Here is a 72089-nt window from a genome sequence, read left to right on the forward strand (position 1 = left end):
GCAGTCCTAAAGAACTGAAAAGTAGTGAACGAGACCCAACTGTTCTCCAGAATACCTGTTATACGGAGAATTCTCTGACACTTTTCCAAGAAACCCTAGGCATCCTCCGCCTCTGTGCCACTGAAAGATGGAGGCTGGAGTCTCCTAAACCTCTCCAATATCCGTTGCTCATCATCAGACATAACAGGAACCACATGGCCTGAGTAGCTGCAACCGGCTGGGCTGGTAGTGCCCCCGGTATCTGAAGTCCCTGCATTGCCTGATCTGGAGTACGGGCAACAGGGGTATGAGTACCTCCCCCAGCTTGAGAAGTGGAAGGTGAGGCCTGGGATGAAATCACCTGAGCAAGGCCGATGGAAACTATCAGAATGTGAGCTAAGGCCTCCTGAAGGCCCGGAATCACAACGGGCACAGGTGGTGCCTGAGTTGGTCCCACTGGCTCATCCATAACTGGAACCTGCTCCTGAATTGGGGCAACTGGTGTATCTGCAGGTGCTGCCCTAGCTGTTGTGCGAGCTGCACCTCTGCCCCTACCGCGGCCTCCACCGCGACCTTGGCCTCTCGCGGCCTTGTCTGATGGTACTGGTGGCTGTCCACCCTGCCCAGCAGTACGTATCCTCACCATCTGTGAGAGAATAGAACAAAAAAAGTTTAGTTACCAGAATCAATAGATCCGCACGACAAGAATGTGAAGTTTCCTAAGGGCCCGGCAGCCTCTCGAAGATAAGTAAAGACGTCTCCATACCGATCCGCAAGACTCTACTAAACCTGCTCATAACTCACGAGACCTATGTAACCTAGGCTCTAATACTAACTTATCACGACCCAAAAACCAACCGTCGTGATGGCACATATCGTGGTACTAGGCAAGCCACTACTCAACTATCTTAACACAGTAAAAGCCTTGAAATTATAGACTGAAGCAATTAATATTTAAGAAATACCTTTTCGAACAAAAATAAACTCGCAACACAATACAATCTATCCCAAAACCGGGGTGTCATCGAGTACATGAGTAACTATGCCAGGAACAGTCTAATACAATGTCCTAAGGAATAAGAACTGAAAAACGATAAAGATAATGATGGAGAGCCAAGGCATGTGAACGCCATGCAGCTACCTCGATAGTCTCCGGGATCAACTACTCAAATATCAACAACCGCTAAGACCGGAAACAACTGGATCTGCACGCGAAGTGCAGGGTTTAGCGTGAGTACAACCAACTCAGTAAGTAACAATAATAAATAAGGAACTGAAAGATAGTGATGAGCTAAGCAGTTATAGTTCATTTTCAGTAATCTCAACAAGAAAGTAGACCTGCTTTCAAATTCGGCAGTTTAAATCAAATCAATTTATAAATGCCAAGTTCAAGTAAAATCCTGATATAATATCCCTCAGAATTTTCAAAACAATGACATATAACAACTATGTGCAACAACAATGGAAGCAAATACCGCCTCTCAGGGAAACAATCACTCATTCTTTCTCAATAGCTCATCACTCAGCTCTCAGCCCTCAACACTCGCACTCAATAGGTACCTGCGCTCACTGGGGATATACAGACTCCGAAGGGGCTCCTTAAGCCCAAGCACTATATCGATGCGACATGCAGCTCGATCCCATATAAAAAGACATAAGGCTCGTTGTGGCGTGCAACCTGATCCATATATATATATATGCAGTCCTAAGGCTCGTTGCGGCGTGCAACGCAATCCATAAATATACAGCCCTCAGAACCGTTGCGGCGTGCAACTCGATCCATATATATACATATAGCTCGCAGCTCGGCACTCCATCCCTAACTCAGTCACCAACCTCTCCAGTCTCTCGGGCTCTCAGAAATCATAAAAATCAGCGCAAACAAAGATAATATAATGTATCAACAAGAAACAAAAAGAGACTGAGATATGATACGCAAGTAAACCGTGACTGAGTACAAAACAACAATTAGCAAATAATTCAACAAGTACACGACTTCTACAGGTCCCAACATTGTAATCACATAGCCTAAGCATGACTCCTAACATGATTTGCAGTCAAATTTCTATAACACAAGGAGAGCATATAGCTAAAAATAAGTTATTCGACTTTACAGTTCCACGGAATGGACCAAGTCACAATCCCTACGGTGCACGCCCACACGTCCGTCACCTAGCATGTGCGTCACCTCCAAAACAATTATATAACAACAAAATCCGAGGTTCCATACCTTCAGGACCAGATTTTAAATTGTTACTTACTTCAATCCGAGCCAAAACTCTACTATAAAATGCCCTTGCCTCGCGAATCAGCCTCCAAATGTTCCGAATCTAGCCACAAGCAATACAATACAATCAATACGGCTAAAGAAATTAATTCCATAAGCAAAATACGAATTATAAGCCAAAAATCCGAAATTGGCTCAAACCCGGCCCCTAAGCCCACTTCTTGAAATCCGACAAAAGTCATAAAACCCAAAATTCCATTCACTTACGAGTCTAACCATATAAAAGTTACCAAAATCCGACACCAAATGGTCATCCAAATCCCCAAAATTCACTCTCCAAATCCCTAGCCTCAAACCCCCCAAATTTTCACCTCAAAAACACACCAACTAGGTGGAAAATCAGCGGGGAAATATCATTATTGAAGAAAAACGAACACAAGGAGCTTACCTCAGTAATATCTTCAAAAACCCTCTCAAAAACCTCCAAAGTTCGAGCTCAAAATAATAAAAAAGGTGAAAAACCTCGAAGTCTTGTATTTATAGTTTCTGCCCAGGCTTTCCGCACCTGCGACAACTTAGCTGCTTCTGCGGTCTCGCAGGTGTGCCCCAGAGCCCTCTTCTGCTGCCAACTCCGCACCTGCATCCCTTTTTCCGCTCCAGCGGACTCTCTTCTGCGAGACAAATCTCCGCTTCTGCGGAGTCAAGCTTCAAGGCCAAATCTTCTTCTGCGGTCCTCCTGCGGCATCTGCAGTCATGCAGGTGCGAGAAAACCATCGTACCTGCGACCTTCTGCTACATCACTCCCTTGGCTGCTTCTGCGGATTACCTCCCGCTTCTGCGGGCACGCACCTGCGGCTCCCACTCCGCAAGTGCGATTACACTAGCAGTGGAAAACCTTCAGCAAGCTTACAACTTCAAAACTTGATCCGTTAATCCCCTGAAATCAACCCGAGGCCCCCGGGACCTCAACCAAACATACCAACAAGTCTTATTTTCCAATACGAACTTAGTTAAACCCTCAAATCACCTCAAACAACGTCAAAAGCACGAATTACACACGGATTCAAGCCTAATGAACTTCGAAATTCCCAAATTCTACAAACGACGTCGAAACCTATCAAATCGCGTCCGATTGACCTCAAATTTTGCACACAAGTCACAAATGACCCCACAAACCTACTGCAACTTCCGGAATCGGAATCCGACTCCGATATCAAAAAGTCCACTCCCGGCCAAACTTTCCAAAATTCCAACTTTCGCCATTTCAAGCCTAATTCTACTACGGACCTCCAAATCACAATCCAGACATGCTCCTACGTCTAGAATTACCCAACAGCGCTAACGGAACCATTAAAATTTAAATCCGAGGTACACACATAAGTCGATATCCGGTCGACTTTTCCAACTTAAGCTTTCAATTAAGAGACTAAGTGTCTCAACTCACTCTGAATTTTCTCCGGACCCGAACCAACTAATCTGATAAGTCATAAAGCAACAGTGAAGTACAAAAATGAGCAAAAAAGTGGGGAACGGGAGTACAACTCTCGAAACGGCCGTCCAGGTTGTTACAGTTATATTTTTACATGCTAGCATGAATATATAATTTCTTATCTAGGGTTTTGATGGAACCTTTTGAAAGATGAATTCTTATTATGATTTTATATAATTGAGCCTTTGAATGTCTTTGCTTGTTTAACTACGTGCTTATTTCAGTTGATTGAAGAGCTCTCAATTGATTGTGCCTATTTATTATGTATTGCTTAGAAAAGGGTATATATTTAGGTAGTTGTTGAACAACATCACTCCTAACGTATACAATGAATCAATACAGAGAGTTTAAAGGTGGGATTAGGAATAACGAAGCCCTGGTGTGATCTTAGTTAGCGGCGAATTAGTGTCAGCTAGCGTAGTTCGGAAGAATATGTCTAGTAAATTGTGGTAATTGCTCGGAAGAGAATTACGACACCTGAAGTACTCACGATCGGTAGAGAATATTTAGACAAAAATTATAGGAGATGTAGTGGGAAGAATTCCGACGATTGGGAAAATCGTAACCCTAGACCTTTCCAATCTTGTCTCCAACCCTTAGTCTTGTTAGTTGATAAGTTTACTGCTTTCTGGTATAATTTTTATAATTAAAAAATTATTTGGACTTGTGTTTCTTAGCGATATTGAACAACTGTAGCTAAGCCTTAGTTCTCTATGGGATTCGACTCCGAATTTTTAGACCGAATTATATTTATAACAACCGCTTATCCTTTTTAGGACTAGAGTTGGGTGTGATCAAATTTTGGCGTCGTTGCCGGAGAACTTACGGTGTATCTATATATGTACATATTGTTAGGTTTCAAGTTTGAACTTTTATTATTGTTTTCTTGTATTTGATTTTTTAATTTTGTTTTACTTGTTGATTTTAGAAACATGGCATCTTGAAATTATGAGAGTTTTGATGTTGGTAATTCTACTTTTGATCCTCCTTATGCATATTGTGGAGGAAATCACCCATGGAAAAATTGTCAAAATATTTTCGAGAGCGAGTTATGTGCACCAACTCAATCTTATATGTGGAATGTGTGTGATATGTGTGGTGGTCAAGATGGTAACTTTCATGGTTGTGCTTATATTTCTTATCCTCCCCCAACCCCTTACTATGATGGTTCTACTTTTTTGGTGAAGTTAATAGGAACAAAGAACCCAGGAAAGCTGACCTGAATGGGATTAAAGATATGTTAAATTGTTTCATGGAACAAAGTAATGAGAAACAACTACAAATACAAAGGCTATGGGATACTATCCAAAGGCAAGGGGCAATTATTCATAACGTGGAGGCACAAGTAAGTTAATTGGTTGAAGCATTTAATGCTCAACAAGCTAATATTGTGGATAGTCACCAAAAAGAGCATACATTAGATGCAGAAATTGAGGTGATAATGGAAGAGGTCAGAGTAGAACACCAACAATCTATCAAACTAGAATTTGAGGATGTCAATGTTGTAAAAGAGATACTAGAGTCAACTAAGGACATTAAGGATACATATTTAGTTGACTCTAGTGTCATTGGTGTTGAGGATGTAGATAGGCCCAATGTTCATGTAGTTGAGTGCATTGGTCCACACTCCAAGCATATTTCCACATTGTGTTTGGATGATGATAGTCATCCGAGCTAATTGAGGAGTCAAGGAATGAAGAACAAGGTGACTACATTTTGGAATTCTTCTTGCCAGAAAGTCAGGATTACACACCTCATCTAAAGGTCAAGAAGTGCAGAATACAACATTATTTCCTTAGGCCAGTTATATTCGTTCTACCACACCAGGAGCATAATCATAAGCTTGAAGCAAAACTTGAGGCTCAATTCATAAGCTCTAGGTAGAGAAAAAAAAGTGATTCGCGTCGTGCCGCGACGTTAAATTAAGCGCTTATTGGGAGGCAACCCAGCTTCACTGCTTTCTTTTTTTATTTTATTTTTTTATTTTTTTGATTGTTGTATTATTATTGTAGTGTTGTTTTTTATTTCTCTAGGAGCATGGGAATCAAGGCTATTGGAAGAAAGCAAAAGCAAGTGAGATGGTTAGAACTAAGTGTGGGGTGTTCGCACAAGTGTGGGAGAAGTCTTAGTACCCCATGAGCTGCTAATGCTTCGAACTTTGGCCTATCAGGGAGTTTCTTTTACCCTCTTATATTTATGGGTGTGCATTGGGGACACTGCACAATTTTAAGTATGGGGTGAAGAGACTATTTGGGGGTTCCAATGCTATTTTAGTTGTATTATTTTATGTGTGTTGAAAAAATTAGGTAGAAATAATCCCTCTTGGTTTTTCTTATAGCCACGGTTCTTTTCCAAGGAATGACTTTTTGAACTAGGTAGTAATTTTTTCCTTGTAGGTAGAATTTTCAAAAAGTTTTGGACTTTTCCCGACGATGGACTTCCTAGACAGTTTTTTGAGGGTTTAAAGTCCAAAGAAAAACAAAGAAAAAAAATCGTTTTTTTTTTCATTTTGAACTGATAATGAAATGGTGAGAACTTGAGTATCTATGCTTTTTGACATATTTTATATCGGGGCTTAGAGGGGAAGCTTTTGAACTAAATACTTTCTTCATGATTTTTGTAATTACATCCCTTAAAAATATGTGTGGCTTTATTTTGACACCGAGGCTCATCTTTTGACTCTTGTGATTAATTCTCATGTGCTTCAATTTTATGATGACTGTGCTAGTTGCTTTAACTTGAGAGTCGGGCCTGAGCCGTCCTAAATGAGTCATGTGCATTGTGTGAAGTGAGATTTTAGTGTACTTTATGCCATCCCTGCTAGTCTAGAACTTGCCCCGTGTGTGAGTCAAAGTGAAATGATTAAGTCTTGTAAGTTTGGGAAGTGATATAGGCTTTCTTTGATTTACCATTTAGCCTATTTGCTTACCGGTGCTAATACTATCCGTAGTCACCCCTTTTGAGCATGTAGACATGTTCTTTGACAACCACATTACAAGCCGAATCCCCTTTGTTCTTAATCAAATCTTGTTAAACCTTTACCTCCGAAAGCACTTAAGTAGCTACAAGAGTAAAGAAAGAGATTGGGTAGGTTTTGGGTGGAACCATAGAAAGGCCGACAATGTACACTTATGTATAAACAAAAAAAGTTACTAGCCAAAATACCAAATTAAGAAGAGTGTCAAAAAAGGAGAAGAAGAAAACACAAAACAAAAGAGAAAAAAAATGAATAACACCTCTCATATCTTTGTCCAGGCTAGTAAATATCGATATATTTATGTGCTTAATGAAAAAGGGCTTAAATGTGCATGGTTTTATGGCAAGACATCGAATTGGTCATGACAAGAAGGTGCTTAAAAGTAAAGTGTATTGTATTAAAGTGCTTAGGAGGGTGAGTCACTATTTTTTCAAATATATTCTACCCATCCATTAGCCTACATTACAACCTATAAAGTCCTACTTGATCCTAGACTTTGCGAGCTTAAATTAGTAGACACTTATACTACAGGCAGGCCTATGGTACAAACTTGGGTGGCATAAGAGTTTCTTTATGAGAGTGAGCAAATTCATCTGATTTGAGAGTCCTTAAAATATACTTGAACTTATATTGAGTGTGTGGACTACTTTCTTTGAGGTTTGTTGGTGAGAGCACATGATTTGTAAAGGATTGGTAGAGAACTTGATTTTTGAGTTGGCACAAGGAGCGAGTCATAGTGTGTAATGCATTGGAGTCAAGTTTTGAGGCAAGGATGTAGTCACATAAATATTTTAAATAATCCTGGCATGAGTTTAAAATTTGAGAAAATGTATGAAGAGTTCATATGTTGGGTTCTAAGCATTGATATAAACCATTATTATTGGTATGATGCTTGAGTATGTTTTGAAAGGTATTTCTTGCCTTTGAGCTTAATATTAAGTTGCTCGAGTACGAGCAAGATTTTAAGTGTGGGGTGGTGATAAATAATAAAAAGTGCATATTTTGAGTGTGTTTGTGTGTTAATTCTTATGTGAGTTGCGGGAGTTCACATTATTTTTTAACTGAAAATATGCTCATTACGTGTTTCTTATGTGTAGGAACAAACTTATGCGGAAAAGGATCAAATAGGAGAAATATTGGTGAAAAAAGAGCTGAAGAGAAAAGTCTTGGTCAGCGAAGCGAGGTTCACTTCGCCAGACCGGGATCGGAGCAGAAGAAACCAAAAATATCCCTGACAGCGAAGCAAGGTTCACTTCGCCAGACCAAGACCGGAGCAGAAAAAAATCAGCTTTTCTAATCTGAATTAGGAGAAGAAAAATTCGCCCCATACAAATCCTAGTCGCTATAAATACATTCTAAAACGTGCTTTTAAGAGAGACACACCACTTTGGAGAGAGAGAAGACTTTAGGAGTCAAGAACACGCTTGGAGCAAAGAAGGATTCAACTTCAAGTTTTTTCCTCTTTCTTATATATTTTTTCATTGTTATGAATTCTAGTGTTATATTTTTACATACTAGCATGAATAGATAATTTCCTTATCTAGAATTTTGATGGAACTTTTTGGAGGATGAATTCTTATCACGGTTTTATATAATTGAGCCTTTAAATTTCTTTACTTGTTTAACTACGTGCTTATTTCAGTTAATTGAAGAGTTCTCAATTGATTGTGCCTATTTATTATGTATTATTTGGAAAATGGTATATATTTAGGTAGTTATTGAATGACATCACTCCTAACATATATCGGGAATAAATATAGAGGGTTTAAAGGTGGGATTAGGAATAACGAAACCTTGGTGCGATATTAATGAGCGGTAAATTAGTGTCAGCTAGCGTAGTTCTGAAGAACATGTCTAGCAAATTATGATAATTTTCGGAAGAGAATTACGACACCCGAAGTACTCACGATCGGTAGAGAATACTTAGGAAAACTTATAGGAGATGTAGTGGGAATGATTCCGACGATTGGAAAAATCGTAACCCTAGACCTTTCCAATCGTGTCTCCAACCCTTAGTCTTGTTAGTTGATAATTTTACTGCTTTTTAGTATTTGTTAGTTAATTAATTAGAAATAAATATTATAATATTTATAATTAGAAAATTATTTGGACTTGTGTTTCTTGGCGATATTGAACAACTATAGCTAAGCATTAGTTCTCTGTGGGATTCGACTCCGAATTTTCAGACCGGATTATATTTACAGTGAACGCTTATCCTTTTTAGAACTCGAAAACTGTTCAAATTGTACTTGTTTATGCGATGCTAGTAGATTTCGCAAGGTTTAGTTCTTTGATACGTCAAAGATTGATTATCCAACCCTTATTCTTCAATCTTAAGCAAGTTGAAGCCCTTATATGGGTCTTCACAATTTTTATTGCAGCGTTTGAGCTAATTTTAATTTACGGATAATTTCAGAGACCTCCCTTCAGATTTTGCCCTATCATACTAACCTCCCTTGTGGTTTATAATATTACGCCTACCTCCCTTATTTTGATTTTTTTGTAATCATTCTTTAAACTCATTAAAAATAAATATAAATAAATATAAATAAAATACAATTTGACAGATTTTCCCCTTTTAATGTTAATTTCTTTCAATTATTAATAAACATTATCAACATAACTTATTTAACAAATTCTTTAAAAATAAACCTACACCAATAAGTTAATTTAAATATAGATACATGTGTAAAGCTAACTATTTTGGATGCACGTGTCTTTCCCATTAAATCAAGTAAACTAGTTACTTGTGAAAGGTCTCAGGTAGCTTCTCTGTACCTTTATCAGTTCATCGACGACGTTATTTTTCGCGGCAACCCAACATTTTCCGGCGACCGACATCAAATTTTATAAGAACGACTCCCCAAAAGAGGAAGCTGATGGGAACGACCAGAAAAGATTTTAGTAAGGATATCCACGAACTGAGAAGAAAAAGGATTCAACAAATAGAGAAAAATCATCCAAAATTGTTGGTTAACGACGTCAAATTTGAGTAATATATGCTTCTCATTCATGAAAGACGGGTATGTACAAGGAAAATGAGCTTTTCAACTATTGGACAACGAAATCTAGTGGAATTTGGAAGAGAAATTAGATCTAAGCTTGAATGAATGGTCAATAGGGGAGATGGCTGATGAATTTGCATTTATGAATTGAGAGGAACAAGAATAAGAACGTGGAGGACTTCCCGCTCAAGGAAATGCGTTTTTATTTTTAAGGAAATTAATTGAAAGAAATTAACATTAAAAGGGGCAAATCTGTCAAATTGTATTTTATTTATATTTATTTTAAATGAGTTCAAAGAATGGTTACAAGAAAATAAAAATAAGGAAGTTAGGCGTAATATTGTAAACCACAAGGTGTGATAGGGCGAAACGTGAAGGGAGGTCTCGAAATTATCCGTTTAATTTAATATTATGCAATTAAAAATGAAAAAGTAAAAAAGCAATAGAAGATCTCTATAAACTTTTCATGTTATTTTTTTCTATTGGGTTAGTGGTGGAAGTTTCGTTGAAGATCGGATCCTATGCATCGGTCAGATCCGAGAATCAGACATGAAATATAGTTCAGATTTGTTAAATCGAAAAAATCACAGATGCTGTCGGTGTACTAATAAAGACAAGCAAGCAAATGGCTTTATTGAAATTTTGGATTAGTGTATTAATTATTCGTTAATCATGGAATTGGAATGCTCAAGAGTTAGCCAAAGCAATGATTAATGTGGCACTATTTTGAGACAGCCAAAATCCTACTTTAAGAGAGCTTTTTACTACATTAGGTATTTATTTGGATATAAATATAAATTTGACTCCACGGGATTGGTCTATTGAGGCCCAACTAATTTTTAAGTATTTTGTAGCATGTGATAAAGGATTCGATTTTCAATAATTTATGAAATGTCAAAATTTGAATCATACTATTACGAGTTTAATAAGATTATTGATACATAAAATGCTTCTCTTTCATGGATATTATTTATTATTAATTCTTTTAATATTCTTTCAGAATTATCTTTTATTTCTCTTCAAATGTTTCACTTAAATAAACTTACATTATCTCTAAATATAAGCATGTTCCTTTCAATGACAGATATACATCCCAAAACTGATCATATTATATTTCCATATCAACTTTCATTCGAAAACTCTTTTTATATATACATATAGGGTGTGTTTAAAGAAGTAGTCAGTGTAATGATACTTCAAACTGATAGCTTCAAATTCTGCATCCACATAATATGGTTCATTTTTTATTTCATCAGTCACTACTATATGCTCAATTATAAGGTAAAAAATATTTTCTTAAACTAACTACTTCAAATTCTCAGTGTTTGGATCAGAAGCGGATCTGTGATTTGATGGTTGCGGGTGTCACTGTATTTAATGTAAACTTACTAGTAGTCAAAGAGGTTGAATTTGGGTATACCTGCATTTGGCTGGTTCTCTATATTTTAAATTAATTCAGTTCGGTTTGATTCGATCCATTTTGAGTTAATTTGGTTTGCTTTTACAAGATCTTTTGGTGCATAAATAAACACATGATAACGAAACTGAATATATTTGGTTCTTTCAAGGAAAAAATAATATTAACTAGATAAAAAAGAAAATTGATTAAAAATTCAAATAAAAAAATTTGAGATATAGAACAAGAAAACATAGGCAAGTATACTTTTATAATCTAAAGAACTAATTAAAATGAGATTGTATATAGAGAGAAAATATAAAAATGAAGGTAAAAGAAATTAAGAAAAAGAGGAGAAAAGAAATCAATCTAGATAGAAGGAACACAGAAAAGTAAAATTGGATCAATATGTGTGAATGGAGGGAATCGATCTTGAGTATTGGGCTTGGGAAGGTGCCACTAATTATTTATATACTTTTTCTACGTAAAATACTAGTGAAACACCGGTGCATACATGAAATTCTGCCGGACGACCGGGTGGCGTACCACCCCGTCACCTCTACATAGATCCGTCCCTGATTTGGATGGAGGGTGAATAATATTTTTTGGAAAATAAATATTCATAAAAATTGAAAATATGAGTATTAGTTAGAGTAGTTATATGAAGTTAAAAGCAAAAATATTTCTGAAGAAGACCGGGAATTAAGTTATTTTCTCTCACTCGGTGAAAATTTTTCTAACAATGAAGTATACTAATTGTTACATAATTCATTTCTTTTTGGAGGTGATTATTTAACTGACTACTATTAAATTTCATAAGAGAGACGAGCAACTCTTGGTGCAGTACCACTTGTGATATTAAACAGGTGATTAAAATAAGAGCTTTGGAAATGCTCATGTGACGGCCAATTCTCGGGGACAATGATGAAATGATATAATAAATGTAAAATACTACTCTCAGATATTTAATTTGTACACTGTAAATTTTCAAGGAAAATTTGGATTTGGAGACAAAATACTTTCCAAAAAAACTGACTTCTTTTCTTTAGAATAATTTTTTAAGTAAATCTTTTTGATATTTATTTGGAGAATAAAATTAGATTTAAATTCACTTTACCCCTTAACCTGTAAGGGTTGGGAAACAGTACCTCCTTCACGTTTTGAATAAGAAAGAGAACCCCCTTGTGTAATAGCTTTCCGGTGAAACAATGTTTTTTAATAAAATCTTTTTTTTTTCAATAGATAATTTTTAGAATAACCAAGTTCTTTTATTATAGCCAAAAGCTCAAGATATGACAAACAATTAGTATCTATATAATTTATGGAGTTTCCCTTTAGCCTTCTTCCCGCATGGTTTAAGATATGATGTAATGCAAAAACGCCTCCATAATAAATTTTTAAATGTGACATTATCAACTATAATTACTGTTTAATAAAGATATTTTATTTTTGATCGAAATAAGTAAAGTTTAATAATAAAGATATTTTTAAAATAGGTAAAGTTTAATAATGGTTTTAGTATAGTAATTTTAATATACAAAGAAAATACATAAATAAATTAACACTCATAGCAACAATTTTTCGTATTATATATATGTCAGAGAATTAACTATTTCAGTGTATCTTTTTCTCTTCAAATTGAAATGCTAAAGCATCCACGGTGAATGTACGTTCAACATATTTCTTGAATTTTGTATGCAAGATTTTTTCTTTATTGCAAAATTTTTAACAATAGTCTCAATATAATAGAAAATATCTTAAATTTTAGAAGCAAGAAAGACGAAATTCAAGTATTGGTTTGGATGAAAAATATTATACTTCACCTTTGAAAGGATAGAGAGAAAAAAAATCCTTATCTTAAAAAAGAAACTCTCACCAAAACAATATTGCATAAGAGGGTTCCCTTTCCCATTCAAAATGTGAGGGGGTATTGTTTTCCAACCCTTAAAGGTTAAGGGGTAAAATATTATTTTCAAAGACTTTTAAATACTAAAGATTGATAACAATGAGTATTGATTAGTTATACGAAGTTAATAATTGAAATACATGTTATTTGGTGGAACATATCTTCTTTGAAGTGTATTGTGCTTCATTTGGTTACTATTATGTTTATTTGTAGTCTAAGCTTGTAACTTATGCAGAGTTCTTTTAAGAAGAATCACGATTCTTTCCAAAGGTTCTTTTACTAAATACATCAATATGCACAATTACAGTCTTCTTTTAAAACTTTGAAGCTTTTTAATCTGAGCTGTTTTAAACCTGGTTCCTGAATGTCCTCATAACATGTGCGAGCCTTATGGGCACGACTTGATATTCTTTTCGAAAGAAAGAACTGATTACATAAAAAATATACACAAGTAATTGAGAGAGTAGGGATAAAACTCGAGCTATAGCCTACAAAAGAGGTATCAAAGTTACTTTTTCACCAGAAACATGATCTTAGCAGGCAAAATTTATTTGCAGTGATAGGAAAGATCTGTAAACCTATAGAGACAACATAAATACTAACACCTAAACTCTAGGCATACGATCTTTTGGTTGTACATTGGCTAGTAATACACAGAAATAAATTAAGAATCCTCCAGTAAGACATTTTGAATTGATTTTTCTTTCTTCTTTAAGTAGGTAACATAACATAAGATGAAGTCATGCATTGTACCTCTTATGGCACGTTCCTGAACATGTGAATCAGTTTGCCAACTCCCGTGTTTAACTATTCTCACTTTCATCTCTTAACATATCACGCGACATTTACTAGCTTTGCACGTCTAGTTTTGGGGTCAACTTCTACTTGAAGTCCAAGTCGAGCAAGTTCCGGAACATCTGCAGTTCCTTGAAGCTCTAAATCAGCAACAACTCCTTGGTTTTCTGCATTTCCTTCCAATAGGTTCCGCACACACCAGATTCCCCACTCCCTTAAGAAAGGATTATCATCATCTGTAACACACTGTTGTAGCAGTAAAAGGATCCCATTTTTATCTCTAATCTCATCTTGGATGTGCCTTCTCCTATAAGCACAGTTTCCAAGGATGGCAACAATATCTCTCCGGAAACCTTTGTATGGACAACACCTCAATGACGAAGATGCTGCCGCCTCCTTGATCTGATCCTGTGTCATTGCTTTCCTAATTGTCGTTGGAGGTTCAAGACTTCGAAGCAAGTCCAAAAGAAGTTCAATAAGCCCAGAGGAAACTAATATATCCACAACATCCTTTGGACCTTCCTCCTTAGAACTTGTCAGGTGACCACAAGCGCAAATATCTCTCAAGATCACGAGTGAGTATCCTAGAACATCATTAGGAGCAGACCCCGTCGGAAGATCATCTTTCCCTCTGGTTGAAAAGTCAACAACCACTGCAGCACTCTTCAATATCCCAAAGATACTTAAAGCAAAAACATGTGAAACAACAATATGCTCTAATTGCTCATTCAAGATTTCTGAAAGGATACTCAACAGATGAGCTTGCTCACTAACAAACTGGTAAGCTAAATGTGTAATAATATCATTGTTCTCAACATAAGGATGTGAATGTAACTTGAAGAAAATTGATGAAAAGTAGGAGCCTTCGATGCAAATTTTTGAAAGAAGCAACTTCAACCAATCTTCTCTGAGACCAACTGCAAAATGGTATGAAACCATAAGCTAACCATGATTACCAAATAAATAAAAAATGAAAAATACTTTGGATACATTAGAACGACAATATTCACTGGCATTTACCGACTGATGAAGTACATATGATTTCATTAAGAATCGGCAACCCTTGCTCCGAACTTAACTCTGTTAGCAGTCCATCAGTACCTTCACAGCAAGTATAAATGACCATACACAGAGGATCACATATTTCTCTGCTACTAACTCCAGCAATCTTCAAGAAAATATGAGGAAACAATTGGTACCACACATCACATTGGTGTTCTCTCCCAGCTACTGAGTAGTTTCCCAGAAGTTGCAGCCCCACTCGGATAATTGCTCACAATCAGGATCAATAGTAAGTCCTACAGAGGTAATAACATCCATGACTGTTTCAACTCCTCTTTGTTCAAGAAAGGCATTTTGATTTCTCATCTCCCCAGCACACATGTTTCTAAGTACCTTAAGAGACAATAAAAGGAGGTGACGCCAAGAGGGGGATAACAGAGACCGACAGAGTTGGAGGACAACAGTGACAACATTCTTAGTGGACAGATCAAACCTTCTATCAGGAACTTTGGCAATTTCTATCAGCTTCTCTAGTGCCTTTTCTAAAGAAGCTGAGTTTGACACCAGTAATAATGTTTTGGTAACATTTTCCGGGACAGAAAGCTCCGGTACAAATTTATCATCCATAACCTAACAAGGAGAGTAGAAAAATAATCAAATGAATGAAGAGTCAGTAAGTTCAAACAACTTTCTCAATTGCCTTCTCGAGGACTTTGGCAAAAAAAAAAGACCATATTTAAGTCTTTATCCCAACAAAATACATATCATTTCATATCTGCCATAGGGGAAAAAACAAGACTACAAAATTAGTATAAACAGAATCAAATGAATAAGACCACAAAACCCACACAATGCATAAATAGAATTAGCTAAATGCCTGCGAGAAAAAAAAAAGAAAAAAAAAGGATTTTATCATTGAAAAGGTAAGCCATTGGAATATGAAATGAAAAATGATGAAGGTTTAGCTGCATTTCTTCTTCTAGATATGAAGAAAGTCATATCTAGAAGCAATGCTATTTCTAAGGGTATTCCGGAATGTATTGTGCAAGTACAATCAAAATAAGAATGTTTTACAAGATTGAACTTTGGAAAATTCAGTTCTTCAGGACGAACCGTTACTTTATGTAAAAAGTAAAACATCTTCTCCAGAATTGGATAAAAGCATGAAGAAAATCACTTTACCTCATTCTGAGGAAAGAAAAAAAACATACTAAGTAACTTCTTCTCTTTTGTTTCTGAGCTAAAAATCTCAAGAGCTGATCAAGACAATCAAGCCTTATGGAGATCTTCACAATTTGTTTTCCGAATAAAACTTTTTTGCTTATGCCTGCAAGTTCTTTGTTTAAGGAGCTTATGTAATTAAAGAAAAGGAGGCATCTTTCTTGCTCATCCTTAATGCACCAACATATGTCACCTTTAATTGGTGAACTAACAAGACCCTTGCACTGAACACTTACAAAAAGCTCATAGATATGCTGAAGGAAAGATTTTCTATCTTAATGCTCATTTATTCTATTTGACATATTCAGAATTATACCTTAATTTCGAATGACATCTTTTCTTTAATTATTTTAATTATCTCAACTCATAATGCGGAGAAAATGTTTTTGACCAAGTCCAGTTTTACTTCAAAAGCCTAAGAGTTGCAAGAAAGGAATAACCCTTTTATTCATTCTCAAACTTGAGAAATTCTATCGAATGGAAGAAATGATTAGTTGGTTACAAAAGCTATACTTAGAATCTTAATGCAGCGAAAAACAGGCACCTAACATGGAAAAAAAAGAAGAGAAGATAAGATAAGTAGCAATGTAGAACCTTAAGTTTCAAGAACATATCAATTCGATGTAACAGAATACTCAACCACAACGAAGTGGTAGCAGTTATTGCGATAAATAAAAGTGAACCAGAAAGTTATGAAAAAAGAGAAAGTCATATTTCTGCAACAAAAGAACACATTCAAAGGTATTAGCAGTTTGCAATTTAAAGAGGGACAAATGATAAGGGCCCAGAAAGAAATCAAAATTCAAAACCATCCTTTAGATGTTCCAATTTCAAAAAAACAATCATATACCAAATAAAGATATCAGAAAAATCGAGCAGTTCTTGTTCAGACAGATCAAAGAATGAGGAGATATTTTTCAGACCCTCTGCAGTTCATATGAATCTTATCACAACTCCTAACAGCTAAAACCCTAAAAGGGACTAGTACATTACCTCAATCAGTAGATAATAAAATAAACGATAGATGAATGTTGGCTTAAATAAATAAGTGTTAGAAATAATTCATAACACTTTCACTGAATGATATATCGTACTTAGGTTGATTTTGATTCTGATATTTTATGTTTGTTCAAGTTGAGTTGAGTTCCGCTCTACAATTAAGGTATTGAATATTCATAAATCCAGGTATTGCATGTTCATACCTCTCTTTACTTTGATTCACATGTCATCTACCTTATTCTGCAACTTCATATTTTATGCCAGGTTGAGAGGGCTGAACTTGAAACTTTTGAGAAGGTGACCATGAAATTGGGATAACTTGAAGTTCTTTCTGCCAAACAAGTAAGCCATGTAAAAAAGCCATCGATGTACATTCTTTTGAATTCATGCTTTATGTGTTATTTAAAATTCAACTGGAATATGTGGTTAGATATTTTGCCTCAGTTAACAACCCTTTCTTTTTTCTTGTTCAAGTTGTAAGAACTTCGTAGTGAGCTTCATTGAATTATATTTTTTTCTAATTATTTAACCTTCCACCCGGCATGACGATTTAGCAACCATATTGCTCTTTAAATTCAGGTCACCTGTTTGTATATTTTTCATTAATCATATTTTGTGGCATACGTTCTGTTACTGAGATTTTTCATTAATCATATTTTGTAGCATACAGTCAAGGGACGCTTGAAAGAGAATATAGCCCCACTACACATATATCATAGGAAACCACTGTATGCTGCACTTGGTTTACTGAAGCTAAATGTTTTAGGTTTAAAGTCTAACCAAAAAAATACACCAGTCAGAACTTAAGTTCACACAACCCCAGCTTAATTGAACTCGGCCAAGCATTTTCTCAAACATAATATGTGCGCACTTCAAAAATCCTAGCTCTCACAAATTCCCCTAGAAGTAGCATTCAACAGCTCATCTCAGAAAAAAAACAATCATAAGCACCAACAACAAGGCAAAATATCGGGAAGAAATTCAAACATTGAGCAGAACGGGAAAAGAGAGTTCGGGAAATAGCAAGAGGAGAAGAAAGTTGCAATGAGTGAATAAAATTACAGAGCAAGGGCCAAGAAGAGAGAGTAGTTGTTGCATACCTGAGAATGTTAGGAACGCCAGAGAAGTTGCCGCTTTCTTGAAGAATCCACAGTCACAGAGAGACGGAGAGAGCAGAGTGAGAAAGTTTCGGGAGAACCCTAGCGAGCAGCGGCTAGCGTTAGAAAGTTTCCAACTGGGGAAGCCGGGAAGGGAGGAGAAGTGGAGAACCTTAGCACGCGGCTGCTAGAAACAATGGGAAGTGGCGAACTGCCGAACTTGGAAAGGGATGATATGGAAATATTGAAAAAATCAGGGCGTTTGGACATAAGAATTGTAAAATTCCAATAAAAAGAAATTTTTTTCGAGTGAAAATGTTATTTAAAAATTAGAGTTATCTTTGGACATAAATATAATTTTGAGTTTTTTTTTTGGAATTTTTATGAGTGAATTGAACGAAAATTTTGAAAAATAACTTTTTAGATTTTTCAAATTTTTGAAAAATTTCAAAATTTATTTTCAAGTAAAAATTGAAAATTTTATAACCAAACACTTATTTCGGAAAAAAGTGAAAAAATTATTATGTCCAATCGGGGTCTTAGTATTAACACCAAAATACGGAATTAATTTCGATCCGGTCCGTTTTTTCATATTTCGGATTTTATGCTCAACTAAATTTTATGTTTATAGAGATTTGGTTCGTCAAAATTATAGCTTATCTCAGTTCCCACACTTAACTTATCAATATTATCATATTTAGCCTATGATGTTGCTTCAAGTCCTAAGGAGAATTTAGTAATTCTCGTCAAGGTTGATGAAAATGCATGTGATTTATTTCGATTTGTTTTAATATTATTTCTGTAGCGACCCGACCGATCGTTTTGCTTTCTAGATCACCATTCTCCTAACTAAGACTCCCCGTATGTTCTTTTACTATTTTATGACTTGTGGGGATAGTTAATTCGGGTTTGGATGGGTTCGGGTTGAAATCGGAACATTTAGTTCTTTAATATTGGCTTAAAATGGTTAAGTTTGACTTAAGTCAATAATTTTAGTAAACGACCTCGGAATCAGGATTTGACGGTCCCAATAGGTTTGTATGATGATTTTGGACTTGGGCGTATGTTTGGATCGGGTTTCGAATGACCCGGGAGCGTTTCGGCGCTTAATATTGAAAGTTGGCGCATTGAAGGTTTTCAAGTTCTTTATGTTTGGTTTGGAGTAGGTTTTGGTGTTATCGAGGTCCGTTTGAGATTCTGAGCTTGGGAATAATTCCGTATGGTGATTTAAGGCTTGCACGCAAAGTTTGGTGTCATTCCGAGTAGTCTAAGTATGATTCGGCGCGTTTGGGGGGTGCGATTCTTAGTTTTGATGTTGTTTTACGCGTTTCGAGAGTTCAAGCAGGTCCGTATTATGATTATGGACTTGTTGGTGTATTTGGACGGGGTCTTGGGTGGCTCGGGTGAGTTTCGGACCGCCCAGAGCTAAGTCCCAAAAATCTGGTGTGCTGGTTCTGGTTTCCTTCTTCGCGATCGCGAGGACTGTGTCGCGTTCGCGGAGAAGAAAATTTAAGGGGCTTAGATTTGCTCTACGCGTTCGCAACCCCTTGCCCGCATTCGCGAAGGTATGGGACCTTTGGCCTTTGCGTTCGCGTGAAGGGGGCCGCGTTCGGGGAAAGGCAGTACAGCAGGTTCATCAGCCTATGATTACAACACGAGTTGCCGCACCAGCTGTCCGTCTGCCAGAGGTTGAGGGCAGGTGGGTAGGGGCCGTCCTAGAGATGGAGGCCAGTCAGGTGGCGCTCCAGCTAGGTTCTATGCCTTTCTAGCCAGACTAGATGTAGTAGCCTCAGATGCCGTGATCATAAATATTATTTTGTCTACAGTAGGGATGCTTCGGTACTATTTGATCCAGGGTCTATGTATTCATATATTTCATCTTTGTTTGCTCATTTTTCGGGTGTTCCTCGCGAGTCCTTGTGTACTCCTGTATATGTGTCCACTCCAGTGGGCGATTATGTTATTGTGGATCAGATCTACCGGTCATTTATCGTGACTTTCTGTGGTTATGAACTAGAACAGATCTTCTGCTTCTCGATATGACCGACTTTGAGGTCATCTTGGGCATGGACTGGTTATCTCCATATCATGTCGTCAAGACTGTTACATCGGCGATACTAGAGTTGCCTAGATTGGAATGAAAGGGTTCATCTGCCAGTGCATCTAGCCGGGTTATCTCTTTCCTGAAGGCTCGACATATGGTCGAGAAGGGTTGTTTGTCTTATCTAGCTTATGTTCGGGATACTATTGCAGAGACTCAGGTGATTGATTCAGTACCTGTGGTTCGGGAGTTCTCCGTTGTGTTTCCTTCTGATCTACTATGCATGCCACCAGATCGTGATATCAATTTCTGTATTGATTTGGCTTCAGGTACCCAGCCTATCTCTATTCCACCGTACCGCATGGCTCCAAAAGAGTTGAAGGAGTTGAAAGAGCAGCTTGAGGAGTTCCTAGCAAGGGGGTTCGTCAGACCCAATATGTCGCCTTGGGGTGCACCGGTGTTGTTCGTGAAGAAGAAGGATGGGACTATGCGGATATACATTGATTACCACCAGTTGAACAAAGTTACCATTAAGAACAAGTACCCGTTGCTGCGTATTGATGATTTGTTTGACCAGTTGCAGGGGGCAGGGTGTTCTCTAAGACCGAATTGAGATCGGGGGTATCATCCGTTGAAGATTCGTGATTCGGATGTTCCGAAGACGGCTTTCCGGACTAGATATAGCCACTATGAGTTTTTAGTGATGTCCTTCAACTTGACCAACGCCCCGGCGGCGTTTATGGATTTAATGAATCGGGTGTTCAGGCTATATATTGACTCGTTTGTCATTGTCTTCATTGATGACACATTGATCTACTCGTGTAGCATGGAGGAGCACGAGCAGCCTTTGAGAGTGGTGCTTCAGACCTTACGGGAACATAAGCTATATGCTAAGTTCTCCAAATGCGAGTTCTAGTTAGATTCTGTGGCATTCATGGGGCATATTGTATTAGGCGAGGGTATTAAGGTAGATCCCAGGAAGATCGATGCAGTTCAGGGTTGGCCTCGTCCTACCACAACGACCGAGATCAGGAGCTTCTTGGGGTTAGCAAGTTATTATCGCCGATTTTTGTGGAGGGTTTCTCATCTATTACAACACCTTTAACTAGATTAACCCAGAAAGATGCTCTGTTTCGATGGTCCGATGATTGCAAGGTGAGCTTTCAGAAGCTCAAGACCGCATTGACTATATCACAGGTATTAGTGTTGCCTTACAGTTCAAGGATGTATACTGTGTATTGCGACACTTCACGTGTTGGCGTGGGTTGTGTATTGATGCAGGAGGAGCGAGTTATTGCATATGCTTCACGTCAGCTGAAGCCCCACGAGAAAAATTATCCCATACATGATTTGGAGTTGGCCGCGATAGTTCATGCTCTCAAGATCTGGAGGCATTATCTTTATGGGGAGTCCTGTGAGGTTTACACCGATCATCGCAGCTTGAAGCATTTGTTCAAGCAGAGGGATCTCAATTTGAGGCAACGTAGGTGGCTCGAGTTACTAAAGGACTATGATATTACCATCCTTTATCATCCGGGCAAGGCGAATGTTGACGGTTCCAATAGGTTCGTATGATGATTTTGGACTTGGGCGTTTGTTCAAATCGGTTTCAGATGACCCGGGAGCATTTTGGCGTTTAATATTGAAAGTTGGCGCATTAAAGGTTTTCAAGTTCTTTAAGTTTGGTTTGAAGTAGGTTTTGGTATTATCGAGGTCCGTTTGGGATTTCGAGCTTGGGAACAGTTTCGTATGGTGATTTAAGACTTGCACGCAAAGTTTGGTGTCCTTCCGAGTAGTCTAAGTATGATTCGGTACATTCGGAGCAAGTTGAAAACTTAAAGTTCAAAATTTGATTCAATTTGATTTTAGGGTGTGATTCTTAGTTTTGATGTTATTTTACGTATTTTGAGAGTTCGAGCAGGTCCGTATTACGGTTATGGACTTGTTGGTGTATTTGGACGGGGTCCCAAATACCTCTGGTGAGTTTCGGACCGCCCGGAGGTAACTCCCAAAAATCTGGTGTGCTGGTTCTGGTTTCCTTCTTCACGATCGCGAGGGCTGTATCACGTTAGCGGAGAAGAAAATATGAGGGGCTGAGATTTTCTCTACACGTTCACGACCCCTTGTCCGCATTCGGAAGGTCTGGGACCTGTGGCCTTCGCGTTCGCGTTAAGGGCCCCGTGTTCGCGTAGGGAGAAAGGCCTAGGGGTGTGAGCTCGTTCCTCTTCGCGTTCGCGAGCTGGACCACGCGTTCGAGAAGCTCAGGCTTGTTAGCCTCCGCGTTCGCCTGTGGGTCCTCGTGTTCGCGATGACCTTTTTCCTGGGCCGGGGCATCTTGCCTTCGCGATCGTGATGGCTTTTCCACGACCGCGAAAAATAAATGTCTGGGCCGTGTGTTTTGAAAACCGGGGCTTAGGCTCATTTTCTTCATTTCTCTCACGTGTTGGTCAAATTTAGAGCTCTTTGAAGAGGGGTTTTCAACTATCACTTTGAGGTAAGTAATTTCTATACAATATGAGTTTAAATCACGCATTATGGAAAGATTTTAACATAGAAATTGTGAAAAATTTAGGAGATTATTGGAAAATCTATGTTTTGATAAAAATGGGATTAAACCACGAAAATAATTATGGAATTGGGTAAAAATTATATATTTGAGTTCGTGAAGTTATGGGTAACATTTATTTTCAACAATTTCCGGAATCCGGGCACGTGGGCCTGGGGTAAATTTTAGGAATCTTCCAATTTGGGCTGGGTAATTACTCTAATAGCTAAATTATGAACTTTTTAGTGTATATTGATTAATTTATGTAATATTTGGCTAGCTTCGGATTGTTCGGCACCAAGTTGAGGCTTTAGAGTGAATTTGTGGGCCGGAAAGTGAGTTTTGGGACGAGGTAAGTCTCTTGCCTAACCTTGTAAGAGGGAATTTATCCCATAGGTGTTTTAAATTACTATTTGCTCCTAATTGTGGGTGCTACGTAAGCACGAAATGACGAGAGTCTGTGCATAGCTACAAATCATGCTTATGTCCGGGTAGTTTTAGGACCCTATCATGAAATTACTTGTATTGTTTGCACTCATTAATTTAAGTGCTTAAATTATATTGAGACTTGATAAAGGATTCGTAAGACCGAACTTCACTTACTTTAAGTTTTGGCGAGTTACTTGACTGTTGATAGAAATTGTGCCTCTTGTGTGTATTAGTCTTGTGATAACCGTTAAATCGAATATTCATAGAGTATTCTCTCTTCTTGTGGAGCGGGTCGAACACTTCGACAGTAGAATAGATGCATCTATGATTCACGTCGATCTACCCTCAGCAGTGTACACATTATTATGGATCGGGCCGTACTACCTCGGCATAAATCGTGCGTGATAATGCTCGGAGTCCGATTACACTTGATATTATTTTTATGACTTGAGAAATTATAATTTACTTGATGGCCCGTAATTGTTGAAGTTAGTATGTGTCAGTGGAGATTTTAGATTGACTGTTAGTTAAAGAATCACTTATTTGTTTGTTATTGTGTTATTATTATTATTGATGTATTCTATGCCTATTTAGAATTTCTGTAATTAATTTATTGGCCCATAGTAAGTGTCGATGTCGACCCCTCGTTACTACTTCTTCGAGGTTAGACTGGATACTTACTGGGTACATGTTGTTTATGTACTCATGCTACACTTCTGCACTAATCGTGGAGGATCTGAGGCAAGTGCATCTGGCAATCATTCAGGCGCGCACCCCCATTACCTCGAGGCCTAGTGGTGAGCTGCTCTCTGAGTCCGTTCTGCAGCACCCCTAGTCTCTCTTTTGTATTTACTTTCTGTCTATCTTATTTCAGACAATAGCATATGTGTTTTGTATATTCTACTAGTTGTTCATACACTTGTGACACCGGATTTTGGGAACATGCTAGTAGACACTTTATGGTTTTGAGTATTTATTTCACTATATTTACTCTTTCATTTGTTTATGCTTTACCTTACTATAATTTCTCACTATTCATTTACTTAATAAATAAAAATTAACTACTTTTAAATTATTGAAAAGGAACAAGTACATGAATAGTTCACTGTTGGCTTGCCTAGCAGCGACGTTGGACGCCATCACGGCCTATAGGAGAAATTGAGTCGTGAAAATTTGGTACTACTCCTCCCTAAAATCTTAAATGTTGGACATTTAATGGAAAATAATTTTTGAAAATATAACTTATGCTATACTCCCAAAAGAATTCTTAACAAGAGTTTAGACACGTGACAACTTACGTTTATGTCAACTTATCATTGTTTTTTACGTATATTTTTAACATCTTTAAGTAAAATTGATAACGAATTCTTACTTAATTTACTAGATTTAAGGTTTATGAGCTTGAAAGAATAAGGAGAATGCAAAATGATAGAGAAAAAGTCAAGAAAAAGACATATTGCTGAGTAAAATAAAGCCAAGTAGATTGATGAAGAAACAAGGAAGAAGTACAGGAATGTGGATGGCACACATACATGAAATGAGTCTAGAACTAAATGTGGTTGTTTTGGACAAGTAGGACCAAAATAAGTGTAAAAAAGAAAGAGTGACATATCTATATATATCGCTCTTTTAAAGAGCGCTATACTTTAACGTCTGTTTTAGACATTAAGGTATAGCGCTCTTTCAAAGAGCGTTATATGTAAAACGCCTTTAATAAAGGCAATATACCTGGAAGCTGATAAGACAGGTATGCATAACGCGATATGCATAGCGCGATATATAAAAGCGTTACCGCGCTATACATACATAAAAAACGTTCCCCTCCCCTTTCCCCCACGTTTTGAACCAGAAGCCCCCTCCCCCATTTTTAAAAAACGTTCCTCCCCCTCCCCCCCTCCCCCCATTAACTAGATAAAAAAATCGAGTGGACCCCACCCGTCCCACAAAAAGTAAAGAGTATTGATCCCACATCCTAGTTAAGTCTTCTCTTGTTGTGGGTTGCTTGTTCCGGACTCAAATCTTCAATTCTTCAACTTTTCGAAAAACATAAATCGAGGTATTCCGATTTAGTTTATGTCGAAACTCGTATAAATAATACATATTAGTTGTTTTGAATGTGTTCCATGTTGTTTTGTATTTTTTTGCGATTAAACTGCTATATTATTTTTATCCGGACTAAGATATTAGTGTTCTAAAACAACATGTAAAAATTGAGAAATCATTATTATTTATTAATAAAAATGTTAATAAATTACTTTTACTGTTTTATATGTATTTTCGTGAATATTTTGTGATTAAAATGTATTTGTTATTTTTATCTAGTTTAGATTATTTATTTACTTAAAGACTAGTAATATAGTGCCCTTTTAGCGTAGTAAAATGTAGAGCCTTTTAGTATCCCTGTTGTTTAAGTATCTCTTATACTAATATATCAAAGACAAACTCTGTCCAATTTACAAAAGTTAATTATTTAATTTACAAACAAACATATATAATTATAAAACTAATATGTAAAAATAATAAAACTAACACATACAAGAATTCAAGATAGTTTGGTACTACTGGGCCTCAAATATCGAGCCTGGAACCCATATGTGAATACTCTGTCTAATTAAATATTGTATAATTATAAAAATTAATTATTTAATTTATAAAACAAACATATAAAATTATGAAACTAACATGTAAAATAATAAACACTAACACATACAATAATTCAGGATATCTTGGTGCTACTGGGTCTCAAATATCGAGCCTGGAACCCATAAGTGAATACTCTATCCAATTAAATATTGTATAATTATAAAAATTAATTATTTAATTTACAAAATAAACATATAAAATTATGAAACTAACATGTAAAATAATAAAACTAACACATACATAAATTCAGGATAGCTTGGGGCCTCAAATATCGAGCCTGGAACCCATATGTGAATACTTTGTCCAATTAAATATTGTATAATTATAAAAAATAATTATTTAATTTACAAAACAAACATACAAAATTATGAAACTAACATGTAAAATAATAAAATTGACACATACAAGAATTCAGGATAGCTTGGTGCTACTGGCCTCAAATATCGAGCCTGAAACCCATATGTTAATACTTTGTCCAATTAAATATTGTATAATTAAAAAAATTAATTATTTAATTTACAGAACAAACATACAAAATTATGAAACTAACATGTAAAATAATAAAATTGACACATACAAGAATTTATGATAGCTTGGTGCTACTGGGCCTCAAATATTGAGTCTAGAACCCATAGATATATACTCTGTCCAATTAAATATTGTATAACTATAAAAATTAATTATTTAATTTATAGAACAAACATACAATTAATGTTGTTTAATTTACAGTAGACGACATGGACGTGCCGCCTATGTATCCCGAACTTTTCTGCGATGAGCTATTAGTGTTACAGGGCGATCATAGGTCCGTCCACACATGGGAGGGAGAGTTACTGGCCCAGATTCTCCGCGCCAGGAGAGTGGACGACATTCAACCTGCCCATTGGCGAGGCCACCATCACGCTGCAGGATGTGGACGTTTTATATGGGCTGCCCATTAATGGACTGCCTGTTGCACTGCCTCAGGCCATAAGAGAGATGACGCGTGGGCAATATTTGGACATGCTGCAGCAGCTCACTGGTTTCAGGCCACAGGATGAGACTGCACACTCAGGGGCCAGTCGCATGAGTTTGACAGCTATTCGACAACATATGGAGATATTGCACCCCAACATCACTGGCGAGACAGATGATCTGTATATTCGCTGGTATACGAGGTTGCTGCTGCTCCTTATGTTTGGAGGGGTCTTGTTCCCTAACACTTCGGGGAACCTAGTCAGCTTGAGATTTCTTCATCATCTTCAGCGGCTAGATGATTTACCCCAGTACAGCTGGGGTGTTGCTGTTCTCGCCTACTTGTACGGGCAGATGTGTCGGGCGAGCATGGGCACTCAACATGACGTACGTGGATTTTTGTCGCTGCTATAGGTGATAACATATTCGAATACTCTATTCATTATAACATATCTAGTAAAAATTTATCTTAAATTTTACGTCAACTTTGTATGTTAGGTTTGGGCCTGGGAGCGGTTCCTGCAATTGCAACCACCTCTACCACAATTACCTCCGCATGTACCACCTCTGTTTCTCCCTCTAGCTAGGAGGTGGGTTCTCCGGCGGGGATATATACATATCTACGAGGCTCGGCATAATCTCCCCATTTGCAGGGATTTGTTGGATATGTTGGAGAAGACAACACACATAACATAGTATTTAACCGCGCTATGCTAACACATAACGTAGTATTTAACCGCGCTATATATATTCACATATTTATCAAAAATCTTCCTCCTCTGACAGTATAGTTTTCTAATAATAATTTTAGCGTGAAATTCGAAGGTCTACTAAAAAAAAAATTGTTTTTTAATCCAATACTATTTTTGATTACATGAACGGGAGGGAGAAATTTATTAATTTACTCAACTGAAAAAAGACCATTATCATTAAGATTTAACAATAATGGAAATATAATTTTATTTGATACATCTTGCAACATAAACAAGTACATACACTTATTACAACTACATTACGAAACCCAGTTACTACATGTATCCTTGATATTTGGGCACATTAGAAGAACTCCCACCAGGAGATGGATTACCACCGCCACCCAAACCAGCCGAAGGACATTTTCGACGGTCATATCCTGTTTGCGAGCATATACCACATTTGCGCGCATAAATGGTATCGCTAACATCCATTTGGTTCTGAATACGCGGTTCTCTTCTGCACCTGTATTCGACACAAAAATTCCTTGTTATACACCATTTTAAATAGTTCCGGCGGTCAATAATGCTCAGCACCCACTGGCTGCAACTGGCCACTATAGGTGTTTAAGTATGCAGCAACACTATATTGTTTATCAACGTAGCTGGTTGGCCCTAAACCAACATGTTGAAAGCACCTGTTGGCATGTGAGAATGTCATGTGGTAGATGGACCATTTCCCACAAGAGCATAACCTTGTAGATTCATTTATGGTATGTACATTATTCCCCCGGTTTTGATGGATAGCGGTACAAACTTCAAAAATATTTCTGTCCTGATCATACTGTAAAAATAAATGCCAATGTGCACGCCGCTTTTATTTCTCAAATCTCTTCATCGGCAGTGGTATAAATTCAACACCCCTTTCCATCAATGATGTTGCAGCTGCAGCCCTTTCAACAAACCTCTCTGCCATATGCTTGAACGACATGCGCACCATGGTAGTGACAGGCAATCCTCTTGCCGACTTCAATAACCCGTTGAAAGACTCTGACATATTTGTAGTCAGAATTCCCCATCTTCTTCCACCATCCACATGCAAAGTCCACTTGTCAAGCTCATGTCGCATCAACCAACGATAGGCTCTCTCGTCTTCCTGCCTGATAGATTCCATGTGCCTCCGGAATTTATGCTCTTGGTGGTATGTTGCTGCCATTCACATCAAATCATGCAGATTCTTGTTGGGATGTGCCTTATGGAAATTGGCCTTCAGGTGCCTCACACAGTAACAGTGGTAGGCATAAGGTTCTTGCCATGCAGGCTAATTCTCTACAGAACTTAAGATACCACCATGCCGATCAGATATTAGACAAATACCGGAACGCTGTTTGACAACATGCTCTTTCAAATGATTCAAAAACAGCGTCCACGTCTCTTGGCTTTCATTGGCATAAATAGCAAAAGCTAGAGGAAATATTTGTCCATTAGCATTTACTGCAACGACGATCAACAACTTGATATCATACTTTCCATAGACATGAGTGTTGTTTATGGATATTACCGGTCGGCAATGCGAAAAACCATCAATTGCTGGTTTAAATGCCCAGAACACGTAATTGAATATATATTCTGGTCTTCTCGGACTCCGCTCAAGCTTCCATTCAACAACCATCCCGGGGTTAAAGTGTTACAGTGCGGCCATGTACCTGGGTAGAGCTGCAAATGACTTATCCTAGTTACCATAAACAATTTCAAACGCACATTTGCGCCCGAGAAATGCCTTTCTTTTGGTAATGATATGGCCATATTCCCGGTGGACTGATGTAATGCACTCTTTGATTTTATACCTTATGGACGCTTCAAGGTGTGAAATAAGGACAAAAGAAATCAAGTCAATATCCAAGTTGTAGTGATTCCCATTGAATGTGTCCATTTCACATCTGTGGGTGGGAATATATTTACCCACTTTCCATAGACCTGTGTTCTTCTTGCTCACACGCAGAATCCAATGACTACCCGTAAACCATCTGCGGGAAACAGCCTTGTATACATCCAGAATTGACTCCCATACCGTCATCTCACGACACTCTTTTACGCCGTATATTTTTGCCTCCCTGCTTAGGCGCGCTTTATCAGGAAAAAACATGCCCTTTGCCAGCACCGTTGGTCTAGAATCATCCCACATTGCTGTCCGAATTTCATCAAAATCCCTTGTGAGAGCATCCACATCCGGCATACTTGGCAAATGATCAAGGTAGGGAATCTTCCTTGAATGAAACGGCACTTGGGACTCGTACACTCTTGGTCTAACGGGGGTGGAGCATACTCCTTCATCAAATCAAGTCCTTCATTCTCTTCCTTCTCATCACCATCCTCACGAGGGAAGGGTGTGTCATCTCCGGAATCATCGGCATTATTATCATAATCACTGTTCTCTTCCTCACTCTGTGCATCTGCCAGATCCCGATTTAATATGTCGTCTTCGGGAAATTAAGTCAGGACAGGTGGTTCAACTTGCTCGTTTTCACTGCACAAACAACAAAATAATAAGCTACTCAAATTAATAAATACTTTCCATATAGTTGTATCACTTCACTTGCAAGTCGTAATGTGTTGACATTCCTTGATGGACATTATCCTGTTGGTGATGACTCCCGAATAGACCGCCATGATCCAACACACCAAAATTACGCATATTCCAACTAGGCGTGGGTTCATAACTTGTAAAAGTCATATCTGGCCGGTACCCCCTATGGAATATATGAGTGGTAATACAAATTCAATACAACAAAAATATACATCGTAACACTAAGGAAAATTGAAGTTTACCACTCGTCTTGTGGATTATGTAAAGCGGGAGAGAAATTATTTCCTCGCTCCTCATTCGCCTGTGTTGATAAGTTTAAATCAGGCTAAACTCTTTCAGCCGGAACCTGTCCGGCAAAAACTGCTCCAGAATAACCACCCGACGACTGAGGGTTATCCCTACTATGTTCAACCTCATTATTGCGAACGTCTTCGACCTTGACGTACATTTCCAACATTTTTATCACAAGAAATTCCCGGTATTCATCCGAAGTCCTCAAAAAATCCCTCAAAGTTTCATCATCGTTGATGTTAAACTCAGCATAACAAGTAACCCCTTGCGGAGTGATGGAATACGGATATCTTCCGGTTACTTAAGGTTCACCGAACGTTTCCTCACACTCATTTTTTTTACATAACAACGATACCAATGTATCGTACTCCATTGTAAGTGACAACTTAACATGACACTGTGGAGATAAACTATAGTTCACAGTGTTATTCGCCACCACAACCTCATCCCCCTCCCCCCCAATATAATGAAACCCTTACTTTTCGCTCTTCAGACATTATGAAAAAATGCTTGAGAATTTAACAAGGAAAAAAATTTTAACAGGAGTTACGGATATTTCTGAATGGATTTTTGTAAAATCCTAACGCCTTTAAATAAGGCAATGCCTAGCTCGGGGGGGCTGAAAAACAGGTATAGCGCTCTTTATAACTGCGTTATACATATATAGCGATGTTTCGAAAGGCGTTACATGTATAACGCTCTTTTAAAGAGCGCTATACTTTAACGTCCAAAACGTCCGTTAAAGTATAGCTCTCTTTAAAAAAGCGTTATATATAGTTAGGTAACTCTTTTTTTACACACATTTTCATTTTTTTTGTCAAAAAGAACCACAAATGGGTTCTGGACTCTACATGAAATACGGATCAAGCCAAGCATAAAGGAGAAAATTAGACCGGGAAACTGTATATGGTAAAATATGATATGACACGTGGTCATCTAAAGGAATGACACAGGGAACCCAAAATGGGGATGGCCGAAGACCGAACGCAACTATTCCGCTTGTCACCGGAAAAGATAACGTTCACAAAGGTTTATTAAATGCTCTGCGCCCGGTAGAATTTAATAAAGAATATTCTGCAGCATTAAGGACGACGACCCGTTACAGAGAATTTGATATTTATGTTCACCGTTGCATCTTCATCAATGACCCTCATAATTGACATTAAAGGAGGACACGATCCTAGGACCTCCTTCCCTAGATACAACTATAAATAGTGAACCCAATTATCATTGTAAAGGACACGAATTTTTTGGCTAACTTATACTACATTCTATACAAAGCTTAATATAATTTTACTTTCTCGTTTTTTTATCTCATCATTATTGTGCCCAAAAATCTTGTTTCCGAAAATATCATTTCTGCCATTTCATCTACATTCTGAGGCTAAGTATTGTATAATTCTTCAATTATTTTATTATTTCAGGATCAAATTAGTTCACTTGTCTAGAAATTACGTATAAATTCAAATGTACTGTATTACGGGTAAACAGTTTGGTGCCCACCGTGGGGCCTAGACAGTCGTGTAATTAAGTTGATCCTTGCCTTTTTTTACTAACGTTCTTAGATTATTTTGTCTTAGAAAAAATCATAAGAAATGGCAGATATTACCGTTAACAACGCACATAACCCTGAGATTCGAGGAGATCAGTCTCACTTCGAGGACTCAATCAGTGACATCCATAATGGGGGGAATGACGCCACACCGATGCATGACATGCAGTATTCTCGACAGGGTCAGGAGGCAACTCCTGATGATGCTGATGAGGAATACGTCGTTGACACGGTAGGGGTCTTGCAAGAGCAACAGGCGATCATCCTAGGCCATCTCACACGGCAGGACAATGTTATTATGGAGTTGAAGCAGGCACTGTCGAGGGCTTTGAATAATGAAAACAAACGAGATCCAATTCCTCCCAGTATCCCCGCAAATCAAACCATGCAGAAGGTCGACAACAACACTCCTAGGGGTGAAGTTGGCTCCGACGGAGCTGGGGGGAGAGCGGATCCGGTCTCAATAACGGGAATGATCCTTTCAAAAAAGGATCCATGTACACTGCCTGAATAGCAGTTTCTAATCAATTCATTCTATGAGATTTTATCCAACTTGTTAGCTTCTTGAATAGCAGTGACTTTCATCTCCCATGAAGCAGGAAAGATCCATAACACTTTGCTAATAAGTTCTTCAAAGATAAACACTTTTCCAAGTGACTTAAATTTGTTTGTGATAATGGTGAACCTTGTAATCATTTCCTGAATAGCCTCGAAATCCTTTACTGAGAACTCATAGTTTCTTATCATCATTTCAATTTGTGACTTCTTCACCTGAGTCTGTTTGAAGAGCATATCAAATTTCTTCAGCATTTGAGCATGCAAATATTCTGTTGTACTCATCATCACCAAGGGCGCATATGAAAAATTTCTTGGCCTTTGCATTCTTTTTTATTATTTGGGAACATCCACTTTCTACTAGTTTTATTTAGTAGGAACAAGTTTAGTGGGAACAAGAGGACCTCAATTGACTGTGATCTAAAGTTTATAGTCTTCAGTTTTTAGGAAATCTTCCATCGTTGGCTTTTACCAATTGTAGTATTGGCCATTGATCCGTGATAGTCTAGTAGTAGACCATACTACATCAATTTCGGGTGATATACTCATCTTTCATGATCTCTCAAGATATTAGCCTGATATGGGAGAATCTGCTCAGCTACTAATTGTTAATTTGGGTGCTTCCTAGAATTTTCTTGATTCCTTGATCTTATACATAGTTTTTTTTAAGTGCATTGAAAACTAAAGTACGAATACGTAAAGGACACAAAATTTAACGTGAAAAATTACCTAGCTCAAAAGGTGCAAAAATCACGACGTATCTCGTAGGATTTAACTTTATAATTCCATTAGAATAAATGAGCCAAAAATATTCAGATTACAACTCTTGCAATCTAAACTTAACACAATTCCAGACTCTTAACAGTTTCACGACTGTCTCACATTTGCAAGTCACTCTAACTTGTAATTGTGAAAGTAAAATAACTAAGACAAATATACTTTTTAATAGAAGATAAAATTACAACTGAATAGCCTAATATAGATGAACTAGATTGGTTCAAGTTGCATGCATAATTGCAAAGATCAAGTACTATAGTTGTTCTTCACACACTCGAAGAGTGGACTGGGATTAAGCACTTCAAGAGTATTGCTTGAAATCTGCTTGTTCTCAACATTGCACGAGCTTTCGGCGTATGTGAATCACTTTCCTGCAAGACCAAGGAAAAGCATATATAGTCACATGTTAGTCAATCAAATGAATCTGGTAACCAAGAATCTCTAAGTCCTAAATATGGTAGGACTCTAATTCCGCACGAGGATCTTTTCAAGATATATATGCTACAAGCTGTCCCTGAGATAATAAAAAATATTAGCACAATATACTTAAATATCTCAGTTGATCAGAATAGTGACAGTCTATTGTATATAAATTGTGTAGTGACAGTCTATTTAATATATATTTTGTATAGTGACACTTGAAAAATTAGATCAATGGACTAAAATGCGCTGATATGGTATATTTTTTTACAGTTATATATACTGGAGATCTTTTCCTAAAATATCATCAGTCCAAAGGAGTTACCTACTCAACTTGTGAGACCTTGATTCTTAGCACATGTTCATTGCATATTTTATTAATCATCAAAACACATATAACTCAAACAAATACAAAAGATAAGAGGCTCCAATTTTTTAGCAAACTTCATTTGTAACCATCAGGGAAACACCAATTGCAATAGGTAGCCACAAAATAAACCATACAATTAATAGCCCAAAATCAATTACAAGGGCTAGCCCAAAACCATCCTTACTCCGTTTATCTCTTGAGCGTATGATTTTCATGGTAAGAAAATATTTTCTCCAACTAAAAGGAATTTTCTAGTAATTTTTTGGGATGCTTGATTTATCATTGCCAAATTGGTACTGATCCAGAAAGATTTTTTTAGTTAACCATGATTTAAGGGGTGATTTTACTTAAAACAAATATTGAACCCTTAGATCTGGAAATGGACAGGTGTGATAAATATAAACGTGTACTTGGCAAACTGGAGGACGCTGTAATGGAGGGAGCCTAACAAATGGGTTAATTTCCTCATTGATTTAACTTGATTAACATTTTTATTAACATCATATCATCCTACCTATTGGACACCCACAATAGCGGATTAATTTGCAAGTAAGCTAGCGTTCAACCCAACCTAACATGTAGTTGGGGGGCATATGGAGGCCTAGAATTTGGAAGAGAACAGTGGTAAAGCAGACTTGAGCTTCTGAGTATCTGATTACACATTATTTAACTTATATATACTGTAAAACAATATAGCATATCAGCGCATTTTAGTCCATTGATCTAATTTTTCAAGTGTCACTATACAAAATATATACTAAATAGACTGCCACTACACAATTTATATATAATAGACTGTCACTATACAAAATATATACAAAATAGACTGTCACTATACAAAATATATACTAAATAAACTATCACTATACAAAAAATATATAAACTAGACTGTCACTATACAAAAAATATACAAAATAGACTGTCACTATACAAAAATATATAAAATAGACTATTACTATATAAAAATATACTAAATAGATGGCCACTATATAATTTATATACAATAGACTGTCACTATACAAAATATATACAAAATAGACAATTCGGGCTACTAGATGTAATATGTTTGGGTCGGAGGGCCATTTCGTGTCAATAAAAAAAAATATGGGCTATTAAAATTTTGATGGGCTATAGAGGGTAGTTTTCTTAATTTTTCAACTAAGAAAATATCCGGTTGGGTATAAAATAATATAATTCATGTGAAACCCCCATTTTCATTTTTCATGTGATTTTTTAATTAAATTTTCAATTAGAACCAAGAATTATTCGTTGTAACGACCCGGTCGGTCATTTTGAGAATTAACATCCCGTTCTGCGGCATAAGGTCTCGAGCAGTTTCATATTTTGTGTTATAACTTGCATGTATGGCCGAGTTCAGTTTTCGGATGATTTAGGATCAATTTGGGAGGAGGATTCCTATTTTAGAATCTTAAGCGGTAAGAGTTGACTGGAGTTTTGACTTTTATGTAGACGACTCCGAAATGGCATTTCGATGATTTCAGTGGCTTCGTATGGTGATTTTGGACTTAGGCGTGCATCCAGATTTGGATTTGGAGGTCCGTAGAGTAATTTGAAGCATTTCGGCAAAAATTAGAAAGTTAAAGTTTTGGAAGGTTGAGAGGTTTAACCGAGAGTTGACTTTGGTGATATCAGGATCGAAATTCGATTCTGAGATTTGGATTAGATCCGTTATGTTATTTGAGACTTGCATGCAAAATTTGACGTCATTCCGAATTGATTTGGTATGTTTCGACACGGGTTTTGGAAGTTAGAAGATTTGAAAGTTCATAAGTTCGATTCGTGATGTGATTTGTGGTTTTGACATTGTTTGATGTGATTTGAGACCTCGAGTAGGTCCGCGTTATGTTATGGAACTTGTTGGTATGCTTGGACGGGGTCCCGGGGGGCCCCGGGTGTGTTTCGGATGAGCTTTGGATCTTTTTCATGTTTTGGGACAAGTCTGGTTCTGGTGCTTCGCACCTGCGACATTTTGGAGCGCAGGTTCGGCTCCGCTTTTGCATGAGCCTGGTCTTTTCTGCGATCATAGTGGCCTGGGAGAGAGCTCACTTCTCCGGAGATTGGCACGCAGGTGCGATGGCCGTTTTTGCGGCCCAACGATCGTATATGCGAAGTTGTTCGCTTCTGCCATTCTTTTGGCGCTTCTGCGATGTCGCTAGTGCGACTTTATTTCCGCAGATGCGGATCCTGTCTTGGTAAGTTGAGTTCACAGATGTGAACTTTTTCTCGCAAATGCGAGGCCGTAGGTGCAGCTTTTCCGTTCGCAAATGCAAAGGGTACTAGGTAGAACCCATATATGTTGAGAGTTGGATATTTTAAATATATTTTGAGTTGTAGACCTCGGTTTTGGGAGATATTTCTTGGGTGTTTCAAGCAACTCATTGGGGATAAGTATTCTTTACTCGAATCTTGTTATATTTCATGGATCCATTGCTATTTTCATCATTTAATTAGTGAATTAAGTTGGAATTTGGAGAAAATTTATAAAAAATTTCAAAAATGTAAAATGAAGATTTGAAGGATGAATTTATGTCGGAATTTAATAATTTTGGTATGGTTGAACTCATATCGGAATGGGATTTCGGGTTTTATAAATTTTATCGGGTTCCGAGGTGCATGCCCAGGGTTGATTTTTGGGTTGACTTTTTAGTTCTTGTTAAAGATTGAAGCTTTATTATCCGAAATTATTTTTTATGAGTTTTATTTATGATTTGAAGTTATTTTGGCTAGATTTGAGCCGTCCGGAGGTTGTTTCACTCGAGAAGGTCATTTTAGAGTATCGGTCTAACTTCTTTGAGGTAAGTATCTTGCCTAACTTTGTGTGGGAGAAACTACCCCTTATGATTTGAGTCCTTGGTGCTAATTGTATCATGTGTAGGCCGAGTACGCGAGGTGACGAGTACGTACTCGGACTTATTTGTGAAAATTTGACCGTTTAGTGCTCTTAGGTTCTTATGTCTATTAAATATGAAGTTGTTTTGTCATGTTAAATTTCTCATTTACTAAATTCACTCTTACGTGTCTTATTTAAAATTTATTTCTTCATGCTTTACCCTTATTGTCGATTAAACTCTTATGTGCCTTAACTGGAGTTGTTGCCTCTTTTATTGCCATGCTATCCTTTCCGTAATTATTTATCCTTGATTGAAGTTATTATTATCTTTTCTGTAATTGCCTATCATTCGTTGAAGTTGTTATTATCTTTTTCTATAATTTGCTTATCCTTAATTGAATTTGTTGTATCTCTTTCGTAATTGCTCAACCCTAAATGAAGTTTTGTTATCACATATCATTGTTAACTTATCTTTATTTGGAATCATTGATTCATGTTATCCCTCTTATCGTTGAATTGTACTTTTGTGAAATCATTACTACATATTATCTATTTCTTGTTGAGCTATTGCTATGTTGTACCATTATTTCTTGTTGTGTCTTTCTTTGTGAGTTCGTTCATCTATTTTCTTTGTATGCTGAAGTTACTGAGTTCTACTTGCCGTATTCTCATGTTATTGTTGTTGTCGTCGTCGTTGTTATTGTTGTTGTTGTTGTTGTTGTTGTTGTATTCAGTGTTATTGAGTCGAGGGCTATGTGTGGTTATGATATTGAAACTGTTTTGAGGAAATGTTGTGGCATGTGGGCATATATTGTGAAAGTCATTTATTTGAGTTGTTATGTTTTTGGCATACGTGTTTTGTTGAGAGAATTGTTATGTTGTTTGCACTAGGTTTCTATCGTGAAGTTATTATTGTGTTTGTACGAGGTTTCTGTCGTGCTGTTGTTATTGTGTTTGCACGAGGTTTCTGTCGTGCTGTTGTTATTGTGTTTGCACAAGGTTTCTATCGTTCGGTAGTTATTGTGTTGTACGAGGTTTCTGTCGTACTGTTGTTATTATTGATACGCATGCGGTGGTATAAGGTCTGGGTGTTGAAATGCATCCAGTGAGATAAGGTGGGCTTGAAACACGTGGCTAGTAGGGGAACTACTAGAAGCCTTGCGGTGTGATAAGTTGGGCTAAAACGCGGGATGCTATTTCAGGAAAATAATTTTCAAAACTAAATATAAAGGCTCTCGCGGTGATATACGGAAACTTGTGATTCATTTTATGATTTAAGACTATGAGACGGTACCTTGGGAGGGCTCTTGTTGTCATTTCCCCTTTTCTATGCACTTGTCTTTGATTGTTGTTTTCCTTAGCATACAACTAATTGTTTTCCTCCGTGATGCACTTTTTGCTCAGTTCTATATAGCTAATCTTGTTTGTGTTGGTCGGTGCTTTAAACTTCATTGCTGCTTTTATTACACTGTACATTTTGTGGTGATAGTTTTTTATGTGCCATTCATTGTCTCTACTCCTATTTGTTGAATGGAATTGTGGTAGAACACTTGCACAAGCATACACGTAGTTAAATCACCCATATCGATTTAAAAAGTGTGAATCCTTACGTCATTAACCATTATACGTACTCTTGTCTACTTGCCTTCTGTGTGAGGAATGTTCTATTGGCATGTGAGTCGTCCGTGCAGATATGAGTTGTAATGTGGGTACAAAATGCCAAGTGATTAGGGTTCAAGAATTGGGACCCGTGAGCTGTGATTATGAGGTTCGGTACCTCGTGGAAATGCTTGAACAAATCTTGTGTAACAACGGTTGTTCTTATTGAGTTGTTAGTTTTTCCTTTATTTTGATTTCACCGGACTTAGACTGTGTCCAGCTTACTCTACGACATTATTACTTGACTGCTTCTTGTTAACATTGTTGTTATTGGTGTCTCGTTGCAAGTATTATTTTTTATTCCTTATCCTGCTTAGTTGTATATTAATATTATTTTTCTCTATTAGTTCACCTTCACACTTGCTCAGGTTGTTTAGTCCGGTAGGTGTCTTGACTGTCCCTCGTCACTACTCCACCGAGGTTAGTCTTGATACTTACTGGGTATCGCTGTGGTATACTCATACTGCGCTTCTGCATATTTTTTTACATATCCAGGTGCCACGATTGTTATTGATTATTAGCTAGCTGGTCGAGCTGTGAAGACTCAAGGTAAACAAGCCAACGCATTCGCAAGCCTCAGAATCACATTCTGATATTTTCATTGTACTGCTTAATTCTATCCCGAACAGTTGCATTTAGGGATTTTTCTAGCAAACTCAGTAGAGATTATGACTTGTACTACCGGTTTTGGGAATTGTAATTGTGTATAAGATTTTTATCTCGTATTTATCATTCGATGGTTGAATTTTTCTATTTATTTAGTATGCGGTGGTATAAGGTCTAGATGTTGAAACGCATGCGATGAGATAAGGTGGGCTTGAAACGCATGGCTAGTAGTGAAACGCGTGGCTAGTAGTGAAACTACTAGAAGCCATGTGGTGTGATAAGGTGGGCTAAAACGTGGTATGCTATTTCGGGAAAATAATTTTCAAAACTAAATATAAAGGCTCCCGCGGTGATATATGGAAAGTTGTGATTCATTTTACGATTTGAGAGTACGAGGCGGTACCTTGGGAGGGCTCTTGTTGTCATTTCCCATTTTCGGTGCACTTGTCTTTGATTGTTGTTTTCCTTAGCATACTACTAATTATTTTCCTCCGTGATGCACTTTTTGCTCAGTTCTATGTAGCTAATCTTGTTGTGTTGGTCGGTGCTTTAAACTTCATTGCTGCTTTTATTACACTGTACATTTTGTGGTGATAGTTTCTTATGTGCCATTCATTGTCTCTACCCCTATTTGTTGAATGAAATTATGGTAGAATACTTGCACAAGCATACACGTAATTAAATTACCCATATCGGTTTCAAAAGGTGAATCCTGACGTCATTAACCATTATACGTACTCTTGTCTACTTGCCTTCTGTGTGAGGAATATTCTATTGGCATGTGAGTCGTCCATGCAGATATGAGTTGTAATGTGGGCATAAGATGCCAAGTGATTAGAGTTCAAGAATTGGGACCCGTGAGCTGTGATTATGAGGTTCGGTACCTCGTGGAAATGCTTGAACAAATCTTGTGTAACAACGGTTGTTCTTATTGAGTTGTTGTTAGTTTTTCCTTTATTTTGATTTCACCGGACTTAGACTGTGTCCAGCTTACTCTACGACATTATTACTTGACTGCTTCCTGTTAACATTGTTGTTATTGGTGTCTTGTTGCAAGTATTATTTTTTATTCCTTATCCTGCTTAGTTGTATATTAATATTATTTTTCTCTGTTAGTTCACCTTCACACTTGCTCAGGTTGTTTAGTCCGGTAGGTGTCTTGACTGTCCCTCGTCACTACTCCACCGAGGTTAGTCTTGATACTTACTGGGTATCGCTGTGGTGTACTCATATTGCGCTTCTGCATATTTTTTTTGCAGATCCAGGTGCCACGATTGTTGTTGATTATTAGCTAGCTGGTCGAGCTGTGAACTCAAGGTAAACCAATCAACGCATTCGCAAGCCTCAGAGTCACATTCTGATATTTTTATTGTACTGCTTAATTCTATCCCGAACAGTTGCATTTAGGGATTTTTCTAGCAAACTCAGTAGAGATTATGACTTGTACTACCGGTTTTGGGAATTATAATTGTGTATAAGATTTTTATCTCGTATTTATCATTCGATGGTTGAATTCTTCTATTTATTTAGTAAATGTTAGGCTTACCTAATTTTAGAGACTAGGTACCATCACGACATCCGACGGAGGAAAATTGGGATCATGACTTTCGCGAAGCCCCATCGTCATTGCTCATGTGATGTTTTTATTTGTATTTTTTATGCTTGTATTCCCCTTTCCTGGAAAAAGGTCAAAAAGCAAGTATGGGAGGATAGATACGAATACATGATTTAGAATAAGTAGGTTTGAAATGAGTAATGATTTTAATATAGGTATACATTTTAAATATCTTTTTTGCATATGCACAATTCTGACCAAGAATAATGAAATTAGTTAAATTCATAGAACTTTGCGTACACATTACCCTCCCCAGACCCTATATAGGGTAAAATATGATATGACACGTGGCTGACTAAAAGGAGGATACGTGGAATCCAAGATGGGATGGTTGAGGACCGAATGCAGCCACTACGCTTGTCACCAGATCTAATAACACTCATAAAAGTGTATTAAAAGCTCTGCGCCCGGTAGCATTTACTAAGGAATATTCTACAGCATTAAGAGCGACGGTCCGTTACAAAGAATTTGGCATTTATTCTCAACGTTACATCTCAATCAATGACCCTCAAAATTGGCATTAAAGGAGGGCATGATTCTAGGACCCTTTTCCCTAGGCGTAGCTATAAATAGTGAACTCAGTTACCATTGTAAATGACATAAAATTTCTGGCAAGAGCATATATTATATTCTACACAAAGCTTTATACAATTTTACTCTCTTGCCTTTTAGTCTCATCATTGCTGTGTTCGGAAACCGTGTTCACGGAATCACTATCTTTGCTATTTCATCTACATTCCAAGGCTAAGTACTGTATATTTCTTCGATTATTATATTATTTTAGGATCAAATTAGTTCACTTGTCTAGAAATCACGTATAAATTTAACTGTACCATTTTACGGGCAAACAGTTTGGCGCCCACCGTGGGGCCTAGACAGCCGTGCAATTAAATTGATCTTTGCCTCTTTTACTAACGTGTTTTGACTATTTTTGTATTAGAAAGAGTCACAAAAAAGGCAGATAACACTGTTAACGATGCGCGCAACCCTGAAATCTAAGAGGAACAACCTCATTTCGAGGACTCAATCAGTGACACCCGCAATTAAGGGAATGACGCCACGCCGGTGCATGACAGACGGTACCCTCGACAGGTTCGGGAAAGAACTCCCGATGATGTTGACGAGGAGCAAGTAGCGGATGCTGTGAGGATCCTGCAAGGGCAACATGCAATCATCCTAGGCCATCTCACGCGGTAGGATCAAGTTATGACGGAACTGAAGCAGGCGCTATCAGGTGCTTTGAATAATGCAAACATGCACGATCTGATTCCTCCTGTTGTTCCCGTAGACCAAACAACACAGAGAATCGATAACAGCACTCCCAGGGGCAAAGTTGGCTCTGATGGGGCTGGGGGGAGCAGAACAGGTCTTAATAACGAGAACGATTCATTCAAAGATGAGCTTTTACGGTTCACGAGGGAAGTGAACGCTGCATGGATCAAATCCCGGGCGCACCACCAGTATTTAAAGGCCCGAACTCGAAGAAGTATGTTCAATTATTGTACAAGCCAAGTGTGGAATCAGTACTGATCCCGAAGCCTTTCGAAATGGTTGAAGTTCCAAAGTATGATGGAACTTCAGACCCACAGGAACATATTACCACCTACACAACAACGGTGAAAGGAAATGATCTATCTCCTCACGAAATTAAATCTGTGTTGCTAAAGAAATTCGGCAAAACCCTCACGAGGGGAGCCCTAACATGGTATTCGTTACTGCCCGAGCATTCCATAGATTCCATTAAGATTCTCGCGGATTCTTTCATTAAAGCTCATGTCGGGGCTAGAAAGGTGCAAGCCCGGAAGGCCGACATATTTAGAATTGCATAAGGAGAATCAGAATTATTACGGGAGTTTGTTACATGATTTCAGAAAGAAAGAATGTTGCTCCCGGCTGTCCTGGATGAATGGGCAGCTGAAGCATTCACCAAAGGATTGAATTTGAGAGGTTCAGACGCTTCCCGAAAGTTGAAGGAGAGCCTACTTGAGTTTCAAGCAACAATCTGGGTAGATGTTCACAACTAGTACGAGTTAAAAATAAGGATCGAGGATGACCAGGTCGGTTCTACATCATCGGCCAAAGGACGGGAGAAGAACAGAGAAAAACCAAAGGATGACTACAATACGGATAGGCAGATTTCGAGGGTCAGGTTTTACCCTACAAGCGTACCAAAGGCCGTGGCAGAATTTTTCGAGCAGCAAACAAGTTCACCGTTGATGGAGGGACTGATCGTGGTCGAAGCAATAGATCACTTCAAGATAAACAAACGTCAGGGTCTCGAGATCTTTCTTACCCCAGGTTATCAGAATATAACTTCAACGTCATTGTAGTGGAACTAGTATCAGCCATGAGGAACATTAAAGAAGCACGATTCCCAAGACCTATGAGGTCCGATTCCAACCAGAGGGATCCTAATTTATGATGTGAATTCCACGGGACGAACGATGACCGGACAGGGGACTGCCAACATCTTCGGGAGGAGGTGGCAACGCTATTGAAAATGGTCATCTCCAAGAATTCTTTAGTGATCGAGCTAAGAACAATTACGGTCTCAACAGAGACAACACAGAATCCTCGAAAGTAGGAGAAGAAACCCTACGCCAAACGATCAACATGATCTTTGGGGGGGAACGAGATTAACGGGGTCACCTTTTCGTTGGTAAAGAAGACTAAAGTATCGATAACTCACAGCAAAAGTCTCCGAGAGGATGATATCACTTTCACAGAGAAAGACGCAGACGGATTGCTGTTACCACACAACGACGCACTGGTAATCTCTTTAAATGTGTTAAATTTTAAAATTAAGTGTGTTCTAGTGGATCCAGAAAGTTCGGCTAATATCATATAATGGAGAGTATTGGAACAAGCTAAACTCACCGGAAGCATTATTCCGGCGACAAAACTCCCCACTAGATTCAACCTTGTGAGCGTGATGACCGGGGAGAGATTTTGCTGCTCATGAATGCTGAAGGAGTAATTAAAACAACTTTCTTCGAAGTAGTAGATGATGATATGGGATACAACATCATCTTAGGGAGGCCATGGTTCCACAAGATAAAAGTTGAACCTTCAACGTATCACCAATTGCTGAAGTTTCCGACGCCCGAAGGAATCAAGCAGATAAGAGGTGACCAACCGGTAGCGAGGGAGATGAACGCAATCTCAGTTTTCAGTAGAAAAGGGAAGGAGCGCACGACATAGAAATTACAGGAATCGGTGCCTACTCTCGAGTTAGAAGAGGTTATTCTAGGGGCAGAATCGTCAGAACAATATCAGGTGCCGAGATATTCCCAAGTTCTGGAAGAAACGGACGCAAAAAAATCCACAGCAGAGGAAATAGAGCAAGTGGAATTGTTTGAAGAATTCTTAGAAAGAAAATTTCACTTGGGGACAGGACTGCATCCCGAGCTCAGGTCCGGTTTTATTGAATTACTTAAAATTAACGTTGATTGTTTTGCATGGTCGCACGAGGATATGACAGGTATCCGATGGATATAGATGTGCACAAGCTGAGTTTGGATCCCAACGTACCACCGGTACGGCAAAAGAAGCGCCCTATTGCCGAGGCCAGGAATAAATTCATCAAAGAAGAGGTAACCCGCTTGCTTAAAATCGGTTCAGTCAGAGAGTAAGATATCCAGACTGGATAGCCAATGTAGTACTAGTTCCTAAGAACATTAAATTTCGTATGTATGTAGACTATAAAGATCTTAATAAGGCATGCCCAAAAAATTGATTTCCACTGCCAAATATCAATCAAATGATTGATGCCACGGCCGGGCACGAACTGATGAGTTTCCTTGATGCTTATTCACGGTACAACCAAATTAAGATGAACCCGGAAGATCAGGAAAAGACTTCATTTATAATAAGTTTCAGTACATATTGTTACAATGTAATGCCTTTCGGATTGAAAAACGCCGGAGCCACTTATCAACAGCTCGTAAATAAGATGTTTGAAAAGAAAATAGGAAAAACCATGGAAGTTTATATAGACGATATACTCGTAAAGTCTTTGAATGCAGGTAACCACCTTAAGCATTTTCAAGAAACATTCGATATCCTGAGGAAGCATAACATGAAACTTAACCCCGAGAAGTGCGCGTTCGGGGTCAGCTCCGGTAAGTTCCTGGGGTTTCTGGTCTCAGAAAGGGGAATTGAAGTAAACCCCAACAAAATCAAGGCTATAGACAATATCCCGAATCAATTATCAAACGTTAAAAAGTTCAAAGACTCATAGGAAGGTTAGCAGCTTTGAGCAGGTTCATTTCTCGATCGTCAAAAAAATGTCATCGCTTCTTTACATTGCTCAAAAAGAAGAACAATTTCGAATGGATGCCTGAGTGCCAGCAGGCTTTGTGGGACCTGAAGAAGTACTTATCAAGCCCTTCACTGCTCTCGAAACCGAAAGAAGGTGAAATATTTCTAGTCTACCTCACGGTTTCAGAAGTTGCGATAAGTGCGGTTTTAGTTCGGGAGGATGAAGGTACGCAGTTCCCTATTTATTATGTTAGCAAAATTTTAACAGGAGCAGAAACTCGCTACCCACATTTGGAAAAACTGGCTTTAGCTCTCGTAGTCACCGCTCGGAAGTTGAGGCCCTATTAGCAATGCCACCCAATAGTTGTGGTGAGTACTTTTCCTTTGCATAACATTCTTCATAAACTCGAACTCATGGGAAGATTGGCCAAATAGGCCATCGAAATGAGTGAATTCGACATAGAATATAAATCGAGGACTGCAATTAAATCACAAGTCTTGGCTGATTTTAGTCTGGGGATGCTGCCTCTGGCAACCAAGGAGGCAGTAATGGTGTTGGAATCGGCATCAGGGGTTTGGACCTTATTTATGGACGTAGCCTCAAACGTAAAAGTGTCCGGGCTCGGAATAGTTTTAATCATGCCTTCGGGGGAAACGTTATGGCAAGCCTTCAGCAGGATCCCTTTAACTAACAATGAAGCAGAGTATGAAGCTTTGATTGCAGGTCTCGAATTGGCCCGGGGACTTGATTCCGAGGTTATAGAAATCAAAGGTGACTCACAGCTGGTGGTAAATCAGGTTTACAGGATCTTTGATACCAAAGAAGAACATATGCAACAATACGTGGTAAAGGTCCAGGCTCTTTTGGCACGATTCCATGAGTGGTCAATAACTCATATCCCGAGAGAGGATAATGCAGAAGAGGATGCATTAGCAAACTTAGGTTCATCGACGGAAATAAAAGGATCGGAGTCCGGAACAATGGTACAACTGATGAGCTTAGTACTTGATATTGATTGTTACTATGAGGTGAATTCGGCTACTCTGGTCTGGTACTGGAGGAACAAAATAATCAACTACCTCGAGCATGGAAAGTTGCCCGAAGATCCCAAAGCATCACGGGCGTTACGCACCAAAGCTGCACGTTATAGCTTCAGGAAAGGCCAATTGTATAGAAAATCTTTCCCAGACCCGCTAGCCTGGTGTTTAGGAGCGTTAGAAGCTGACTATGCAATGAGAGAAATCCACGAAGGGATATGCAGCAATCACTCAGGCGTAGAGTCTTTGGTGTTGAAATTGGTACGGATAAGATATTACTGGCCTCGCATGGAATAAAACGCCAAAGATTTCATATGAAAATGTGATAAGTGCCAACGCTACGCATCACTAGTACATCAACCAGTAGAACCCTTACATTCGGTTCTGTCCCCATGGTCATTCATGAAATAGGGGATAGATATCGTCAAACCACTGCCACTGGCTCCCGGAAAGGTAAGGTTTCTTTTAATTTTGATTGATTATTTTTCTAAATGGGTGGAAGCAGGTTCTTATTAGAAAATCGGAGAACGCAAAGTGGTCGATTTCCTATAGGAAAATTTAATTTGCAGGTTTGGAATACCAAAAAAGATAGCATGCGACAATGGGCCATAGTTTATCGGTGCAAAAGTTATAAAGTTCTTCGAAGACCTGAAAATAAAGAGAATAACATCCCCACCTTATGATCCAAGCGCAAACGGTCAAGCGGAGTCAACAAACAAAGTGATCATTCAAAACCTCAAGAAAAGGATAAAAGCAGCAAAAGGCAAATGACCCGAAGAGTTGCCCGGAGTCCTATGGGTCTACCGAATAACGACCAAATCAAGTACATGAGAAACTCTTTTTTCCCTCGTGTACGGTGCTGAAGCCCTAATCCCGGTTGAAGTGGGCGAACCAACTTTGAGGTAATCTCAGACAAACGAAGAATCAAACGGCAAAGCAATGCTAATCAACTTAGAACTTCTCGAGGGATGCATGGACTTGGCGCATGTAAGGATGACAGCTCAAAAGCAGAGGATGGAGCGATATTACTGTCATGCCCCAAACTCGGGGAGCGCAACCGGCGCTCAACCGAGTGAACCCGATCAAGCAAGCATGTTGAATACTTTCTACCCAACTCACCCATGACTTAAAGAGTATACATAACTTTGTTAATTAACCAACAAGGAGATCATGTAGACAATACCAAATTCATTACCATTAATTACTTCATATAATAAGTCCCAAAACACACACACACCTCCATGGTTCAAAGTGGAACAAGTGATTCAATCACAACACAACTTGTTTAACATTTCCAACACCCATATACAACCCACACTATGTCTATAGAGCCTCTAAAGATACCAAAGAGTACAATGATAGTGTACCGGTAACAAGGTTCCGACTATACCTCAAAACATAGTAATACACACGAAACAAAGATACACAACCCCGGAATGAGATGGGGCTCACCACGTCAGCTGGGAAGAATGAGTACCGCTATCACTAGTCAATATCCTCCACAGTAGAACCACCTGCATCCATTAAAGATGCAGTGCCTCTGGTATAAAGGAAGTTAGTACATGTCGAATAGTTCTAGTATGAAAACCAAACACCAAATCAAGAACTTGGAAATACAACATGAATATGATGAATCAGGGTGACAATGGAATAGCATAGATAGAAGTTTAAACCAAAGCAAATTTATCAAGAGCTCTCAATATTATATGTAAATTGTAAGACGAGATCCTCTGTAACCATCTTTACACAAAGTGGCCCCGCCGCCTCACCTTAATGTGTGTGAGTGGAGGTGCAAGCAAAATACTACAACTCTACTCAAGCGGCCCTGCCGCCTCACCCCAATGTATGCGGGTGGAGGTGTAAACACAATACTCATTTTCACACACCCAATATATAGGTGGGTGGAGGTGCAGCAAAAATACCAAAAATCCTACACAAAGCGACCATACCGCCTCACCCCAATGTATATGCGGGTGGTGGTGTAACAACAATACCAATATCCTACACAAAGCGGCCATGTCGTCTCACCCCAATAAATGCGGATGGATGTGTAATCCCAAGCACAATCTCTACACAATTTGGCATAATAACTTTTATATGAAATATGTCATTAGAGTCACACCATGTAGATACTAATTCCATAGGTTGGTACACACCTCAATTAATAGTACACCATAATAAGAGCGCTTGAAATACGAATCGAACATATATCTTTGTCACAAGCTTATTCGGAATAATCGATTTATGATAAACATCTTGGAACTTACAAGGGTGATGTGGGGTTCAATTCTTAAAGAAGAGTTTAGCCAACATACCTCAATTGAGCTTCCTTAAACTCTAAAATATTCTGGAATTCTTAGCAACTTCAATCTATTTTAGAAATATAAAAAATTGAACCAATATTAGGAAGATGATCATGGTTCTAGCTCATTTGAGCATTTTATCAAACACTAGGTGTGCATTAAGGTTTCAAGGTCCTTTCATGGAGAATTCCATCATCCCACAACCCATTCTTTAAAATTTTTAGCTCAACAATCTTCTTACACCGCTTTATAACACATGCATGCAAAATAGCCAACTTACATACCCAAGAATTATCTTACTAATTACCCATTTCTAGTTAAATTTCAAAATTGAAGGATTGGGGAAAGAAATTCTTACCTCTTTGAAGCCCTAGCAACCATTTGATGAAATTTCAAGGTTTGATTCAAGGTAGGGTAGTGAAATCCTTAGTCCTCCCTTTCCTCTCTCTAGAATCGCCCTTCCCTCTCTCTAAAACACCAGAAAATCCCCCAAAAATGAACCCTTAGGCTAGATAAATGAAATAGGGGTCGGGTTATAAAAACCCAAAAATTGCACAGCCGCACCGCGGCGTGCGGCAGTGACAAATATGCCCAAAAATGATTTTGCAAAGTGTTCTGGAAATCCCCACAGGCGCGCCGCATGGGGCGGCGCAGTAGTGTTCCATTCTGCCAGCGTTTGGTAATATGGTCATAACTTCTTATAGGAGTGTCCAAATGACGAATGATTTGAAGCGTTAGAAACTAGACTCGAAGATTCCCACCGAGAAGTTAAGTTTTCTACCGAACAGAGGTTGCCCGACCGTTCACGGACACAAACCGCTAGGGGACTGTTAGGTATTCTTTCGCTCGATAGTATGGATTACTAAGGGGAAACAAGATATGTTACCGAGTGAAGGATTACCTAGAAATTCATTGGTGGGACCTTCAAAGATACAAGACTTCCAGTGTTCCAATTTGCATTCTTTGCATTAAAACACTGGGGGGAATGATATGAGAATACAACAACAATGACTGCCACGTCAACCGGGAATGAAAATCCAAAAATAAATGCATCATCGGGCCTGGGGACTACGCATCCAGCCCCGTAGAAACAAGTTGTACAAGATATCCATATGTAATGGAAATTTCTTTTCTGCATAGCAAAATGCTTATGTAATTTCTGAAAATAGAAGGAAAAAAATGAAATCCTTTTGCTTTTATCTTGTTTCTTGTCTGAGCGATGAGCTGATTTTGTCATTTGTAAGTTAAACAAGTACTTCAAATGTTAGTGTCGTAATGAACAGGAGACGTCCTCTTCAAGAGCACCATAAACATAAGAGGACCCTCTCTTATAAAAACCCTCATGTTAAAGGATCGGTTCCGGAAGAATCAATTCCCAGAACCCAAAATGCCATCGGGGAAAAATACGCTCGAAGCCGCATATGAAAAGGATGCAAAAACCAAACTTGTGCAAATATTCATAGAAACCCTCATGTAAAAGGGAAACTTGTGCAAATATTCATAAAAACCCTCACGTAAAAGGGATAATACTCGGAACCAAAATGATTCGAAGAAAAGGCATCCGAGACTACACATAGTAAAGCGCGAACTAAACAACATGCGCAAAATACTTGAGCAACATCAGACTGCGCCGGGATTCCATTTTTTGCAGCCAACTCAAGCTTTCGGGCCTTATTAATTTCGGCATCAACATCAATGATACCAGCTTTGGCCTCTTCCAAGGTTTTCCTCCACATGCTATACATGGAATAAGTTTTTTCAACAATGAGGGAAGTTTCTCGGCGCTTAAGTTCTTCTTTTAGTTGAATAACCTCGGCCGAAAGGTTTTCTCGGGCGGATCTAGCAGATTTGAGACTGTCGTCAAGCTCGCGGACAGTTGAACTAAAGAGCCTATTATGCTCGATAGTTTTCCTGTACTTCTCTTCTAGCTAGGCATGTTTCACCTCCACAGCAGAAAGTTCTTCATTTTTGGAGTTCAAGATTGCCTCCAAGTTAATCACTCTTTCAGCGGAGGCAGCCTCACGGTCGGCTGCAGCAAGAATGACGTTTTGGACTTCTGCCCATTTGGCGTTGGCCTCATCAAAATTAACCCTCAGCGGACCAATTTCTTGGCTAAGGGTTACCACGTGTTGCTCACTTTGCTGCAAACGAGCCTCCAAAATAGCGGCATTAGTAGCTCTGGTTTCCAGTTCCGAGAGGCTGGTCCCGTTCCGCCAAAAGTTGATCCCGTTCAGAAATAAGTTCTTCCTTCTCATGAATCAACCTTTGAAGGCTCTCAGAGGCAAGAAAGTTAGCCTATAAAATAAGAAGAGGAAAAACGTAGAATATATTTGTTCAAAAGTAGAAGAAATAACAGAGGAAAGAAGGAACGTACTATCGCGGCGTTATGCATAGCATTGTTCAACAAACACTCGCCCGAGAGTGTCTGAATCCTTATCTTTGGCTTCAGGTAATTAGCAAGCTCCACCGGCCGTGATAGCAGGTTGCACCCGGTAGAGACCGAAAGAGTAATGTTCCTCCTCCTTTGTGGATCTTAAGAAGGAGCAGCATAATTTTTCCCCAAGTTCCCATGAAATGGGGACTGTGGAAGAGGAACACCTTCTTCATGGTCAGGTGCGGCCGATGGAGATGGTGTAGCAACTCCTGGTAGAAGAGTAGACGGAGATGGAAATGATGTAGCAGTTGCTGGTGTTGGTGAAGGTGGAGATGAAACTGATGAAGTTGAAGAGTGAGAAGCAGCTGCATCAAATGAAGTGATGGTTGTTTGATGCTCGCCAACCAAAGACGGCAAGGATCTGGTATTCAGCCCCATAACACCGGTTGCAGCAAATGGGGCCCGAAAATGGGAGTTGGCATATTTTACCAAATCAGATTCTCCCCAAAGTGCCGAGACATTCTTTAGTTGGTGTAACTATCTCAACAGGTCGAGCATCCTGTTGAGATGATGAGGAGCGTCGCCTTCTGTGTAAAGAAGCTCCCTCATCAACAGCTTCTTCATCATCATCAATCATCACGATGTCTACGACCGTCTCAGAAGGAGGACCAGTCATCATCGCCACCAGAGATGATTCGGGGGCATCAACCTTTGCCCTTTTATTCTTTTCCCCATCCATGGAGGAGCGTCTTCTCTTTATTTGTTTACTCTCCGGCCCGAAACAGGCCCGGAGATACCTATTCGAGTAAGTGCTTCCTAAAGCAGCCTCGCTGCATCAGCAGGATCAGCTAGAACGTCCTCCTCAGGGATAGCAACAGAGCCCGCAGGTAGACCTAATTCCATAAACAAAGTCAGAAGGGTTCAACCAAGTTCTTCATATACAAAAATGGAAGCAAGGTAAATTAGAGTTACCATGATTTTTGGCCTTCCATCCGTATTTAAGGGCTAGTTCTTTCCACGAATGAGTTTCGGGCGTTGTGACGTCCAAAATCTTATGAACCCATCGGTTCAAACCTTCCGCCACCTGTGGGAGCCATCGAGTTGCTGAAAAATGCAAAGGGTGAAGAGATGATACGGCCATAGAAGAATATCCAGTAAGAGGAATATTATACAAAGAACTTATGAGTGCGGTTCCAAGCAACTGGAAAGGATGAAGCCGTTGTCGGAATCAGGTCGTTGGTGGAAACTGCAACGAGCGCTCCATCCTCCCACGATCGTTGTCATCATCCATGCTAGACAACAAAGCATGGTGGACACGCTTGCAAAGGTTTATCATTCCCCCGCGGAAGATTTTGGGGCAATAAAGATTCATCACATAGGCTAAGGTTAGCTCCTCCCCAGTTTCTTAGCATAAGCGTCGGAGGCAGGCGATCGTCCTCCACACTGAAGGACTTACCTGTGCCAAACATACCTGGTAGCGAAGGCAAAACTCCGCAATCACGGAATCAAGATCTTCGCTCAAAGAAAACACACCCAAAGTAAAGGGATACATGAAAAAATATGTAAAACCTTCCTTGGGAAGGGTCACTCGCTCCGATAGATCAGGAGCGATGATTTTCAACTCATTGCAGCAGCAGTCCTCCTTCACAGCAGGAATACTGGAAGGACGAATGGGAGAAGGGTACCTACTAACAACCCATGTACGGGGGTTAGCAGTAAGAAATTTTTCTTCAAAATCCTTCGAAGTACTAAGCCTTCTTGGGATGATGGAATCCACTGTTGGAGGAACGGAATCCTTGGTTCTGTTCTTATTCTTTGAAGAATCACCACGTTTGGAATAAGAAGCCATTGGAAAAGAAGAAGGTAAAGAGTTTGTTTTTACCAACTTTCTGGTAACACAAAGTTATGTCACCGGAAAGCAGGGGGACTATCTGTATAGGGTAAAATATGATATGACACGTGTCTGCCTAAAAAGAGGACACATGGAATCCAAGATGGGATGGTTGAGGACCGAATGCAACCACTACACTTGTCACCGGAACGGATAACATTCATAAAAGTGTATTAAAAGCTTTGCGTCCGGTAGCATTTACTAAGAAATATTTTGCAGCATTAAGAGCGGCGGTCCATTACAGAGAATTTGGCATTTATGTTCAATGTTACATCTCAATCAATGACCCACATAATTGGCATTAAAGGAGGGCATGATCCTAAGACCTTTTTCCCTATGCGTAGTTATAAATAGTGAGCTCAGTTACCATTGTAAAGGACACGAAATTTCTAGCAAGAACATATATTATATTCTATACAAAACTTTATACAATTTCACTCTCTTGCTTTTTAATCACATCATTGCTGTGTTCGAAAACCGTGTTTACGGAATTACTATCTTTGCTATTGCATCTATATTCCAAAGCTAAGTACTGCGTATTTTTCGATTATTATATTATTTCAGGATCAAATTAGTTCAATTATCTAGAAATCACGTATAAATTCAACTGTATCATTTTACGCGTAAATAAGAAGTCTTCTGAAATATTTGGGATGATATGATTAAAGATAAAAGAAGGGAACTGATCCTAATGCACTCATCCAGCTATTTATAAAACCAGCTATTTTTGTTCGCTATGGATTGCGATGGACGAACTACCCAAAGCAAAATAGTCGCCAGTGGCACCTATGAGACAGTGGGGAGTAAAAAGAAAAACAGAAAATGGTCATATGATATCTCAAATTTGGCTCTTTTGATATATGTGATTGTATATATCATTAAGCAAATGGATTTTCATTTAAACTAGCAAAAAGAAGTGGAAAAGTTGTTCAATGTTTGGATTACGATATGAATTATTTGTTAATTATGGGGTAGGAATGCTAAAGATGCCAAAGTAATGATTTTGAGTTGTGACACAAGATACCCTACTTTTAGGGTGGTTTTATGTATATGTTAAAAAATAAAAGATTAGGGTCGTTCACAAGAAAGGAAATTGAGTGAATGTCTTATCTTCTTTCTTTTTCCTTCTCAAAAGAAAGAAAAAAAAATTCCTTGTCACTATATAAAACTGTCCTTGTGTAGTCATGTTCATAAAGTGATTATTTTAGTGAGTATAATTCCAACAATGGTTTCACATGAAAGGACAAGTGAGTGGTGAATTTATGGTGGGGCTCGCACAACTCATAAGTTATTACTTGAACTATGGACCAAATCCTTGTTATATATTTTTTGCGAACAAAAATTACTTTACATACTCAATCTTTTTAAGTGTGTCTAAGACACACTTCTTTTGCAACGTGGCACACGCGTGCTTAACAAAAACATATAAGCGCGTTCAACTGTTAATTTTATAAGTGCGTTCAACTGTTAATTTTTTATTTCAATCCTTAATTAGATGACAGGTGTCAAAATTTTAATTTTTTCTTTCTCTAACATTATTTGGTTCCTCTTTGGACAACCCCTTCCCAAAACACACCCGGTCTGCTTCCAATCCTTATCTCACACCATTTTTTTATCTTGAAAAATTATAGCTATTTATTATTTCTCATTCAATTTGAGATTGTTAAAACGATTTGAATTATTTCTCTGGTAGATCTAACTTTTTGGTTCTTTAGCTTCTGGTTTTTTCCATTCACTTTTCTTTTTCAGTTTATTTTAAGATTTAATTTGTTGTCTTCTTCCCCCAATTATCTCTATTCACAACTTTCAAAAATTGATAAATAAAGCTAAATAATCGAAAAAAATTATAAAGCCCCATTTCTCCTTCTCGGAACACACCAACACAATACATAGATTCTCTTTTTTATTTTCCACCCAAATTCTCTTTATCCGACGCCACCATAAATAGCCGCCTATCAAAGGTCGGGTCGAGTTTCCAGTCAAATTTTCACGGTGAAGTACAATGTGAAGTTCATGAATTTGTGAAGTTTTTATCTTGATTGTTTTTCATAGTTTTCTCCTATATTTATTTTGAAGTAGTTTTTGTGAAACTTAAATGGGTCTTCAAATGAATTAGAAATAAGTTATTAGGTGAGTTCGAAGTAAAACAATCTGTTTGATTATTATAAAATGAGCGATTTGATTGTAAAAAATTGGCTTGGGATCCTAAAGTTTTGTTGAATCTGAAGGTAGCGCCGTTTGGTATTTTTTGTCAGCGACTAAGCAACATTCAATCTTTCTTAACACTTTGTACGTTTGAAGACCCCTCCTCTACGGAAGGGTACAGAGACGAGGCCTTTTATCTAACTTTTTTACTGCATAAAGAGTTCCCTTTATTCCTGGAGGAGGGCCTCCTTCCTCTCTTCCAGGTTTTAGTATTCTTTCTCGAGCTTCTATTTCTTCCGTTAAAGGAGATTCGAGAAAATATGGAATAGGAAGACGTGTTTCCAGAACGAACAAGATACGAGAGATAATAACAGAATCCGAAGAAGTGGTCCTACAGACTTCTTCCCCGAAGGTCAAGCCGTAGCTACGTGTTTGGTGTACGGAGAACTGCCTTCGGTCCAAATCTCTACTCGTAATTTGAAGAAGAAAGATAAGAAAATCCAATTAGAGATAAGCTGCCCATGAGCATCATGGCATAGGTAAAAGGGAACGAAGAGGTAGATTTTATCTGAGATGGTGAGAACTCTTTAGTAAAGGCATGGCTTAAACCAACTCGGGATTAACTCTCTTTAAAAGAGACTGCTTTCAAATTCACTTGCCCTAGAACCTGCTTTTTGTTGTTGTTGTTCCCGCACCACCCATCTCTTCCTTCCCCTTTGCCCAAATTCTCCTTTAGGTGCTTCAACTGCGGTATAGGTTGAAGGAGATGGTACAGAAAAACTCTTGCCTAGGAGGTAAAGATTTACCTTCGTGGAAAGGATGATTCATTCGGATCGACTCAATAGGCTAGGGTGGCCTCATTTCGCCTTACCAAATGTGAATTGAAAAAGCAAGCCCGAATTTTTTTTAATTAGGCTGTATAGACTACAACGCAGTAGGAGCGGACTGAGTCGGTATTCGTCTACGAGAGGCGCACTCGTATGCCTTTCGAGAATAAATAAAATGAAAACAAGATAAAATCTTATATCAAAACGACTTCTGGCATCACCGGAAGGATCAACTCGCTTCGGCGACTTTGCCTTTTAAGTGATGGGGGGGGGGGGGTGTTCCCTTCCCTTCTATAGAGAGGTTGCCCCTTTCTCCCTAGATAGTTCACTCACTCTCAGTGCCTACCATTTCAGTGAATGTTGTCGAATCTATCATTTTATAGGAGTAATAAGCGAAAAAGGGGATTCTTTACAGGATAAACTCCTAAATTTGCTACTTGAAAAGGAAAATCTTTCTCAAATTTTAGAGAGATCTCCTTATTCGAACATTAAAAATTTTCCTTTTGTAATTGTGGAAGCAGTTTTGTTATTGAAATCCTTTTTTTTAGAAGATGCTTGCAAAAGAGAAATAGATGAGAATTGCTAAGGGGTATAAATGAAAATTTTAAGTGTTTTTTTTTAAAAAAAATTTACAACACGTGTCACGACCTTATTGGTGCGTGACATTACACACGTTCTGAAAAATGGTCAAGAAAAAAGTGGTGTGTCTTAGACACACTCTAGATAGGTTGAGTGTGCAAGGTAATTTTCGTCCTTAAAAAGTGTGTAACAGGAATTTCGTCCATAGTTCAGGTGGTAACTTATGTATTTTGCCGTGAGTATAATTCCAACTATAGTTTCACATGAAAGGACAAGTGACTCTTGATGCCGAGTGATTTTATGGTGTGCCTCATACAACTGACATTAGTTGTGTGAGACCTCTTTTTATCTCACATATTTGTGGACCCATATCTTACAAATTTGGGTTCACAAAATTTTGGGACCACAAGGTTATGAGACAAAAAAGAGATCTTATACAACTAGCTAAGTTGTGTGATGCACAGAATAAAAATTTTCCTTGATGCCATACTACTGTACTATATGTGATCCAAGCCACAAATAGAAGAGTTATATAGATTATTGGTACTTACACTTGATTTTTTGTTTTAAATTAATATTTGCGTTGTATTTGTTTCAACAATATCGATCTATTTTTTGTGTGTGCGTATGTATTGTTCTTTAGAAAAATATATGTATACACTTGAGCAAGAAATATTTATTTATGATACAACACCAAATGAAATTCCTTCTATAAGAGTGTCTCCACAACTAGGCTCATACAATGCGGCCAATTCAATCGACAATGACACATATGGTTCAAACATAACGTATAGGAGTATTTTCTATAAATAATAATATTATTACTGAGGAAAAAGGTTAACTCCAACATTCTTTTGTTTTGGCAAAAGCAACTCCAACATTTGACCTTGCAAATTTGCAACTAACGAAGTATGAATCATGCTGCATATGAATTTTTCTCTATAATAGAAAACGAAGTGGCATTGTCACCATATCATGAGCTCTCATGCCCTGCTGATTCCTGCCTAGTGCCAACCATGCGTATATTATTTTGACTGGAAAAAACGTCCCCACTAGCCAGCTGGATATGACTAAACAAAGATATCAATCTTATATTATTTTAAAAAATGTAAGTTAGAAACCGAAATGACGGTGGACCAAAATTTTGGATTGACGTGACCTGCAGGGTTCTTTTGTACTCAAAGCCATAATATAATATGTATAGCGCGGTTATTTATCGCATTATATCTTAACGGCATGTATGTCCGTTAAGTTATAGCGCGATAAATAACCGCGCTATACTCAGTGGTTCCATTTTAATGCATAACGCATTAAAGATGTGCGCTATACATCTATACGGTGAAGCCTCTCCACTTTTTAATTATTTCTTTTCAATTTCCTTCTCACCTTTTATCCTTCTCTTGCTTTTGAGTCATTCCAGTTATTCAGAATAAATCTTTGTAAATAATTTTAGAAATAGAAAATATTGATTTTTATTAAAAATGGGGGAAAAAGTCAAAAATTAATTTTGCACTTTTGAAGACGAAGTACATTTGCTCTACGTTCGACCTTGGGTTCAAAAATGCATTCTTGGTTGAAAACATTGATCACTTTTGCTTTTTTGGCCTGTTTGGCAAAATTTCTCTTTTTTCCTCAAAAATAATTTTTTTTTAAGTTAAGATAATTTCAAGAATTTACGGCTTATTTGGATGGTTGTTACCTATTGTATTGTATCATATTGCTACTTTAAACACGATGTTTATTTTGATTGTTACTTAAATTTTGTTGTATTATATCGTTAAATCTGTCATTACGTAATGATGAAAATTGCCGCTTTACGTAATGATCAATTTGATGGGGTCGCGTTGCCTTGCCTTTTCACTTAGTTCACCCTTCATTATTATTAAATAATTCTATTTTATCATATACCCTATCTTTTTCTATAATAATTTTATCCCGTATCATAATTTTTCTTTATAATATTACAAATTTATTTTTTATATTGTTGGTGCGTGATATCATGAAACAACAACATACAATACTATTTATCCAAATATTGTATTCATCAAATGATACAGTACAATAGAATACAATACAATACAATACAATACAATGCATTATGAAATGATATGTAACAATCATCCAAACAAGCTGTTAGAAGGAACAAAAAAAATACTTTTGAGTAGAAGCAGAAGGAATTTTTGATAAGCAGAAAAAAGTAGCTTCTTCCCAAAAAATATATTTTTAAAAATTATTTTAAAAAAAATATACTTAGAAATAACTTTTAAAAACTTGGTCAAACACTAATTACTGCTCAAAAGTTATTTTAAATTAATTAGCACAAATTATTTATCATCAAAAGTATTTTTTTGAAAAATATTTTTAAAAAAAATAATTTTTAAAATAAGCAAATTTTAAAAGTTTGATCAAACGAATTATTTGTCTAACTAATTAAATAAAGTCATTTTTCGCATTTATCATCGTCCACATAAATTAACTCTTGATGCGATATGTAATTTAAGAGCCACGTTTCGGATGTCAATTGTTGTTGTCATCGACAGTATTGTCGTCATCGCTGTTGTTATCATCATCATCATCATTATTATTATTATTATTATTATTATTATTATTATTATTATTATTATTATTATTATTATTATTATCAAATGAGTTGATTTTATATTTGTTTGAAAGAAAAAAGAAAATTTGCTTTCTTGATAAGTTGTACAGATGTATAGCGCACATCTTTAATGTGCTATGCATGTTAAGATATAGCGCGATAAATAATCGCGCTATACATATTATGGTGCCCAATCTTATTTTTTACACATTATAATTTTTTGAGTGCAAAAAAATCATACTTTGGTTCCGGACTCCCGAATTATCGTTCTTTTTTGGAGATAGCAATTTCACGAACATTTTCCCCTTAACAGTCCACTAATTTACATTTGTATTGCATTGCTTAAAAGATGCTGAAAGTTTTAGACGAATTGTCTGACCTTTTCTTTTAACCCAAAAAAAATGGGGTGGGGGTGGGGGAATATGCGGTGTTTATTTCATGCTCAAGTTTTCTCTAATACGTTACCTATCTATCTATATCTATATTTATATTAAAAATACGAAGGCCCTAAGCGAAATATCGTTCGTCTTTTTTATTTACCCTCTAAAAATAAAGTTTACACTAGATAAAACAGTCATTTAATTATTTCTCTAATAATTAAAAATATTTATTTAATAAATTTTCTAATATTTAGGGATACTCATTTAATTATTCTCCTACTATTTAGGACTTTAATTTTCTATTCCTTTTAATTGTACAATTCGTGCCTTTTCAAATCCATGTAGATTTAGTAGTATTATATTTCATGAACTTTCAATTACCACTAGAAAAATTTCCGAAACTTTGTATTCCTTATATGTTTACTCCTTATATGTTTAAGATGACCTTTTAATAAAATTGTTGTCACTTTCAAACTCCATTTAGTTTTATATTTAGGATGGTTTTTCACTTTCTACCTCCACTTAAATTTAGAAGTATTAAATTTTAAACACAATTTATCTTAGGAAAGTTTTCGACCACTTTGTAACTCCTTTTAGTTTTAGGAGGCTTTTTAAATAAAATTTTAACTCAATTAAATTTCGAGCACCTTCGTTTTATACTAGAAAAATTTCAACCACTTTGTACTCATTTTAGGTTTAGATTCGTTTTTTATAAGTTATTAGGTAAAAAATAAGTACTTTAAACTCTTTTTTGTTTTAGGAGTCTTTATTTTTACCTTACATAAATCTTTTCATATTTCAATCATATATGTAATGCTTCTATAAAAGAAGCTTTACTATTCTATTATTTTTATCATCAAAACTTGCATAGTTTACTTTAGGAAGTGTCAAAAAATTTGCAATGAACAAAATAGTCATTTAATTATTTTTAAATATTTAGGACCATAATTATTTCTTAAATATTTAGGATGTCAAAATTAATTAAATTTTATGTATTAAATTTTTTCCTATTCTTATTATGTACCATACCTTATTTGTAAAAGAAAATCACGTTTTCAGATTTAGAAGCTTAAAACCCATATATTACAAATTCATATTAGGCTAAGGCACGTAGGCCAAATGCCTTGAAATCATATTTTTAGTTTCGAACATCATTTTTAGGTTTAAGGGTCTTAATTACTATAGTTCTAAAATTTTTAAAACGGGTAGGCACAAAATATATTTTCACCTTTCAATCAAATGTTATTCCTATGATATTTTTGTATAATGAAGCAAGTATTTGAACAAATTAAAGGAAGAACGTCTAGAATAGATCAAATTCCTAAACATGGTTAATACAATTATTAGTTAAAACTTATAATTTTTGTTAATTTTTATATTATAACGTAAACACATCTTTTGAATGATACTTATGTCGTTTTAAAAATATTATTCTCATTAATACGAGGTAACGCCCAACGAACGTACAATAAAATACAACACACGTACTTTGCATCTATCGATACTATATTAAAATCATGAAGCTCCTTAGCAAAATTTTATTCGTATTTTTTATTTTTTAAAATAACTTTCATATTAGAAAAAAGTTATAATTTAATTAATCTTCTATTATTTAAAATTTTAAAATCAAATAAAATTTTAATTATTAAATTTATTTTTTAAAATTATTTTAACTATAAAGAAACTCCTACTATTTAAAACTATACATAACCAACAAATTTACTTTCGCATATTTGACATAAAACTTTACTCTCCAGAATATTGCTATTACATATTTTTTATCTAACATTAAATGTACGTACAATATTTTAATCCTATGATTAATATTTTAGTAATTTACATGTATTTTTTTCCCACAATAGTATACATGCATACTTACTGTTAATATTCTTTATTTGCATCTACTTTAATGTCCATTACAATTTTACATAACTTGTTCTTTTACATAAATTTTAATTAAAGCGTTAGATTTTCTAAGACGTGAGCTTTCACTTGTGACCTGTTCTTCCGTAAACTGTAGCCAACGAAATATAATAAAGCATCAATGTTACCTAAATACTAAATAATCAAACCTAAACAAATAAAAAATGTGTCATCGTATTTAGTGTTAGAGTTGGACTCTCCTACCAAAAGAAAAAAAAAGAGTTGCGCTCACACTGATCAACTACATCAAATCTAAACAAATAATATAAGAATATACAAACTATACAAAACTAAAAAAAATTGTATAGTTTAGCACACACTTAAAATTAACCAAAGGAACGATCAACAAATTAACTATGTACCTGTCCAACTTTCTTGAGAGTACATTTTGTATTAAAAGCACGAAAATCCTTAGCGAAATGTCGTTCGTCTTTTTTACCCTCTAAAAATAAAGTTCACACTAGACAAAACAGTCATTTAACTATTTTTTAATAATTAAAAATATTTATTTAATAAATTTCCTAATATTTAGGAATACTCATTTAATTATTCTCCTACTATTTAGGACTTTAATTCTTCTATTCCTTTTAGATCTACAAGTTGTGCCTTTTCAAATCCATGTAGATTTAGTAGTATTAAATTTTATGAACTTTCAATTACCACTGGGAAAATTTTCGAAACGTTATACTCCTTATATGTTTAAGATGATCTTTTAATAAAATTGTCGTCACTTTCAAATTCCATTTAATTTTAGATTTAGGATGGGTTTTTCACTTTCTACCTCCACTTAAATTTAGAAGTATTAAATTTCAAACACATTTTATCCTAGGAAAGTGACCACTTTGTAACTCCTTTTAGTTTTAGGAGGCTGTTAAATAGAAGTTTGACTCAATTAAATTTCAAGCACTTTCGTTTTATACTAGAAAAATTTCGATCACTCTGTACTCATTTTAGATTTAAATTAAATTTTTAATAAGTTATTTGGAAAACAATAAGCACTTTGAACTCCTTTTTGTTTTAGGAGTCTTTATTTTTTTAAAATATTCTTTATTTATTTTAACTATATATAATTTTACCTTACATAAATCTTTTCATGTTTCAATTATATATGTAATGCTTCTATAAAAGAAGCTTTACTATTCTACTGTTTTTATCATCAAAACTTGCATAGTTTTACTTTAGGAAGTGTCAAAAAATTTGCACTGAACAAAATAGTCATTTAATTATTTTTTAAATATTTAGGACCTTAATTGTTTCTTAAATATTTAGGGCATCAAAATTAATTAAATTTATGTATTAAATTTTTTCCTATTCTGATTATGTACTATACCTTATTTGTAATAGAAAATTACGTTTTTAGATTCAAAAGCTTAAAAACCATATATTACAAATTCATATTTGGACTTCTAAGGCACGTAGGCCATATGCATTAATTATTATAGTTTTAAAAATTTCAAAGCGGGTAGGCACAAAATATATTTTCACCTTTCAATCAAATGCTATTCCTATGATATTTTTGTATAATGAAGCAAGTATTAGAACAAACTAAAGGAAGAACTACTAGAATAGATCAAATTCCTAAGCATGATTAACACAATTATCATTTAAAACTTATATTTTTTTGTTAATTCTTATATTATAACATAAACACATCTTTTGAATAATACTTATGTCGTTTTTAAAATAATTATTCTCATTAATACGAGGTAACGACCAATGAACGTACAATAAGATGCAACACATGTACTTTACATCTATCGATACTATATTAAAAACATGAATCTCCTTAGCAAAATTTTATTCACATTTTCTATCCTTTAAAATAGCTTTCATATTAGATAAAGTTATAATTTAATAAATATTCTATTATTTAAAAATTTAAAATCAAATAAAATTTAATTATTAAATTTTATTTATTTCTTATTTTAATTATGTATAAACTCCTAATATTTAGAACTATACATCGCCACCAAATTTTCTTTCGCATATTTGACATAAAACTTTACTCTCCAGAATATTGTTACTACATATTTTTTTTATCTAACAAATGTATTAAATTAAATCACATATCCTTTAAATCACGTACAAATTTAATTGTTATCCATTTTAAGGGATAAACAAACTTGTATACTAGATACGCCTCTATCCTTATGAACCACTGCATCTGTATGATAAAGGAAACATCCACTAAAATTGACAATAGAAAGTTAATTGGTTTATTTATTGACTCTAACGCCCCAAAAATCTTTTCGCTATCTATTGCGTTCTTGTTCAGGCTTTAACTTAAACATACGGGCGTTTGAAAAGATTTGAAGGTTTATAATACCTAAATCTTATATTTGAAAAGTTACATGAACATTTATAAGGGAGGACAAGTAGTTCGGAAGAAATCAAAAATGTTTAAGAGAAGAAAGTGAATATAATCACACATGACCAAACTTTACATAATTATATCTCCTAATATATAATGAATTACGTTACGAGCCATATATCAAATGAAAGCTCTTTAAGTTTTATTTCAGAAACTTAAAATTGTGTGTTACTCCAGTATTCCTACAAAAAGTTATGATCTTTTTAGTGAAGGATGACAGAGTAGAAATCTGATTCCGAAAAGAATGCCTTGGTGAAGCGGTAGGCTAAAATTGGACCAAAAATATTAAAAGTCGAGTCTTTGAATATCCCCCTTATTGCGGGGCGCTGCGCGATGCATTGGACGATGCGGTAGGCCAAATTTTAGCGTGTAACTTTCAAGCTCATAAAATAAAAGAGCACTTCGAGGAGATAAAAACCTAGTTATATCTAAAACTTTGAATAGGTTTTGAGAGCAAGAATGACTTAAGGTTTTCCCAATCCGTCCAAGATAAGATCCCTTTTATGAAATCATGTTAGAAACAAGATACTAACATCATTTAATACCTTCTAATTCCTAAAACCTAGGTTTCCACCCAAGAATCAAAAAGTTCTTGAAGACCAAAATCCTAGGGTTTGTGGAGGCATTGTTCAAGGTAAGTTTAGTTACTTCCTAGTAGTAAAGTTGGTAACTTTATGACGAATTATGACTAGAGATTATAAATATGTAAGAATTATGGGTGAAAAGTTATAAAAAGCCATTAATGGCCAATAATGCCTCGAATGAATTATGGAGTTGAGTTAGTAACATAGAATAATGCTTATAACGACATAATTTTAGATTTTACGGAGCAAAATTTACGAGTTCTTCAATGGAAAAACTTCATTATATTAGAGGTGAATTGAAGTTTCTTCCCTAAATCAAGGGCATGGTATATCGCTTATTTGCTTGCCTTGACTTTCAGAAAATATTATATATGAAAACCTCCAGGATAGAGAAAGATTGAATAGTATGACTTGTGCAATTATTTGCTTATGTGCAGTTAATTGTTCAGTTATGCGAAATTACTTTTATTGCTCAGACCTTTAGTCCAGATTTAGAACAGAAATGATTAGTTTCTTGATATGCTATAATTACTTGTTTACTAGAAATTGCTTGTACTACTTAGAATTTTAGTTTAGATTTTGAAAATAAAAAATGGTCTATTAGACACGCTGTCACGAGGGTCTATTGTGCGTGAGTTGGTCTAGTAGACGCTTTATCCGCAAGGACCTAAAGTATTCAGATTCCCATTCAGAAAAAGAAAAGTGGTCAACCTCCCTAAATATGAGTGGCATAGTGGCCAGGGCTAGCTATCTCATGCTTGCAGGTGCTAACGCGCTCACATAGGTTTGAGTTTGATTAAGCTATATGATGGATTCACATATGGGTTGAGCTTGAGTGAGCATAATCAGAGCCCTACTAACACGCCTAGATATATAGGCTGAGCTTGATTGAGTCGCTCGATGGCCCCACATATTGGTTGAGCTTGAATAAATGTAATCAAAGGCCCCCACAACAACTTTAGCAGTCCTCATACGTGCTCCTAGATGTTCACATACGTAGGGCCACTATGTGAAAATATTTCAGTAAAGAAAAAATTTCAGTAAAGCTATTTCTTTAAAAATAACTTAGTTTTCAGTTTAGTTTTAGACCCAGCTTCCAACTTTAGTTACAGTTATCAAATATAGACTCGGTTTTATAACTTCAACTTTCAATTATTAGTTTTTTAATTAAGTTATCAGAATCAGTTTATCCAATTGTTAGATTATGTAATTGTTGTTATGTAAATTGTCTGCTCTACTTGCTGTATTTTTTATATTATATAGCTGATGCTAGTCTTGTCTTCGCTTAAGGATTGTCCGGGGGACTTTCTAGTTATTCTTGGTGGTACTTCGTTCGTTTGGGCCTCCCACATCATGTGACGGGCGTTGAGTTTGTAGGTGACGAAGCACGTGGCTAGAAACAAATTTAGTAAACTCAGTGGTGAGCCATTGATTCTTTCTAGCAATGTCAATGTTCTTTTTTAGACCTTTAGATGTTAATAGACATTTGTATTATTCCAAAGGAATGCCCTGAATACTTATGTACTCAGATTCTTCATTTATGTTATAATTCAATTTTCAGACGGTTATTATCGTAAGATTTACTTATGAATTTCTTGATTATGATGTTCAGTATAGAATTTCAGTTAGTTAGAATAAGGCTTGTTGGACGAGTAAGATAGGTTGAGTATCATCATGTCCCATCTCAGTTTCGGGGCATGACATTGACTATCATTCAATTGCTTCCATCTCATGCAAAATGGAATAATAGTCGGTAAATATATGTGAAATACTAAGACAATCGCTTAAAACTGTTAATTTTTTCGCTCAAATGGAAACAAACATAGATCACTATTATGAGGTTTTACCTAGACTTATTTTGTATTTTCTTACTAATTTTATCCACCTGATTATAACTTATAGATTCACAATTAAAAAAAAGTTATCGCCACCATAATAAAAGGGTGATATAAAATTATAAGTTGGCAAAAGAGAAAAATACTTTTCTGATTACAGGAAAAAAAAAGAGATAAAAATATCTTTAGTTTAATAAAAGACCGAACTAAAACTACAAAACACAACGACCAAATTGACAAATTTATATTATACTATTTGATTTGGTTTGATTATAATAATTAAAAACCAACTAAATGCATTTGGTTTTTGTTTTACTCAAAAACCAACCCAAACCAAACCACGAATATCCTCTGTACAACAGCATAGTGAAACCATACTATTTCAGAAATAGTGATTACACTACTGAAGGCTGTTTTCATTCTCTTCACAACTTTTTTTTCTGTGTGAAAAAAGTCAAAGAACAAAAGAAAAAGCAAGCACAATTGTGATCGATGAGATGTATGAAACTATGAATGGACCAAAAGCGAGGATGACATGCTATCCACCATAGTTCTTAAGTAGTCAACTACATATGTGTTAATGTTAATGTTACAAGGTCCTTGTCGGTAGATATAGATAGCTGATCTTTCTAATTATAGCTAGCTAGCTACTTCATTCTAATAGTTGTTGGAAAATTGCGTATCTTGTCCACCCATAAGAGATGCTAATTATCCGGTTAACCTATTTGCTAGTTCTACTCTTAAAATCCTAGTTAGTCTATACATAAATACCACTATGAGTATTGAAAAGAGTGTCTCTTCACTAGATTAGACGGTATAGGGTGAAATATGATATGACACGTGATCATTTAAAGGAAAGATACGTGAAACCCACGACGGGGATAGCCGAACACCGAACACAGCCATTCTGCTTGTCACCGGAAGGGATAACGTTCATAAAGGTGTATTAAATGTTTTGCATCCGGTAGTATTTAATAAGGAATATTCTGCAGTATTAAAAGCGACGGCTCGTTACAGAGAATTTGGCATTTATGTTTACCGTTACATCTTCATCAATGACCCTCATAATTGACATTAAAGGAGGGTACGATCCTACGACCTCCTTCCCTAGACACAACTCTAAATAGTGAGCCGAGTTATCATTGTAGAAGACACGAATTTTCTGGCTAAACTTACACTACATTCTGTACAAAAGCTTAATACAATCTTACTTTTCCGTTTTTTGATCTCATCATTGTTGTGCCTGGAAACCTTATTCCCGGAACAATCATTTCTGTTGTTTCGTTTATATTTTAAGGTTAAGTATTGTACATTTCTTCAATTATTGTATTATTTCAGGATCAAATTAGTTTACTTGTCTAGAAATCACGTATAAATTCAACTGTACCATTTTATGGGTAAACAGTTTGGCGCCCACCATGGGGCCTAGACAGTCGTGCAATTAAGTGGATCCTTGACTTTTTTACTAACGTGATTTGATTATTTTGTCTTAGAAAAAATCACAAAAAATGTCAAATAACACTGTTAACAATACGCACAACCCTGAAATTCGAGAGGATCAGCCTTATTTCGAGGATTCAATCAGTGACACCCGCAATGAAGGGAATGACACATGCAGGTGCATGACAGGCAGTATCCTCGACAAGATCGGCTGACAACTCCCGATGATGCTGATGAGGAGCATGTCGTGGATGCGGTGAGGGTCCTGCAAGTGCAACAGGCGATCATTCTAGGCCACCTCACGCGGCAGGATAAGGTTATGACGGAGCTGAAGCAGGCACTATCGGGGGCTTCGAATAATGCAAATAGACGAGATCTAATTCCTCCCGGTGTTCCTGCAAACCAAACAATGCAGAGAGCCGACAACAATACTCACGGGGGTGAAGTTGGCTTTGATAGGGACGGGGGGAGTGGATCCGGTCTCAACAACGAGAATGACCCGTTCAATAATGAACTTTTACGGTTTATGAGGGAAGTAAACGTTCGCATGGACCAAATCCTGGGTGCGCCACCAGTATTGAAAGGCCCGAACTCGAAGAAGTATACTCAATTATTGTACAAGCCGAGTGCGGCACCAGAACTAATCCCGAAGCGGTTCAAAATGCCTAAAGTACCAAAGTATGACGGGACTTCAGACCCATATGAGCATATTACCACCTACACAACGGCGGTAAAAGGAAATGATTTAGCTCATCACGAAATTGAATCTGTGTTGCTAAAGAAATTTGGAGAAACTCTCACGAGGGGAGCTCTAACATGGTATTCATTATTACCCGAGCATTCTATACCTTTGAGACACTCGTGGATTCTTTCATCAACGCTCATGCCGGGGCCAGAAAAGTACAAGCTCGGAAGGCCGACATATTTAGGATCGCACAGGGAGAATCCGAATTATTACAAGAGTTCCTTACCCGATTCCAGAAAGAAAGAATTTTGCTCCTGGTTGTCTCGGATGAATGGGCAGCTGAAGCATTCACCAAAGGATTGAATCCGAGAAGCTTAGACGCTTCCCGGAAGCTGAGGAAGAGTCTGCTTGAGTTTCAGGCAACAACTTGGGCAGATGTCTACAACCGGTACGAGTCAAAGGTAAGGATCCAAGATGACCAGGTCGGTTCTACATCATCACCCAAAAGACGGGAGAAGAGCAGAGAAAAATCAAAATATGACTACGACGCGGACAGACGAACTTCGAGGGGCATGTTTTTGCCTTACGAGCGGACCGAAGGCCGTGGCAGAAACTTCCATGCAACAAATAAGTTCACTGTTGACAGAGGGACCAATCGAGGTCGAAACAATAGATCTCTTCAGGATAAAGAGACGTCAGGGTCTCGGGATCCTTCTTACCCCAAGTTATCGGAATATAACTTCAACGTCAGTATTGTAGAGTTGGTGTCAGCCATAAGAAATATTAAAGAGGCACGATTATCGAGGCTTACGAGATCTGATTCCAGCCAGAGGGATCCCAACTTATGGTGTGAATACCATAGGATAAACGGTCACCGAACAGGGGACTGCCGACACCTCCGAGAAGAGGTGGCAACACTATTGAAGAATGATCACCTCAGAGAATTCTTGAGTGACCGAGCTAAGAACAATTATGGTCATAATAGCAGGAGAAGAACCCCCACGCCAAATGATCAATATGATCTTCGGAGGGAATGAGATTAACAGGGTCACCTTTTCGGTAGCGAAGAAGACGAAAGTATCAATAACTCATAGTAAAAGACTCTGGGAAGACGATATCACTTTCACGGAGGAGGACGCAGACGGATTGTTGTTACCACACAATGATGCACTGGTAATTTATTTAAATATGTTGGATTTTAAGTTCTAGTCACCCCAAGAGAAATGTGGGGAGTTTTTGGAGGTCGAGAGCTGAGGGTCTATCGGAAACATCCTCTCTACCCCAGGGTAGAGGTAAGGTCTGCGTACACACTACCCTCCCCAGACCCCACTAGTGGGATTATACTGGGTTGTTGTTATTGTGTTGGATTTTAAGATTAAATGTGTTCTAGTGGATCTAAAAAGTTCGGCTAATATCATACAATGATGAGTATTGGAGCAAGCTAAACCCACCAAAAGTATTATTCAGGCAACAAAGCTCCTCGCTGGATTCAACCTTGCGAGCGTGACGACCCGGGGAGAGATTTTGCTGCTTGCGAACACTGAAGGAGTAATGAAAATAACTCTCTTCTAAGTAGTAGATGGTGACATGGGATACAATATCATCCTGGGAAGGCCATGGTTACACGATATGAAAGTTGTACCCTCAACATATCACCAATTTCTGAAGTTTCCAACGCCCGAAGGAATCAAGCAGATAAGAGGTGATCAACCGGCAGCAAAAGAGATGAATGCAATTTCGGTTTACAGTAGTAAAGGTAAGGAGCACATGACATAGCAATTACAGGAACCAACACTTGCTCCCGAGCTAGAAGAAGTTAGCCCGGGAGCATAGTCGTCAGAACATTATCAGGTGTCAAAATATTTCCAAGTTCCAGAAGAGACAGATGCAACGAAGTCCACGGCGGAGGAACTAGAGCAAGTTGCATTGTTCGAATAATTCCTAGAAAGAAAATTCCATTTGGGGACAAGACTGCACCTGGAGCTCAAGTCTGGTTTTATTGAATTCCTTAAATTTAATGCCGATTGTTTTGCATGGTCGCACGGGGATATGACAGGTATCCCGGCAGAAGTAGCCGTGCACAAGCTGAGTTTGGGTCCCAACGTACCTCCGGTAAGACAAAAGAAATGCCCTATTGCCGAGGCCAGGAATAAATTTGTCAAAGAAGAGATAACCTGCTTGCTTAATATTGGTTTGATCCGAGAGGTAAGATATCCGAACTAACTAGCCAATGTAGTAGTAGTTCTGAAGAAGAACAATAAATTTCGCATGTGTATAGAATATAAATACCTTAATAAGGCATTCCCGAAAGACTCGTTCCCACTGCCAAACATCGATCAAATGATTGATGCCACGACCGGGCACGAGTTAATGAGTTTCCGCGATACTTATTCCAGGTACAACCAAATCAAGATGAACCCGGAAGATAAGGAAAAGACTTCCTTTATAACGAATTTTGGTACATATTGTTACAATGTGATGCCCTTCGAGTTGAAAAATGTCGGAGCCACTTATCAACGGCTCATAAATAAGATGTTTGAAAAGAAAATAGGAAAGACTATGGAAGTTTATATAGATGATATGCTCGTTAAGTGTTTGAATGCAGGTGACCACCTTAAGCATTTGCAAGAAACATTCGACGTCCTGAGGAAGAATAATATGAAACTTAATCCCAAGAAGTGCGTGTTCGGGGTCAGTTCCGCTAAGTTTCTAGGATTTCAGATCTCACAAAGGGGAATTGAGGTAAACCCCGACAAAATCAAGGTCATAGAGGATATCCTGGATCAATTGTCAAATGTAAACGAAGTATAAAGTCTCACAGGAAGATTAGCAGCTTTGAGCAGGTTTATTTCCTGGTCGTCGGAAATATGTCATCGGTTTTTCACACTGCTCAAAAAGAAAAATAATTTCGAATGGACACCGGAGTGCTAGCATGATCTGAGGGACTTGAAGAAGTACTTATCAAGCCCTCCATTGCTCTCAAAACCAAAAGAAGGTGAGGCATAGCTAGTCTACCTTGCAGTTTCAGAAGTTGCGGTGAGTGCGGTTTTAGTCCGGGAGGACGAAGGTACGTAATTTCTCGTTTATTACGTTAGCAAAATTTTAACGGGAGCAGAAACTCGCTACCCACATTTGAAAAAACTGGCCTTAACTCTCGTAGTCGCCGCTCGGAAGCTAAGGCCCTACTTCCAATGCCACCCGTTAGCTGTGGTAATACTTTCCCTTTGCGGAAGATTGGCCAAATGGACCGTCAAAATTAGTGAGTTTGGCATAGAATATAAACCGAGGACTGCAATTAAGTCGCAAGTCTTGGCTGACTTCGTGGCCGATTTCAGTCCGGGACTACTGCTTCTGGCAACCAAGGAGGCATTAATGGTGTAGGAATCGACCTCGGGGGTTTGGACCTAATTTATGGATGGAACTTCCAACATAAAAGGGTACGGACTCGAAATAGTCTTAATCACGCCTTCAGGGGAAACCTTAAGGCAAGCTTCAGAATTATCCCTTTAACTAATAATAAAGCTAAGTATGAAGCTTTGATTGCACGACTCGAATTGGCCCAGGGACTTGATTCTGAGGTTATCGAAATCAAATGTGACTCGCAGCTGGTGGTAAATCAGGTCTACGGGATCTTTGATACCAAAGAAGAATGTATGCAACAATACGTGGTAAAGGTCCAGGCACTTTTGGCACGATTCCGGAAGTGGTCAATTACTCATATCCCGAGGGAGGACAACGCAGAAGCGAATGCATTAGCAAACTTAGGATCATCGACGAAAATAAAGGGATCAGAGTCCGGGACGGTAGTGCAACTGATGAACTCAGTCCTAGATACGGATGGTTACTATGAGGTAAATGTGACTAGTCTAGTCTGGGAATAATTGACTATCATGAGCACGGGAAGTTTCCCGAAGACCCCAAAGCATCAAGGGCGTTACGCGCCAAAGCTGCACGTTATAACTTCAAGAGAGGCCAATTGAATAGAAAATCCTTCCAAGGCCTAGTGCTTAGGAGCGTCAAAAGCTAATTATGTCATGAGAGAAGTCCACGAAGAGATATACAGTAAGCGCTCGGGCGCAAATTCTTTGGTGTTGAAGTTGGTACGGGTAGGATATTACTGGCCTCTCGTGGAACAAGATGCCAAAGATTTCGTACGAAAATATGATAAGTGCCAA

The 72089-nt window shown here is 37.4% G+C and overlaps 1 protein-coding gene across 1 annotated transcript; it reads right to left on the minus strand.

Annotated features, from left to right (window-relative positions):
* Positions 1–13491: 13491 nt before the first annotated feature.
* Positions 13492–18233, minus strand: LOC107762013 (uncharacterized). Its single transcript, XM_016580318.2, is given in 4 exon segments — positions 13492–14691; positions 14795–15044; positions 15047–15406; positions 18097–18233. Coding segments are annotated over 3 exon segments (1485 nt in total). The 5' UTR covers positions 15404–15406; positions 18097–18233; the 3' UTR covers positions 13492–13813.
* Between the last annotated feature and the right edge of the window lie 53856 nt (positions 18234–72089).

The sequence above is a fragment of the Nicotiana tabacum genome, chromosome 4, assembly GCF_000715075.1.
Source record: "Nicotiana tabacum cultivar K326 chromosome 4, ASM71507v2, whole genome shotgun sequence".
Lineage (NCBI taxonomy): Eukaryota > Viridiplantae > Streptophyta > Magnoliopsida > Solanales > Solanaceae > Nicotiana > Nicotiana tabacum.